The 72,089-nt window shown below is 39.8% G+C and overlaps 3 protein-coding genes across 3 annotated transcripts in view; 2 read left to right on the top strand and 1 right to left on the bottom strand.

Annotated features, from left to right (window-relative positions):
- Positions 1–14,498: 14,498 nt before the first annotated feature.
- Positions 14,499–42,461, top strand: LOC129726041 (uncharacterized). Its single transcript, XM_055682601.1, has 5 exons — positions 14,499–15,046; positions 37,436–38,061; positions 40,288–40,963; positions 41,026–41,653; positions 41,724–42,461. The coding sequence occupies exons 3-5, from the start codon at positions 40,791–40,793 to the stop codon at positions 41,895–41,897; spliced, it is 975 nt and encodes a 324-aa protein (XP_055538576.1). The 5' UTR covers positions 14,499–15,046; positions 37,436–38,061; positions 40,288–40,790; the 3' UTR covers positions 41,898–42,461.
- Positions 42,462–60,157: 17,696 nt separating this feature from the next.
- On the bottom strand, positions 60,158–61,242 carry LOC129726043 (protein transport protein Sec61 subunit beta). The gene is made up of 3 exons (XM_055682604.1): positions 61,035–61,242; positions 60,761–60,969; positions 60,158–60,671 (listed from the first exon to the last, which is right to left on the bottom strand). The coding sequence occupies exons 1-3, from the start codon at positions 61,035–61,037 to the stop codon at positions 60,584–60,586; spliced, it is 300 nt and encodes a 99-aa protein (XP_055538579.1). The 5' UTR covers positions 61,038–61,242; the 3' UTR covers positions 60,158–60,583.
- Positions 61,243–68,591: 7,349 nt separating this feature from the next.
- The window catches only part of LOC129726040 (uncharacterized), a 15,337-nt gene continuing 11,839 nt past the window's right edge, over positions 68,592–72,089 (top strand). The window contains exons 1-3 of the mRNA XM_055682600.1: positions 68,592–68,730; positions 68,790–68,889; positions 68,946–68,970. Of these exons, the coding sequence (XP_055538575.1) occupies positions 68,707–68,730; positions 68,790–68,889; positions 68,946–68,970 (149 nt within the window). The 5' untranslated portion in view covers positions 68,592–68,706. The remainder of the gene's footprint in view (positions 68,731–68,789; positions 68,890–68,945; positions 68,971–72,089) is intronic.

The raw sequence follows: 72,089 nt of genomic DNA, 5'->3' as shown, positions 1-72,089 counted from the left end.
AACGACTTAAACGAGTTTATAAATATGGGAAGCAATTTGGGGGCCATTCACATTCTACGTGAACAGTTTATCTTGGCGAATATCCAAGATTCATACAAAATTTTTAGAATATATATGAATGATTATCCACTGCGAGGGAAGGTGGTCTAAAATCATCAAAAACTAGTCCATGTGGAATATGACTTATGCAATTGTTCAAATTTGCATGTTATTTTACGTCTTGGGTTTTTGTTGAGAAGAAATATGTAAAACGCTGTGGAGATTATTGGGACTCACCATTGCCTTCGAGGAAAAACTTGCAAAAATAACAATGAAATGCATTGTTATAATATTTGTTCATCTTAAGAACTAATTGGGGAACAAAATAAAGAAACTTTACGTACTGCATCTTGTTGTTTTGAATATGCTTGAACCGATTGTTTGTATGCAACAAAAATCGCCGAAAATACGCTTTATTTTCAATTAATATTTTAGCATGAAAAACTTTCTTCAAATAGCAGGAAATGCATGAATAGTAGCAATGCAGACATATATCCACACAATCAGTGAAGATTACGACAAATCCCAAACACTACGAGGGTTTTTATCACATTTTCAAAAAAGAGGTACAGTGATCAAAGTCACCCCGGTGATCAAAGTCACCCCAGTTTACGGTACAGAAGGTTTGTGTAGAACATGGGACAACTATGCTTGGATCGGCAGTATACCACTCGGTTAAAGTTAATGCGTCATCTGTAAAAACATATCCTTATCCCTTTCCGACCGAACCCACACAATTGTGTAGGTAAAAAATGACTGATAAACAAAACCTAAATCGAAGCAAGTCTTATATAAAAACACTTGCTTGCTCCTTTTGACGTTGACTAACGTCTATATCGAAGTTAGGCCCCTGAATTTGAAAATCTAGTAATTCAACCAGGGAAAACCAGGGAAAAGTGGTCAGGTTTTGAGCGCTTATTTTGCAGTCATCTATAATCAGGTTTTCGAGGTTTTGGCATCAATCGATCAGAAATTCTTTTACGGTTAAATTTATGTAACAAAAACAAACTATTTTTTGAGATACACTATTGAAAAATTGGTAATCAATATCGATTGTCTAAATCATACCGCGCAGCCAATCACTACCTCTCTTCCCAAGCACAGTCGACACTAACGGGTACAATCGATCTGACTTTGTTGTTATTGTTGTTGTCACTTTCTGTTTCCGATGTTTATGCTGCTGCTAGCGGAAAAAAACCTTGCAAATATGCATCTTTTTGTTGGTGTTAATTTTACGACAGCGGCCGGCGCCCCATCATTTTGATTCCAAAACTGCACCAGTGACATGCGGACGCTAGGTGATAGCAGCTGAAAGGAGGAAAGACAAAAGAGTACCGGTCATCTCGTGCCGGTTTCACCCGTAATGCTGGTGGCTTTTAGTAGTAAATGGCTACTGCAAAACACCTAAATGGCTGGAATTCTGGACGGATTAACCAGAAAACAACAATATAATCGGCAGCTGGCACCTTTTGGTGCCTCGAAATTTTGGTACAGAAGCGGCTAATTGAATTTTCTGTTTTACCAAATGCTGCTGCTAGCGGAAAAAAACTTGCAAAAATGCATGTTTGTGTTGGTGTAAATTTTACGACAGCGGCCGGCGCAGCTTTCAAGAAACATTTGTCTCTACCATTTCATCATCTATGTAGCCCCTCCTTCTTTCTAATTATCTGACGAAGCCTTGGTATAAAACGTATCGTTCGAACATTTCACCCCATCAGTTTCATTACTAAACCGTACCGGCTACATACGGACGCTATCTTGAAAGAATTCTGGACGGACTAACCAAAAACAAGGATATATTCGGCAACTGGCCCCTTTTGGTGCCTCGAAATTGTGTAATAGAAGCGGCTAATTGAATTTTCTGTTTTACAAAATGCTGCTGCTGGCGGATAAAACCTTGCAAATATGCATCTTTTTGTTGGTGTTAATTTTACCACAGCGGCCGGCGCCCCATCATTTTGATTCCAAAACCGCACCAGTGACATGTGGACGCTAGGTGTTAGCAGCTGAAAGGAGGAAATACAAGAGAGTACCGGTCACCTCGTGCCGGTTTCACCCGTTATGCTGGTGGCTGTTAGTAATAAATGGCACTGCAAAATACTAAAATGGCTGGAATTCTAGACGGACTACCAGTAAACGAGAATAATCGGCAACTGGTACCTTTTGGTGCCTCGGAATTTTGTTACAGAAGTGGCTAATTGAATTTTCTGTTTTACCAAATGCTGCTGCTAGCGGAAAAACCTTGCAAAAATGCATGTTTGTGTTGGTGTTAATATTACGACAGCGGCCGGTGCAGCTTTCAAGAAACATTTGTCTCTACCATTTCATCACCTATGTAGCCCCTCCTTCTTTCTAATTATCTGACGAAGCCTTAGTATAAAACGTATCGTTCGAACATTTCACCCCATCAGTTTCATTACCAGACCGTACCCGGTTACATACGGACGCTAGGTGTTAGCAGCTAAACGGAGGAAAAACAAAATAGTACCGGTCATCTCGTGCCGGTTTCACCCGTTATGCTGGTAGCTGTTAGTAATAAACAGCTACTGCAAAATATTAAAATGGCTGGAATTCTGGACGGACTACCAATAAACGAGAATAATCGGCAACTGGCATCTTTTGGTGCCTCGCAGTTTTATAATAGAAGCGGTTAGTTGAATTTTCTGTTTTACAAAATGCTGCTGCTAGCGGAAAAAACCTTGCAAAAATGCATGTTTGTGTTGATGTTAATTTCACGACAGCGCTAAGTGTTAGCAGCTGAAAGGAGGTGAGACAAAATAGTACCGGTCATCTCGTGCCGGTTTCACCCGTAATGCTGGTGGCTTTTAGTAGTAAATGGCTACTGCAAAACACTTGAATGGCTGGAATTCTGGACGGACTAACCAGAAAACAACAATATAATCGGCAACTGGCACATTTTGGTGCCTCGAAATTTTGTTACAGAAGTTTTGTAAAAGAAGCGTTGCAATTCCCTCTACTATTTGTTTCAATGGAATATAAGAATAAGGTAGTCAACGTCATGCGGTCGTGTCTGTCACCCTCCTACTATTTTTTATTTTTCGTAGCAGCGGCGATGTTGACACTAGCGGTGTGAAGAATAAAACAACGAATAAGACGTTCAAAAAGCGAGAGAGAGGGTTTTGTTTAAGTAACCTTCTACCTACGCAATTATATAGGCCCGGTCGGAAAGGGTTATGTTTGTTGTGGTGATGAACACATAAGATAGTATTTTCATAGGTTAGTTCATCAAATATTTCCGAGCCTTGTGCCATTGAAAATACTTAGTCGACCACGTTGTAGCTTCTATACACACTACAAGTTTAGGCCGCAGACAGACGTCCAAGCTGAGTTCCAAACTTGTGTAAAGATTTTTGTAGTAGCAATTCGTAACCAGATAGCGCTACTACTGGCGTCATCATACACCAGCGAAAAAAAATGTATTGTAGCGATAAGGTCACCAGGCGGCGGTAGTATACAAGTGATTTATAACGCAATTCTCTTTGAAAATTTTCGATAAATTTTGTTCTTGCTTGGACGTCTGTCTGTGCTCAAGCGTTGCGTACGTTGATCGTAGTCTTAATCAGTGGGATCAGTTTTGCGAAAAGCCGTTCTGGTCTTCGATCTTCCATAGCTCTTTCCGATCAATTGCATTATGAGCGGCTTTGCGGCAGATCCTCAAAAAGATCTCGTACTCACGGCACTTTTGAAGGATCTGCCGCAAAGTGAAGATCTGGTCCGTTGTTGACCGGTCTCATACGAGGCAAGCATAATAACTTCGCACGATTCAATATACTAGTGACGACAGATGTTGTAAGATGACTTGAGAAAACACTTTGTAGGTGGCATTTAGGACGATGATCGCACGATAGTTCTAATAGTTCAAATTGTCGCCTTTTTTGTAGATAGGGCATTTATCCGTCCACTCCTCCGGCACCTGTTGGGTTTCCCAAATCGCAACAATCAGCTGATGCAGGCACTCGGCCAACTTATCCGGGCCCATCTTGATAAGCTTCGCTCCGAGTCCATCTTTGCCGGCCGATTTGTTCTTCAGCCGCTTCCTGAATATTCCGTTTCGAGTTATCTTGTTATTCGTTCGTTGCTAGGTTGTTTTTCCTGGTGCAGGTTCGCAAGGCTCGTAACCAACTCCATTATCTATAACGGGAGGACCAACGTGGTTCTGCTGTTTAAAGTCCCCAATTTCACCAGAGTTCAGAGTCCTGGCTGCACTAACAATGCGGTAGACGCTATTTCCTGCTCCTAACATGAAGATCGAATGCTCGAATTAGTTCTCGAAAGGAGCCCCTTTCTCTCATACGACCGGAGGTCCCACCAGCGTTGGTTATCCGATCTTTCATTTTTCCATGCCACTTATACTCCCAGTGAAAAGTGTAACTTCAGAGTATGTTTTTCACCACACGTGCGGCGTCTTGAGGTGCGCCAGCTATGAAAGAGCTTTGTAAAAATATTTTATTGCACGAACAGTACATAATCTCATAAATAATATTTAACCATTCTAGTAGGTACATTCAGGTTACATAAAAGCTGCATTGTATAAGTTTCATGTTCTTCTTCGGTCCGGTCTCGTGAACTGGTAGAGACTTTTATGCGTGTTGATGATGAGGAATGAAAGTTTCGTCAACCTGCACCCGAAGATAAGCTTCGAGCAGATCGATGTGGCTGAAATACTAACAACCAGTTCCATTGGGCTTCCGGACGACGACAATCGGAGCCACCCAGTCCTAAAAATTGAAGCCCTCTTGCAAGCATAGTTGACGTGTCTCTTAAATGTAAGCTTATCGTCTACCATAACCCATAACCCCCAAGAGCTTTAAATATCGCTTTGAGGTGAAGGTGCAGTCGCCGACTCTGACAACCGCCTGTTGCTCTTATTTGCGGTTATACACCCCGTCATGCGGTAATTAGGACGGACTTCTGGCCCTCCGCTGTGTTGCAAACAAGTACCCGGTTTTGGAAGTAATTTTTGAGAATCTTGTACAGCGACACTGGTTCGGATGCTTCTGAGCGCAAACGCTATGGAGTCCCAACTGACGTTTATTTATTTATTTATTTTAGTCAACAGATAATATGTTTACCCCAATGACCTCACTAATAATAACAGCTAAAAATTAACACAAAATGCGCCTAAAACTACGTTTGTTCGCTTCGCGGGATACATTGAAGTTATAAACATGGTAACAGCTATTAAACACTCGAGACATATTACACATTGGTTCATGACGGCCATAATCAGTCCTTGCACGACGGATTCTCAGGAACGAGTGCGATCGGAAGTGGCGGCGGCGTATGTTGATGTTCAAAGAGCTAAGTAGCGAAGAGTAGTCAATATTACCCTGGAGGAGGTCAGCTCTGAAGCACGCTTTAGCCAAGTTGCGTCTATCCTCCAACAGTTCTAACCTAAACAGCAAGCAACGACTTTCATAACAGGGTAAGTGGCGTGGAATTGCCCACCTGAGATGGCGCAAAGCGAAGCGGACGAATCTGCGTTGAACAGCCTCAACGTGGTTCTTCCCATCCTGATTATAGGGTGCCCAAACCACAGATGCATATTCCAATGACGGCCGAACAATTGCACAGTATAATGCTTTCAGGCAGTAGAGGTTTTTGAACTTCTTGGCGAAGCTAAACAGGAATCCTAGCTGCGACGAGGTTTTCGAAACGATGTATGCAACATGATTCTTGAAGTTCAGTTTGGTATCGAGCAGAATTCCCAGGTCTTTCACCGGCGATTCGCGCTTTAACTGTACACCTGTCAAAGCGTAGTTGAAATTGATGTTGGATCTTCTGCGACTAAACGAAATGACCGAGCATTTGGATACGTTCAACGACATAGGTTAAGTTGACACCAGTCAGCGAAGGCTTCCAACTGCTGTTGCAAGAACAAGGCGTCCTTTGGCTGTTTTATCGTGTAATATAGCTTCAAGTCATCGGCGTAGGAGAGTTTAGAGCACTTGAGGGCAAGCAAGCAAATTTTCACTCACTAGCAATATTTCATGCAAATGTGTTCTTTGATTTATCAGCTATCGTTCAATTGTTTCCACTCGCGTACAAGTTTTCCATAGAAACGCTGCTGATTGTTTTTCGCTTCTAAGAGTTCCGAATACCATAGAAGGAGACTGAATGAATCAAACACGGTAGTATTTATTGTATCCAAGTTCACTTGCATTCAACGGTATTGCGAGAATCTTTGAGATATTATCGCCAGTGATACAAAATTATGAATCCAAATGAACGTTAGATTGCGTTTAACTGTTTGCTTACCAGAGCAAATAGGTATCATCAATGCTAACGGAAATGGTAGCATGGTGCATCAGCATGTGATATTTGAAATCACTAAGAATCATAGCGGTATATCACGGTGAAAGCACGACGTGGAGTAACCGAATTACGCCTGCAAGCAACCAACATTTGAAAGAAACGCTGCGATCGCTCGAGTGCAATCGTATACGATTCTTTCGTGAAGCACTCGCTATATGTTGCTCGCTCCCCCTTAAGCAGGCAATACTGAAACAAAATCATCAAAGAAAGCTACCATATATTTCTTTGCTATAAGTTGTCTCTTGCATGCGTGAGAATGTGTAACTTTTAATAGCGATGGTTTGCTGGGATTAAAAGTTTATGAATAGCAAGTTCAGAAATGATACCCGAATGATTGTTATGCGATACGATTTTTTCCATCCTTGCTTGAGGGTGAGGATGACATCGTTAATGTACAGCAAGAACAGAAATGATCCAAGATGACTTTCCTGAGGAACACCGGACCAAACGGGAAAAGGTGAGGAAATGTGGTCACCGATTTTGACGGACATATTTCTTCCGGTTAGATACGATTCGAGCCATACAAGCAAATTATCATTCATGCCTACTTTGTCAAATTTAGCTATGGCAATCTGGTGATTCATTTTATCAAACGCCGAAGATAATTCGGTGTAGATAGCATCGACTTGCTAGCCATTTTCTAATTGACAAATTACAAACGATGTGAAGCAGGTTAAATTAGTCGTTGTGGAACGTTTAGACATAAAACCGTGCTGATCCGGTGATATATACTGTACATATCTATGAGTCGGCATGCGCACCACTGTCAACTCAAACAGCTTAGAATTAGCGCTCAACGGGGCTCATCCGCGATAATCCGAGACGATTCGCTTACAGCCTTTTTTGAAGACCGGGAACACATACGAGTTTTTCCAGCAAGCGGCAGCCACGTCTTGCGGATCTGGAAGCTCATTGGTAAAAACGCTGCTGAATTGAGATCGGAAGAGGTTGGCAATATCCACAGTTGATTCAGCTTCCAGCAAACCACTAGTCAACGTAGAGGGTAATCCGGTTTCCTTCCTTCGGCTGTTGACGTACCGCCAGAAACTTTCGGGGTTATTCTTGAGGTTAATTTGCAGATGGTTCTGATAAACGTTGTACAGACGATCATTTAGTTGCTTATATTCAGCGTTTGCTAACATATAGTTGGCCTGGTAGAGTCCGTACGATACTTGCTGTGTCTTCGGAGGGCTGCGCGTTAAATTTTTTTAGGTATTTGAGATCGGCGTTCGTCCAACAGGTTTAGCTGCTTCACGCTTGATTTTCACGGGAACAAATTGGTCGATAGCATATAGAAGGATAGCGGAGACGGTTGACGCAGCAACGTTAACATCGTAACTTCGAAGAACATCATCCCACTCGACACGCAGAAGGAAGTCATTCAAGCCATCAAAATCAGCCCTGTTGAAATCGTAGAAGACGCTATCGGCAGTATCGCGGAAACGATGTTGTGGGTTCACTGTCAAATCTACCAGTAGAGGAGGATGGTATCTGATCATTTTAACCAGCGGTGATGGAGCTTGTGAAACCGTGCAGACCTCACAGAGCTCGTCGTTAACGAAGCACAGATCGAGTATGCGAGAGCGCTCGTTTTCAACTCCGCCCATCTGTTTCAGACCAGCGGTAACCTACGTGTCGTCGGGCCAATCGAAGAGCGAGAGGTAATCGGGAAAAATAAACCGTTGGAATTGCTTTGCCAAGAACTCCCGCTCAAGTTTAAAACACCAAACACAACAATGTTATCTCTGGGTCCCATTTGCGATACAACCCAATAAACAGAGTTAAGATGGTTTTAAATCAAAGCGTCGTCGGATACACGATCAGGAGGCATGAAGACTACACATACGTAGAACATTGCATCAGCAGTAGCAATCGCAACCCATTCTTGTTCAACTAACGCGCCTTCGGGAGGGCTTACCAAACGCGATTTGTAGCTCGAGCGAATAGCGAGTAAAACGCCACCTCTAGAGCTTTTGTTGCTGTTCATGCACGATCGGTTCTGGCGATAAACGGAGTACGAGTCGTTGAATAGTTGGTTCGATATCGTGTTAGCGGTGAGCCACGTTTCCATCAAAGCGTAGACGTCGAAGCAACCGTCGCTGAATGCCAGTTGGTACTCCGATAGAGAACTGTTGATCCCACCGACGTTCTGGTAGTACATCAGGATTGTACACGATGTTGTGGCGGCTTTGCTCATGGGATGTTTAGTGCCAGGAGGTGAAGAGCCATCAGGACATGGAGAGTTGTTATCGATAAGATACTTACCATGATAGGCCGTCTGGAAGATCCCATCTTTAGCACTAGACTCAGGGCCGGGACGACTTGAATAGCAGGAACGAGATAACACCGATTGATTGATAACAGCAGGCAGCACGACTGAGCTAGGCAGATAACGATCATCCATAGGGCTTTGTTGTATGCGTCCCGGGTTGAATGGTCGTCTTGAAGGGCGGTTCGAAATAGAAAATGTTGGTATGCCATAACTGGTAGCGTCAATAAGCGGACTAACTCTGGAAACGAAAGGGCCATAAAGGAAGAGAAAGTTCAACATAATGAAAATACATGCCTGAAAAAGCAGGTTGGAGGACCTCGGCTACAGAATCGACAACAGGACCGCGACGGCTATGATGATCGCTGGCTGCATATAGCCGGACTGTTCCGATCTGAGCAGAGGTCTCCACAGTGCTTTTCAGTGTGCGTCGACGTTATTGGACGCATTCTTCACGTTAAGCGTGACGATTGCGCAATAGCCTATGCTCCTTCTCTTGCGCTGGAGTGCCACCTCCGCCGTCTTGGTGACGGAGAGGATAGCATGTAGCGTGGACCTGCCCTTCCGGAAACCGGACTGGTTACTTGCCAGACCGTTTACACCCTCTGTGTACTCCACCAGTCTGTTGAGGATAATCCTCTCAAGCATTTTGCCCGCAGTGTCCAGCGGGCAGATAGGCATGTATGCCGATGGGTTCTTTGGCGGTTTCCCAGCTTTCGGCAGCAATACCAAACTCTGCCGCTTCCATCTTTCCGGGAAGAGACAGTCCTCCAGACACCTCTGCATGACTGCCAAAAACAGCCCGAAAGACGTTTTTATCGCCAGCCTGATGGCCAGGCTAGAGATTACATTCGGTCCCGGTGCCTTGCTCACCTGTAGGGAGTTTGCGATTACGATGAGTTCCTCATTTGTAACCAGAGGCGACGCGTGACCAAGTGGGCTAGCTGTTCAATCAACATTTGCAACACTAAAACAACAGTATCGTGATAACAGTTTCGAAAATTTCTATCTCTCTACATTTATCTTTATGGCAAAGAAATTCTACGGTCTATTATGACCGCGAGTTTTCCGATAGTTTTCTCGTATAATAATGATATCTGCATCATTTCATAGAGGAAATCTTCATCCACATTTATCACATCATGATTCTCAATGATCGGTTTTAGTCGTATATAACTCTGGATCCGTCGAAGAACTAGAAAAGTTCGCTCGACGGATGGCGTTGTGATATGCAATGTCAGTATCATTCAGGTTTTTTCCAACGATAATTCGCATGATGATTTTCGCATGAGTAAAAAACCTATCTTTGTTCAATGCTAAAGCGTTTCTTTTGACGATGTTGAAATTTTAAACTAAAAAGAAAGCAGCGCGTAAGAAGACAAACGTTCAAGTTTTCGAATGAACAAAATGGGTGTAGAGGTTTGAATGAAACTATACGTCGACGGAAGAATTCCACCACATTGACAGAAATAATGAATGAATTTGCTCGTTTTTCATTTGCACTACGAAAGCTCTGAATATGGATCTGCGAACTCTCGCGGCCACGTGGTCTCTCTCAAATTTTAATGACGTCGAGAGAAGAAACAGAAAGACATAACGAAACAGATTACCAGACACTAAAGAGAGGTGGTGTGTAATGAATGTTTTCTCTCGCTGACATCGGTTTTGTTCAGCAGAAAGCTTGAACCAAAAATGTCATTTTTACGCGAGGCGTCGCATTAGTAGTGGTGAGCATAAATGACTGCGTCTACCCTGCCGCACTTGAAGGTGCAGAGAAGTGTTGAACGACGGTTAGTTCAGGTGAAAGGTCTGAACAAACGGTAGTCATTATTGCGTGTGGGTTGCGTTGCGTGTGAGTTGTATGGCGTAGTCTGAAACGTAGCCCATCAGGTTACATTCTTCGCGGTGCATACATTTCCACTATGTAGAAAATAAAATAAGGATGTTCGGGATAACATTGAAATTACAAATAAATTACTCCGATGATTTTTCATCCACTCTACAAATGTGAAAAAATCACTTTTTTCTGAGATTGTCTACCTGTCCTATGAACAGGTTGAACAGGTGGACGAGACGCCTCTGTTTGTAACCCTAACCTCTCTCTCGATCTCGACACGGCTGTCGTCGCTCACGGATTGGATATTCGGCAGGTTGGCCGATCATCCCTGGTCTGTGCCTAAGATACTGGAATGTCGGACGTGAAACTCGGCTGCCGAAGGCCAAAGACTAGGCTCGTGGCGTGAAAAGAGTGATACGCTCCAAGGAAGGCGCCAACGCGCCTTCGGCCTGGCCATTACGAACGTATAGGCGTTACCCCACGGGTTTGTATTAGCACTCGCGCATAGCCTATCGAAGCAGGCTTTCTTGCTTGCCTTAATCGCACTCTTTGGCGCCGATATTGCAAAACCAAATGTTGCGCACGCTGCATCCTCCGTCTTGCGCGGAAGCACGCACTGCGAAGGTCCGCTATCGCAACAGTCCACCGGTGGCTTCCCTAGGCATGATGGCTTCGCACGCTTCTAGGCATCTAGGCATGATGGCTTCGCACGCTTATGAGAGTATGGCAACTAGTTGGTCAGCAGTCGGGCGGAGTTAACTGCCTCCATCACATTCTCTTCTCATTGCCTCTTCGAATACCTTGGCATCGAAATCGGCATGTCTTCCAGCCCAGCCGGTGTGAGTCACTTACCGCCTCGCGTTGTTTTCTACACTAACAAACACTAGCAAACCTACTGGTGATCGCTATTGGTGTAGCCATCGTCTACCCTCCAGTTCGCGATCAGTTCTGGGCTGGAGAACGTCACATCGATGATCGACTTCGCACCATTTCTGCTAGATATATATTTGGTCCCAATTTTAGCCAGATCTAAGTTGAGCTTTGCTAAAGCCACCAACAGGATCTGACCCCTCTGGTTCGTAGAGCGACTTCCCCAATCAACAGCCCAAGCGTTCAAGTCACCCGTCACCACCAACGGCGTTAGGCCTATTAGCTTCATGGATAACTGGTCGACCATCTGGGTGAACCTTTCGGTAGACCAACGTGGCGAAGCATAGCTACTCCGAACACTCCGTTCACCGCGTACCCTTCTTTTTAGGTTGAAACAACCTCCTGAACCGGAAACCTGCTCGTCGTTCATACGGCCGCCATTAAGAATTCGAAGCTGCGATAGAGCTACTGTGCCGCTTTCAAAATTGGAGTCGGCATTAAAGCAAACCCAACAGTAGCTTGTTTTTTTTTGTAGCTGACTACTTGTAAGTACTGAGTAGAACCATTGTTACAGACTTTCGACATTTCGGCAAAGGTTGATTTCAGATAAGAATTATGTCAATCTGAACAATCTGAAGCTATAAGCAATTCAGATAAATCTTCACGACTGTAAAACGTTCTACAAGCAATAACAATGTTGCCGAGAAGTGAGTTTTTGAATTCAACACTCATGGTTTGGTGAAAATAAATTCAACATTCATGCATAGTATTTTCAAAATTATGTATCTCTAAATTCTAAAAGTCAGGACAAATATATTAATGTACAATGATTACCTGAAGCATGAGAACTTTTGAGGAAAAACAAAATACTACAAGGTATACAGCCCTAGGGGTTGTATGAAATGGTGACGTAGGACTAAATATATAATATATGCTAAACTAAATATTATTATATGCTGCGCTAAACTGTTCATAGGTAACACTACCGTTTATTTTTGATAGTCGTTATTTTAAAACTAACGATGCATGAATACATGAAAATTTTACACTAGTAGTAGTTGCGAAAATTCTCATAACTTTTATTTTCAAGCATCTATAGTTCTGAAAAGAACCGATTCCATAATATTCAGTTAGAAATTCGTGCTACAGAACGCTGATAATCGCACCATGAATATTTTGTTGGCCGCGCATAAAATTTGCTCTCCCCTGTGCCCTCCAGTAGCTGTGCTAGCAAAATATCCTGCATCGAACGATGGTAAGTGTTGCTGCCGTATGCAAAATAAAGGTGTAACATAGTTCCGCAGTGCCTGGAAATTGACTCGTATGCAGCTCTCGTTTCTCAATGTCGCGTACCTTTAACAGCTGCACTGCTCTCGCCTTTGTGTAACAAACTAAACTGAAGCTGAATTTTCTACACGCAGTCTTTTGTATCGAGTTCAGCGTAGATTTCAACCATTAAGGCGTGGCCACGTAGCTTATAGAAAGAAAGAGAAACAAACCAACACATCTTCAATACTACTGAGTGATTTTCATAAGCATCAAAAGAAAGTTTTTGCTTTCCCGATGCGAAAATCACTCTGGTTCTTAGATTAACTAATTTTCGTTGCTGATATTTGACTGATAACGGTGTTCGAGTGAACACAAACAAACAATTAAACCGGAAAATCACTCAATTTAGCAGTGAAAATTCTTGAAATGAGGGTTATATCTTGTGACAAACTATTCATAGGTAACACTACCGTTTATCTTTGGTGCGTCCTGGTCGTTATTGTAAAAATGATTATTTAGAAATAGATGAACATTTCACACTAGTAGTAGTTGTGAAAATTCTCATAACTCTTATCTTCATCATCTAATAGTTCTGAAAAGAACCGATTTCATAATCTTCAGCTCGAAATGTAGCTACAGAATGCTGATGATCACACCACCACCGGTAGCATCGATTATTCAGTTGGCCGCGTATAAAATTTGCTCTCCGCTGTGCCCTCCAGCAACTGTGCCAGCAAAATATCCTGCAGCGTACGATGGTTATTGTTGCTGCCGTATGCAAAATAAAGGTAACATGCTCCGCGGTGCCTGGAAGTTGACTCGTATGCAGCTCTCGTTTCTCAATGTCGCAAAGCTTAACAGCTGCACCGCACTCGCTATTGTGGAACAAACTAAACTGAAGCTGAATTTTCCACACGCAGTCTTTTGTATCGAGTTCAGCGTAGATTTTTACCATTAAGGCGTGGCCACGCAGCTTAGACAAAGACAAACAAACCAAAACACTTTGTTGAGTCAAAATATGTAGGCAGTGGAATTTGTTTCGTCCATGTTATTGTTATCTGTGCTTGGGAAGCAAGCCAAGAACAAGGGAAATGTATGGGAAAGCTTGACCTTGGAACTTTTCACCTTTTTCCACCATTAAGCAGTAAAGCAACAATGTTGAACATAATATCAAAAAATTGTTACACATTTTATCTATCCACCGACATATAAATGACTAAGATGCATTAAGTCGTTCGCTTGCTATAACCGTTTGAAATCTGACGCAACATTTGCCAGTTTCATTTTCATTTTCACAAAGTGTAATCTAGTATAGAAAACAAAGACGTAGTCCTACGTCAAAAGTTCGGTTTGGTGGAAAATCTTTATTCCCATTGGGTAAAAAACAAACAAGAACAAATGAGTTTCGTTTCGTGAGCGTAATTGAATTACCGATGTCAAGGTTACCGAGGTAACCGACCAAAATCAAGGAATTATGACACGTTGTGGTGAAATTATGCCAACAGCATAACCTTACCGAAAACTATCGTGTAATCTGCACTAAAAGTAGTTTCGATTTACCTTACAGATTTATGTGACTTACTTACTTACTTATGCTACACATATTTGCCTTCTATGTTTTGCTCAAAAAGGAAATTAATCTTTGAACATTTTTTATTATTTTTCAAACTTCATATTCTCTCCAATGGATTGATCATCATTCCCGGAGGAGAAAGGTAAAATGTGAATCATCATGAATACCAAGTGACGGAATGCGTATAGCGCATGCTTGATGTTTCGATTATCAAACTTTTCCAACAAAAAAACCATGCCGTTCATCGGAGTTTTCTTCTTTTCCCAAGGAAAGCGCTCCCCTATAAGAGGCACCACGGCAGAGAGAAAAACGATCAGTCCGACGAAACGAGGACGGCCGTCGATAGAGGAAAATTCAGTTTTTTTCCAGACAGCAACGCCATTAAGGCGTCTTGCTTGAAACCGTAGTGCACATTTTGAAATATTATTTTCCTGCATATCTATTTTCCTGTTTGTGTTAATGATTTCTACCATCAGTGATTTTCTGAACAAAAATCCCGTCATAGTGAAGAACGTTAACCGCCAACGGACCGAAACTATAGGAATCAGTTTTGTTCTGAAAATAGCAGCGTGGCACAGGGTTTACGTGGCCATTATCGATCGGTTAGATGACGAGGCAGAAGAAAATTGTGATGTTTTGAGCAGTGGGTAGACTCCCTATATTACTAAGGAAATGGTGCTGTTGAAATTCAAGAAGAAAATGATGACTATTTTGGTTTATTTCAATTGTGAGTTAATATATTTTACGAAGAATATCAATAAACATTAAAGTGACAAGTGCGTTTCCCTACTGCGAGGATACCCCAGATTGCAGTTGCCGTGAAAAACTGTACTCTTTCTTCGTTGACCAAAAAGTGAGTATGGGAGAAAATGTCCACGGAAGAGAATGCGAAAAACTGCAGTATGATGCTGTGCTTCAGTGAAAATGGAACATATTACTGTCATAATGCAGTATGTGACAAGTTGCAAGCATGATTCATCGTTGGCCAATATCCGCGAAATTCCATTACGGTAAAAGTTGCTGCCAAGAGTAAAAATATTCTGCGGGCTCTAATCCAACACTGCAAGCTATCCCTATTTTGTCTCCAAACGTGTCTTCGAACGTTTCTCCAATGACAAAGCGCCCATTTTGAGTGAACGCCACATGTAATGACAGTCTACATTTTTGAGCCAACATGGCAGAATGAACCTGAATAAACCTCGAAGCACGTTCCTGTTATAGGGTGTTTGAAATCGAAGGAATTACTTTGTCGTATTTGTGGATACAATAATGGACGTCAGACTCCTATTTTGCTAAATATAAAACAAATAAGGGGGTTAACATACTTTAACTTTCAACCAAAATATTGCAGTTGTATTAAACGATATTGGATCATCAACCAGTCATTCATTCGATATCACACCTTTGTTCTCGAGCACCATGGTTCTTGGAAATATGTGACTCTTAAGATTTCAATAAAAATGTGTAGTAGTCCAGTAAAAGTTTGGTTGATTGAAATTCCTATCTAAAATTTTCCAAAACTAGCATCAATGTAAACAGTACAAGCCTTCTCAACACTGTTGAGTTAGAGAAAAAAAAATGTATCTTTCATTCACTCCATGTTCTAATTCAATATCAAAATTAATAAATATTAAATTGCACTGTTTATGTTCGATTGGGACGAGTTTTGACCGTTCGACAGGAAGTTATTAGAGGCGGTCGTCCAAACTTAGACTATTAATTTGAGGTATTTGCTATAGACTAGATGTAAGTCATCATTGCAACAGAAATTTAATTATAATATTGTTAGATATTCGACAAATTTGAACAGATGTAGCAAATATCTGACATTAAGTTATCAACACTTCTATAACAGCTGAAATGTCGCGAAAGATTTGCAATGTATTAGATATTAATAAAAAATTATCATGTTTATACTCATTGTTGTCAAATTTATCGCCAGTGTGATGATTACATGACGAATAACACAGTGCAACAAAAATTGACTTTTTTCAGCCTTGGTTTCTATATATAATTTTTTTGTGTATTTTGATGCAAAACCAAATATCCCCGAGTTTGGACATATTTCAACTTAAGGGGCAACAACAGGCTAGGATCATGTGAGTCCAAATTGTTATTGTATCTTTGAGTGTCGCTTACACTCTTGATATTACATTAAACAGATTTCAAATAAGTTAATTTAACGTCGAGATAAACCTAATTAAGTATTGTAGGGGAATTGGGGCAAAATCGACATGTTGCTGACATTTTACGTAGATCAGACACCTACCAATCGATTCCTGATACTTTTTTACCCAATATAAGACATAATTTGACCACCACTTTTTGATATTAGAGCATTACCATTGATGCTCATACATACTCGATATTATTTCGCTTTGTGAAATATACTAAAACCATGCCAAAACCGGTTACGTAGAATCACCGTTTTGAGCTCAGTTTTTGTCCGATTAAGGATCGGTTTTTTTTTTTCAAAAGATGGGTAAAGAGATGCTAACATGTGGACAAACTCATGGAGTTTTGATATTTGGTCTTAAAACAAAATGGCGTCTAAAAACATCGAAAATTTCCGATTTCTAAAAAATTCAAAATGGCGCCATTATTGCCCCTTAAGTTGAAATATGTTCAAACTCGGGGAAATTTGTTTTCGCATCAAACTTCATCAAAAAATCATACATAGAAGCCAAGACAAAAAAATGTTGCACTGTGTAATTAGAGCGTGTATTTTCTAATATGTCGTTCACATCACTTTCAGACTATTCCAATGTTTTGAAGTAGAATACTTCTCTCAGGAAGTTAGGCTACATAGGGATGTGAAATGAAAATCTAAAACTGAAAAAAGTGAGAAATATGTCCAATTTCCAATGCTAATAAATCGGTTAGTTTAGGATGGATTTCCTTCGTTTTTGCAGCAATCGATTAGAAAATCTTCTAAGATTCCTACCAGATGCATGAAACTGCAATTTTATTATTCGAACTATTGTACTATTGAAAATCCTTAAGCCTTGTCAAAACACAAAATTGGACCTCTGATTGGTCGTTATACGATTGCTTCCCCAAGCACGGTCGGCAGAGTTATGGACCTAGTAAATTGGGAATGCATCATTTGGCCTATATAGAACTTCATCAGATAATGAACAGACATTTCATCGGATATTTAATTGAACAACAGAAATTTGAAGAACAAAAATGAATATTTGAAGAGTTAATATTTTCTCGTTTTGCGCTATAATTAATAGCGCCGTCATTCGCGTTCTGCATAACCGTAGCCTTTGTTCCGTTCCCGTTTAATGATGTCGTATTAAATGTGCATATCACAATTCGGCAGCACTTCAACTTCTCATTTGCACAAAATTTAAAAATATTCAATGAACTTCATTCAAAATATCAAACAAAAAGAAATTACAATACTGCCAAAGAACGGTTAACGTTTATTTACTAGAAAAAATCACAAGAAGGTTGTATGCAAAGCCACGACCACAAGGTTGAAGTAGAATACTTTTACAAGAAAGATAACCTGGCTGCTTGCGTGTCAGTCATTTTTTCTAGTAAATAAACGTTGAACGTCTAGTAAATAAACGTTGAAATGAGAAGTTGAAGTGCTGCCGAATTGTAATATGCACATTTAATACGACATCATTAAACGGGAACGGAACAAAGACTACGGTTATGCAGAACGCGAATTTCGGCGCGATGCGATTCGCCTTACCGTGGTGAAATGTACAGCTCTTTTTAAGGCGAAGTAAAGCTATACATTTCAACAGATTTCGTCTTGCCGAATCGCATCGTGTCGTTATTTGCGTTCTGCATGACCGTAGCCAAACACTAAGTGACGCAAACACGTAATAATAGTCAGAGTATGCATGTAGATGAAGATAATTAACTTTGGATTATAGCGCAAAACGAGAAAATATTAACTCTTCAAACAATCATTTGTGTTCTTCAAATTTCAGTATGTTTGTTTATTATCCGATGAAGCTCTTATACAGGCCAAATGATGCATTCCCAATTTACTAGGTCCATAACTCTGCCGACCGTGCTTGGGAAAGCGCGGTATAACGACCAATCAGAGGTCGAATTTTGTGTTTTGACAAGGCTTAAGAGTTTTCAATAGTACAATAGTTCGAATGATAAAATGCAATTTCATGCATCTGGTAGGAATCTTAGAAGATTTTCTAATCGATTGCTGCAAAAACGAAGGAAATCCATCGAATACTAACCGATTTATTAGCATTGGAAATTGGACATATTTCTCACTTTTTTCAGTTTTAGATTTTCATTTTACATCCCTATGTAGCCGAACTTCCTGAGAGAAGTATTCTAATTCAAAATTAAATCTTCATTAATTCATTTGTTGTCCTTATAAGGACAATTGTTCAATTTATCATTGATAGTGAGGACTAAGGCGCACGGTCAACACAATGAGAAAGGTGTTTTCACATTGATAACTAGACACGGCTTTACTGGAGGAAGTGTTGGCAAATGCATCTACCGCTAATACCACCGCTATCATACGAAAGCGCGTCGTTTCATGTGGGGAATATCAACAACGAAAAATGACGCGCGTCTAAGCATAACCCGAACTGTTTCGCCGTGCTGCTCCCATTTACCTTTACATCGGCCTCAGGGAAGTACCGGGTGCATCTGCATCTACCGCTGAGGCTGTCACTATACTGCTATTGGGACCAAAAGCTATTAATTCTTCAAATAAGTGTGTTATTTGTTCTCAAAAGAACAATTGTTCAATTCAAAATCGCATTTACGCAATCGCATCTCTGTAATATTACCGACAATAATATTCTTCTGAACAAACTGATACAACTTTCCCATTAGGCCTCTGCCATAATAGACGCGAAAAGCGACGCGAACCGATTCGCTCAGCTGTAGGTTAAGGTACAGCCATCAGTAGAGCTGTACATTAACCTACGGCCGAGCGAATCGGTTCGCGCCGCTTTTCGCGTCTACTATGGCAGAGGCCTTAGAGAAAGTTGCTGGCTGATGTATTCACTTCATGCAAGCCTGCTGCTGATGCTTCCCGCTACCACACTGAAACAGCATTTTAGTGAAGGGAGTGTCGTTGCATCAGCTGACCCTGCTACTATCGATGCTGATATACCCGCTGCAACAGCTACGCTATGCATAGCCATGCCACAGTTGTGGCCGCTATACGCTGGCCCAACTGCTGAGCAACTGCAGCGCTATCCGTAGCCATGCCACAGTTGTGGCCGCCATTGGTATCCGCTGTACCTGCATCTGCCGGCCCTGCTGCTATCGATGGTGAGATCCGCTGAAACTGCTACGCTTATTCGCAGCCATGCCACAGTTGTGGCCGCTATCCGCTATCAATGGTACCCACTGCTCGCTCCCGCTGCTGCTAAGGGAGGACTGCTGTCGTCGCTGTTCAGAACTACTATGAGCGGCTTCGACTAAAACAGGCTCTTATATAAGGATGAAAATAGGAATGAATTATTTTACGTACGTGGTGGAATGATATAACTTGAAAAATATGTGTGACTTCATTCTGGTTCAGAGCGATCATTTGATAAGCTCCACCTCTTTTTTCAGTTTCTAAAGTTTTTCCTCAGTTTCGTAGCACGGATGCACAAAAATGATTTCTTGTGAACATTCTGTCGAGCCGGACCGATAGCACTCTCATTGAAGCAACAAAATAACATGATTTGTGTCGTGTTGTGCAGCTTCGTTGAAGAAAATGTTCCCGTCCCCATGTCGCATGTAAGCAGATTATTGCGTTCAGTAGACAGTAGATAGTGTATCCAGCGAATAAACACCGATGGTGCTTTCACACACGCAACGGTTTTAACCCGTATCTTATTGCGGTATGTAACATCAAGCGATTTCGTTTGCTCGCTGTTGCGTGTTGCATCATGTTGCAACTTGGCAGCTGGGAGACGACGAAATTCTGTTTATGCTGATTGATTGAAACGACTTCATATTAGCTCTGCATAGTCGAACTAACTGCTTTTGTGAATGCGTACTAACAGGGCAGTTTATTATTCAATGTCGGTTATGCTGATCGCAGCCTTTGCGCTGCCCCTACAGTGAGGGGTTTACTAAATAAAGTGGAAATTAGACAACTACAACAGAATTTGATTGCATCCCGCACAGAATGTCTGCTTGTGTTGATGCCAGAAAATTATTAACCTTCAATTATTTTTTTATTTGCCTTGAAAAAAGCATGTTGCGGTTCAAAATCGGTTGCTAATTACAACCTTTGAGCTGCCCTAACATTGGGGGAACTAAGATACACGGACAACATGCACTGTGGAAGCTATTTCACATTCAGTAAATTAGACGGGTGCGACAAATTTAAATTGTTAGGATGCAACACAGAATGCTTGCTTGCGTTGACAAAAATTATTAACTTTCAATGACTTGTTTATTTGCCTTCAAAAAGGCATTTTGATTTCCAAAATTGGATTTCCTGATGGTAATCTTCATGCTGCCCCAACACTAAAGTTTTTCCTCAGTTTCGTAGCACGGATGCACAAAAATGATTTCTTGTCGAACAGGACCGATAGCACTCTCATTGAAGCAACAAAATAACAAGTTTTGTGTCGTGTTGCGCAGCTTCGTTGAAGAAAATGTTCCCGTCCCCGTGTCGCATGTAAGCAGATTATTGCGTTCAGTAGACAGTAGATAGTGTATCCAGCGAATAAACACCGATGGTGCTCTCACACACGCAACGGTTTTAACCCGTATTTTATTGCGGTTTGTAACATCAAGCGATTTCGTTTGCTCGCTGTTGCGTGTTGCATCATGTGACAACTTGGCACCTGGGAGACGACGAAATTCTGTTTACGCTGATTGATTGAAACGACTTCATATTAGCTCTGCATAGTCGAACTAACTGCTTTTGTGAATGCGTTCTAACAGGGCAGTTTATTATTATACTGTTTTTATACTGTTATATGTTGTTTATACTGTTATTATACTGTTCAAAATCGGTTGCTAATTACAATCTTTGAGCTGCCCTAACATTGGGGGAATTAAGATACACGGAAAACATGCACTGTGGAAGCTATTTCACATTCAGTAAACTAGACGGGTGCGACAAATTTAAATTGCTAGGATGCAACACAGAATACTTGCTTGCGTTGACAAAAATTATTAACTTTCAATGACTAGTTTATTTGCCTTCAAAAAGGCATTTTGATTTCCAAAATTGGATTTCCTGATGGCAATTTTCATGCTGCCCCAACACGGAGGGAATAACGGCTGTCTGGCGACACACGCTGAGAAAAACCGCGCTGCTCCTAAGACGTGGTGACCAACCACAGGGCAAGTGCTGCTGCTAAGGAAGGACGACTGCTGTTGTCGCTGTCTGGAACTATTATGAGCGGCTCCGGCTGAAACAGGCTCTTATATAGGCCAAATAGCATGTTTTCAATTGCAAGGTATATGATCCTGTCGACCGTGCTTGGGAAGCAATCAGAGGTCGAATTTTTCGTTTTGACAAGGCTTGACTATTTTCAATAGTACAATAGTGTGAATAATAAAATTACAATTATCTTATTTTGGGAAGAATCTTAGAAGATTTTCCAATCTATTGCTGCAAGAACGAAGGAAATCCATCGAATACTAACCGATTTATTAGCATTTGAAATTGGACATATTTTTCACTTTTTTCGGTTTTAGATTTTCATTTTACATCCCTATGTAGCCGAACTTCGTGAGAGAAGTATTCTACTTCAAAAATGATTGACACGGAAGCAGCCGAGTTATCTTTCTTATAAAAGTATTCTACTTCAACCTTGCGGTCGAAGCGGGGGCCTAGTGTGGTTGGTAACGTCTCCGCCAACCACGCTCGACGCCTGGGTTCGAATCCCACCGTCGACATAGGTGTCGATGGTTGTGAGGTGGCGTGATCCACTCACAACCAACCCAACTGGTCTAGATTCAATCCTAACCGACACCGGCAGATTTTCTGAGGCGAAAAATCTCTGGGATCACGCCTTCCATCGCATGAGGAAGTAAAGCCGTTGGCGCCGGTCCGTTAATAAACGGGTCGTGAGTTAGGGTCCTGGGTGTGGAGTCGCCTCCCTGGGCGTCGGTGACCCCACAACAGTGGCGGAACTAGACCGACGGAAAATAAGCGAGAGTAAAAAAAAAAAAAAACCTTGCGGTCGTGGCTTTGCATACAACCTTCCTGTGATTTTTTTGATAATCGTGTAAAAAACATTTCGTATCAGTAGGACTGTAGGAGGCAGCTTGATTTTGATAATGTTTAAATGCTTTCTCGTTGCCGTCGCTAGGGAAAAAAAAACTGGCTCCGATTCGGACACGCAAACGAACAGTGTTTATATGACGACAGAGCAGCAGCTATTGTCGTTCACAATGAACGGAAAATTTTACTAATCATTTATTTGTTTAGTGATAAAGCCGCTTGGAACTGGGATGCTAAAATCAATTCAACTACAAGCTTGATGGTGAACCTGTCACCTGGTGGAAGAGCGTTATATATTTGCTATACAATCAAGTTTGTGCTCAGTTATCAGTGTATTCCGGTGTTATTGTACCTCACTTACGACAACAGATACCTTTTTATTAAAATAACACCATAAATGATTATTTTTCGCCGCCTGATCGTAGATTGTACACATAATAACCCAGCTATTTAAAATTGAATGAGATAACTTCTCAATTACAGAGAAAAAAACGTTCGAGCGTTCGAAGTTTATTTGCTTGGTTTGATCCCGGATATTCCTGGGGAATAACGTTATCAAACAAAAAGAAAATGTACCCTCAAGCAAGGGGAGATATTTTTCAGACAATTTTAAAAATGATGCTAGATTATGCAGGTATATTACTTACGTGAAAAGTACAACAAGTGAACTTTTTCAGAATTCTTAACTTGGAAGGATTCATTAAATTCATTGTTATTGAAGTTGTTGAACAAAATTACTAAATATGATTTCGGATGAAAACCCCGCAAATGTTTAGTCGTGCCCGACAAATTAGAGGGATTCCAATTCCAGGAATACAAATCCGTTTTAAAAAAGACTGTTTTAAAATAGTTTTTTTAATTGTTTTTGTATAAGGTACAAAAATAGAAAAAAACAGCTGTTGAAAATATGCTAATAAAAACAGTACCATCATATCCAATTAATCTAACTATAACATCATCTGAGCCGGTTGGTTTACCTATATTGTTATGAGTATCAAAATTAGAATCACGGTTGCTACCTGACTTGGATCTTGGGAAGAAGCTTGTGAATGATGAGGGCGTCTCACATGAGCCAATTTGCACCGATATGGTGATGCGTGCGATATGTGATATTCTCGTATTGCTCCAACTTCACTGCCTGACAATAAAATCTAGTGTATACGTCATATTTTTTCGGTTGTGAATTTAGACCGTAGGTTTGGAAGGTAGCCAACGCAATTCGCGCTTTACCTATCAATCTTTGCTTTGCTTTGGAATAACTCCAGCAGGACGGAAATCTGAACCTTCTTTTGTATGACTCAACCCTTTTATTATTCATTTCTAAGAATGCTGTTATGGTAATATTAGAGTTGAAATGACATAACTTGAGAACTGAGTAACTGAAATCTCAGTTCTCAAGTTATGTCAACTTTCTGACTCAATGCTGTCCGTGATATAGTATATCATGTGAATTTCTCTCTTCAATGGGCGGTTTATTCAAATTCAAATTATTCAAAGATTGATTGCGCTAAAATTGGATTTTTTGTATGAGTATAAATAATGACTATTATTTTTGAAAAATTGAAAATTGCAAGAACTTTCACAAAGTGCTTGAGCGGAAATAAAAATTGTTATAGTTGAAATTATTCCAATTACTAACATCCGAGGATAAACCTAGAGAATAGACCTCATTAGAAGGTATGGACACCCCAATAAGTGAAAAATGGGTATTCTGGGTTCTGAATTTCGATTTTACTGCGCAAACATTTTTTTCTGACACATCTCACTGAAAATATATTTTAGTTTATTCCACGAAAACGTGTGCATTATATACAAAACCTTTTGTTGTTTTAAAAAAAAATTAAATAAGCGATCTCCACTGTCAACGATTACCCGCCATGGTGCCCTGACGTCAGGAAAAGTTCTTGTTGGTCTTTCTGTCTGAATATCGTTAACTGGGCTGTGTCGCCAAGCTTCTGGGACGCCTCTTTTGCATTGTTCTTATAGATTCCAGTTGAGTACTTCTCTGCATATCTTGTTCGTTCTTCTTCTCAAGGTGTGAGCGATCCTCTTTCTTCTACGTTCACGGATTTCCAGTGATCTGGTTTAAGCGCTAAATATTTCGTAGACCTGCGAAGGCCTTCCTGGTCTTATTGGCCCGTCTTGCTTTATCAGTTTTGGTATCCCCATCCGACGTTGTGTGGCTACCAAGATTTTGGAAGGTTTCTACTCGCTCGACTCGTTGACCTGCTACTGTGAAGCTAATGGGGTTGTTAGTGTTCACTACACTACCATTGACTTCGCATTCGCAACTTTCACTTTTAGACTTGCTACTGCGTTGGTTAGACCGAGGTCAATTAGCTGCTTCATAGTTAAAGGATTCCACGGTAATCCTCGGATTGGTCTGTTGAGAGTGACATACAATTCGTCTTCTCATCCTGTGTTAAAACCGTTTTTTGGTTTCAATATCTTTTCTAGTTTCGCACCTGCTCCGTATAGATAAAATTTGTTGTCAGACATTTTGGCCGATAGCGGAAAAAGTTTCCTTTTCACTCCAAAAATAAGCGATAAAATTTGAAGTTGATCCGAGTTCATTTAATGGACCCACAAAACGCTTATATTTAAAAAGAATAGATTCTCATAGGAACTGTTGTTGTTTATCTCTTTTTTTAAGTTTTTGGCCTTAGTTTTTTAAAATAGTTGTATATTTTGCGTCGAAATACTCTTCAATTATAAAATCATATCATTTGGGACATTCACATATTACGTAACGCTAAATTATAGCAATTTTGAACACCTCCCACCCCTGAATAACGCAATTTTCCATGGGGTCCTTGCGCAATGGAACTCTTCGTTGAATATCCCCTTCTTCTTAGTACGTTACGTAATAAATAAACGACCTCTCATATTCGTTAGAGGTTTTGAAACTGTCATTCAGTGATTATATCCTTAATCGTACTTCATTGCAGCAACTGCGTGAAGTGATTGGTGAAGCAAAATTATTAAAATTACATATTAAGAACTTTTTGTATGGATTTAATGTTATTTTTAGCATTAGGTACTATTATTATTATTTTCTATGAAACAGTTCAGCACTAGTGACCTGAATGCACTAAGACGGTGAATTTTATCAAATACGGTTGGTAGATCTCCTGTTGATCGAATAGCAATTCTCATGAAATGAGAATGTTTCGATGAAAGTGCAAAGTTCTTGGGCGCGCTGATAATTGATTCAAGCTACGGCAAAAATATCACCCAAGAAGTTCATAATACGCTATTGGATTGAAATATTTCGGAAAATTTTCTAAAACCAACCAATATTACTTGTCCTCTTCATTTCTATGAACTTTTATGCAAAATATATGTCATGGCAAAAGCTTCGGACCTTAAACACTTTTCTTTAACCGTTTTTCAAGAACATCAAACGAAATCAACTCATTTACAGCCAATCAACTCACTCACAGCTTCAATGATCCAAAAGTTCTGATCATTGACCATAAATTGCATTCAAGACATGTCCCTGTTGGTAGTCAAACTTCACATTCAGGTGTTTTTCGGATGTACGAGTGCTGTCTAATGTTTTAATCAAGTTATGAATTCTCTACGTGATTCTTTTGCTTATGCCGAAATTTAAAGTCGTCTCAGACACTGTAGCTGGAAAAATGAAGAATCGCTTGTGGTATTTGAGCCCAGAATAAGTTGGATTGGCCTGATATCCCGTTTGAAATTAAACAAAAAATGATCAGGTGATTAAAAGCGAATGGTCCTTCAGGTGAAACGGTATTGAAACCACAAACAGCCAATTTCGAATCACCACTTCGAATTTTTAGAAGCACATGACTCGAAAATAGATAATGTATTCCCTGTGAAAACGCTATTTTATGTTTGCTTCACCGCAGCAAACATGAAATAACGTTTTCACAGATGACGCATTAACTGTTACCGAGCCTTGGGCCTTTGAAAATTCAAAATGGTGGCTGGAAGTCGGCCATTTTTGGTTTCAATACCTAATGTTAAATTTATGAAAAACTCAAACCGTGTTTCAACACATTATTAAGACGAAATTAAATTTATATTGCATGTTGTTGATTTATACCGAAAAAAAAACACACCTTATTCAAATTATGAACTTTTTAACAAACACCAAAAGTCATAGTTTTTTTTAACTTAAATTAGGGTGATAATATTACTGTTTTATGAAAATACATGTGTATTTGAATAAGTTTATCGAGAGATATATGTTGAAAATAGTAGGTGGGTGGTATTCAAGACACGACCGCATGACGTTGACTACCGTATTCTTATATTCCATTAAAACAAATAGTAGAGGGATTTGCAACGCTACTTTTACAAAACTTCGGACACCAAAAGGTGCCAGTTGCCGATTATTCTTGTTTACTGATAAGTCCGTCGAGAATTCCAGCCATTTTAGTATTTTGCAGTAGCCATGTACTACTAACAGCTACCAGCGGGAGAAACCGGCACGAGATGACCGGTACTATTTTGTCTTTTCTTCTTTCAGCTGCTAACACCTAGCGTCCGTATGTAATCGGTACGGTTTAGTAATGAAACTGATAGGGGTGAAATGTTCGAACGGTACCATTTATACCAAGGCTTCGTCAGTTAGTTAGAAAGAAGGAGGAGCTAAGTAGATGATGAAATTGCAAGGAAAAATTTTTTCTTGAAAGCTGCGCCGGCCGCTGTCGTAATATTAACACCAACAAAAACATGCGTATTTGCAAGTTTTTTTCCGCTAGCAGCAGCATTTTTTAAAACAGATAATTCAATTAGCCGCTGCTATTACAAAACTTTGAGGCACCAAAAGGTACCAGTTGCCGATTATTCTCGTTTACTGGTTAGTCCGTTCAGAACTCCAGACATTTTAGTATTTTGCAGCAGCCATGTACAGTTGAATCTCTCTATTACGGCAATTCATATAGCGACAAATCTTTCTGTAGCGCCATTCTCAATGGTCCCTTCTGCTTCATATTAATAAAATTGATTCGTTTTATTGCGACATTTCTCTATAACGACGGTCCCTTGCGATGTCGCTATAAAGCGATTCGACTGTACTACTAACAGCCACCAGCATTACGGGTGAAACTGGCACGAGATGACCGGTACTAATTTGTCTTTCCTCATTTCGTCCGTATGTAACCGGAACGGTTTAGTCATGAAACTGATGGGGTGAAATGTTCGAACGGTACATTTATACCAAGGCTTCGTCAGTTTGTTAGAAAGAAGGAGTGGCTAAGTAGATAATGAAATGACAAGGAACGTAAATAAGCATCGGAAACAGAAAGTGACAACAACAATAACAACAAAGTCAGATCGATTGTATCCGTTAGTGTCGACTGTGCTTGGGAAGAGAGGTAGTGATTGGCTGCGCGCTATGATTTAGACCAGGGCTGTCCAACGTACGGCCCGCGGGCCACATCCGGCCCTCTGCTTCATTTCTCGCGGCCCGCGTTTAGTTTTGAATTACATTTTACATTTGGCCCACATGTTGTTGTATGCAAATTGGAATTTGTTGAGATACGGAACATCTTTGCATAATTTAAACTTATTTTAACTTATTACCGAGTAATGACATCCTGTTTCTTTCTTTTAATCAAACTCTCAATCCGTATCGACATTTCAAAAATGAAGAACACCTTTAAAAGAATGAAGGCAGTTAAAAAATGGTTGTCGTTCATCCTAATCAGATGAGAATTTAGAATCATGTTTGCGGATTTCGGTATCAGATTTTGATATCAATATGGCACGTGTTCTGGAGAGAAAGCCAATAGTTTCAAGTTTCTCATCAATTCTCCAAGCCCATGTGATTTTAAAGTCTTACAAATCAAATTTCAAAAACTCATTGTTTGTTTTCCATATATGTTATGACTGTGGCTTGAAAAATTACTTATATTATGGTTAGCTTCAACTGGTATCTAAAACGGACTGCTTCCTTTATATCAAAATCAAAGTTAACCAGCATGATTTTTTACAAGTTTTCAAAGTTTTGGCCCGACAACTGTTGTGTATTATGAAATTTGGCCCGCGTGTCATGAAGGCTGGACAGGTCTGATTTAGACAATCGATATTAATTACCAATTTTTCAATAGTGTATCTCAAACAAAATTAAAAATTAAACCGTAAAAGAATTTCTGATAGATTGATGCCAAAACCTTTAAAACCTGATTATAAATGACTGAAAAATAAGCGCTCCAAACCTGACCACTTTTCCCTGGTTTTCCCTGGTTGAATTACTAGATTTTCAAATTTAGGTGCTTAACTTCGATATAGACGTTAGTCAACGTCAAAAGGAAAAACTCCATACAATTTTCATGTAAATCGATTTCTCAAATATAAGGGCTTTGTGAATCCATTAAATAAACTCCGATGAACTTCAAATTTTCGTGGCTTATTGTAGAGGTCAAAAGGAAACTTTTTCAGCCCGGCGCTCATTAAGATCGATAGTTTCAAAAACGGCCTTATAAAATATGGCCACTCTACTACATACACTACATGTAAAGCTAAGTTCCTGTTTATCCTCTACATTTTCTAACACTTCTGGAGTTCCACAAGGCAGTGATATGGGGCCGCTTCTTTTTTGCTTTATTTCAACGACGTAGCATTGCTATCAGGAGCTTATACCCAGAAGCTGGTTTATGTCGATGACTTAAATTGTATTGGCTGTGTGGTCCGTTGATTGTTTTACAGACGTAGAAGTCCAAAAATAATGTTCAAAAATCAATGTTCGGTACATTTTTTCAAGCATTTTTCACAAGTTATGGCAGTGTACGGCTGAGAAAGCCTTCCTGCGTCAATAAACAAAGCGGAATACAATTTCAAACGGCATTTGCTTGTTTTTGGAGATCTGCTTCACATCCCAAAAGCACGTGGTTTTGCCTTTTTCTCGTTACTAATACACACATAATGTCTTCTTCTTCCTCATCTATATATACCTCATTGCATGATGACAGCCTCAAATAGGCTTTTCCCCATCCATTAATTTCATAGAGATTTATAAGGTCAGATGGAAATAAATTAATAAATGAAAAAATAAGTGACACTCACTACTGAATGCAATCGAACGGTTATATCGTCATTACCTGTATGCGGAATTCGGTGTTCGACATGCTGTGGAAATTGTAACGAAATGCATATAATGTTTTTACCTACCTTGTCTTGATCAAAAGATAAAGTTTGCATCAAACTTATGGTATAATAACTAACATATTTTTGCTTTGGTAAACTAGTGAACAGTTGAATTGTAAAACATCGATTTCGGTATAGTTTTGCAGCCTTCAACCAATCACAAGCTGTGTCATGTTAAAGTAAATATAATTTAAAATTAAGTAGAAATGAAGTAAAGTATCACAATCATTCAGCGACGGTAAATTTACTGCTCTCTCAAGGTTCAATTGCTTAAATCGCAGTGAGAAATAGCTCAACTAATTTTAATTTTTTAGGTTTTGTACTTTTTTAGTTTTTTTTTTACTTTTTCAATTGTACGTAAACTTGAATCTCCTCCTTCGTAAGCGTTCGTAAGAAATTTGGATACCCCCCCCCCTCCCTCTGAACCCTTACGTAATTCGTGGATGACCCATTACGATGTGGATTTCTCGATGGTTAAGGCCAAAACACAATGGATACGTTTGCGTTGCGTTGACGTTAATTTGACAGAAAATGTATGGGGTTACTGTCGAATTGCCGCAAACGCATCCGCAACGTATCGATTGTTTTGGACCTTTAGGCCGCGTCGTACACTGTTGTAGCGGTGCTAGGTTATCGTTTTCAAATGACACCCAATATCTTGATCGACAGCTAGAATATTATAAAGTAGGCAATGTATGAAAGTTTTTCGAGAAAGCAAAAAATGAACAACGACTCACCAATCAGCCAACTCAGCCAATCACAAGTTTACTTCCTTTCCGTAGCGGTGACGAGCAGGTAGAGCGTTGCGTCGTGTACTTTTGACTAGTTAGACCATCACATACATCACATCATCACATACTGTAGTGGTAACAGATGTTATGATATTATATTTAAAGTTGTTTTTATCTTGTTGAAGTATTATTCACAGTATTATCGAGTTACGAGGAACATTACTATTGCGTATCTGTAGCGGAATCTGATTACAGTTTAAAATTGATAAACCATTCTTTTAGTTTCGTTACGTGGCGTGATGAATTTCTGTTCCTAATGAAGTGCTGTGAATTTTCTAAAACGGATTCAGCATTTTTAGCAGAACGTACTGAACATTTCAATTGAACTCTAACCGTGATGGCCCTGAATAAGATGGTCAAGTCGGTTTTCCTGGCAAATCACGACGTGGCTGATGGACAACGAGACCTGTCTCACTATAGATGGCAACGACTGGCAGGGCACTTCGTATTTTACCTTCCGCACGAAAGAAGTGAGCACCGAGGTGAAGTTTATTTCACACACCAGGTTCTCGAAGAAGATGCTGCTGTGGCTGACAACCAGCGAGCAAGGGATGTCAAAGTTGCTCTTCTTTAGCTCCGGACTGGCCGTTAATGGGGAAATTTATAGTACGAAGTACCTGCTAGCATGCTTGTCATTTCTCCTCAGAAAACCTCTAGAGTGCTGGAGAACCAGAGATGCCAGAACTATTTTGTGAAAATCCGTAGATTCCCATATATTTGTAAATCCGTAGAAGTGAACAAATCCGTAGATCTACGGATAAACCCGTAGATCTGGCAAGCCTAAGGAGAACATCTTGCACTGCGGAAACAACTGCCGTCACGCTAAAGAGCAAATCAACGCTCATGCTAGAAGAGAGCGACAAACGATTTTCATCTGTTGAGCTACCTGAACGCACTGCGGTGAAATCTGAAATATCTCTCTTGCGAGACAATGAATTATGGTGTACTTCTCACACGTGTGGACATCACGCACAATAATTACACTGCAGAGCTATCTGCGGTGCGTTTCGCAGTTGGTTTCTTGAGCATGGCAGAAGAGGAAAAGAGATTGGGAGAAAAAAATAGAGTGCGTTGCTCCCACCGCTCGTGCCGATCGAATTTACTCTGAGAGAATTTGTTTTCGCAGTGTAGCTACACGAGGACTACATTTTTGCCCGGTAGATTTTTTTTTCACCTTCCGGACTACTCGCCAGTGGACACTGTTGTGTAATTCTGCGTTTTCTCTGTAGAGTGATTCACCCCTCTTGTTTCTATCAGATGTAGGGTGAGCTGGAAGTGTATTTGCCTCTGTGTAAGCTGGTTGCTACACTTTGGAGTGAACAAAAAAGCAGTGTGGTGAAAGCATTTGCTACACGCAGCACATACTGGAAGGGAAGTGCGCGGTGAGTTTTTTCTCCTCTCCTTTCACATACTGAGGAGAATGACAAAGATGCCTGCTAGAAGTTGCGTCGTTCATCAAGAAACATCAAAAGGCCGGAGTCAGCATGTTATCTAATTCTTTCATCGCTTTATTTATCAATTCCTTCTCAGTTTTCGCGACAAAATTGTTGGAGTAGACCTTACGCGGTGTTTTGGCCGGATCTGGCGTCGGCCTACTACTCGAAGCGGTCGTTGGAGGAGATGGAGCGGCTGAATATCGATGTGGTATCCAAGTTGGGAACCTGCCCAACGTCCCCAAGTTGCGTCCCATCGAGGATTTCTGGCCAAGCCTGAAGAGTAAGATCTACTCCAACAATTTTGTTGCGAAAACTGAGGAGAAATTGATAAATAAAGCTATGAAAGAATTAGAAAACATGCCTACACGCATGTTTTCGTCCACCATGGCGAATGTGTTATTGCATTCTAATATGTCCCGGTGACTTGCCGGAAGGCCGCACGCAAGGACGTCAAATTTTTTTGCGAGGAAGCTAACATGATTACTTTTCATGGAAAATTTATTAAACTCAATTATCTGCCTTAGTTATTTTTCAATCACCATCCGAAAAAAGTCCATTTTTTAACGCATACGTTACATTCAGTTATCCTATCGCATTAATGCATCTAGGTTTAATCACGTACGACATACGTACTGACAATTCTATAACTAAGAGTTTGATGAATAACACAGTGCAACAATTCTCTTGCCTTGGCTTCTATGTATGATTTTTTGATGAAGTTTGATGCGAAAATAAATTTTCCGGAGTTTGAACATATTTCAACTTAAGGGGCAACAATGGCACCATTTTGAATTTTTGAGAAACTGGAAATTTTTTTCGACGTCATTTTGTTTTAAGACCAAATATAAAAATTCTAAGAGTTTGTCCACATATTAGCATCATTTTACCCTATCTTTTGAAAAAAAAAACAGATCTTAAATCGGACAAAAACTGAGCTCAAAACGGTGATTCTACGAAACCGGTTTTGGCATAGTTTTAGTGTATTTCACAAAGCAAAATAATATCAATTATTTCTGAACATTAATGGTAATTCGCTAATATCTTGAAGTGGTAGTCAAATAATATCTTATCTTGAGTAAAAAAGTCTCAGAAATTGAAAGGTATCTCTGTGTTACGCCGATAGCGGGAGTTATGGTGAACTTGCGTATGACGAAGGCATCGTATTACCTGTTTTAATAAATGGGAGAAAGAGGAATATTGTAAAATTCTGTAAACATTTAACTCAAACAATATTACCAAATCGTAGTCAGGCACTCTGACAACAAAGTTGAAGGCTGTTTTCACACTGAAAATCTGACAGCCAGCAGAAGTTTTGATTGTTAAAATCCAAAATGCCGAACAGCCGTAAAGAGAGTTGTTTATTTACCTACGGCAAGCTTCTCGCCCCATCGCTCGCGTTCGCGTTCACCATGGCAGAGGCCTAACTGTCTTTGTAAACGCGTTCTAACAGGGCACTTTGTTATTCAAAGTCGGTTATGCTTATCACAGCCTTTGCGCTGCCCCTACAGTGGGGGGTTAACTCAATAAAGTAAAAATTAGACAACTACAACAGAATTTGATTGCATCCCGCACAGAATGTCTGCTTGTGTTGATGCCCGAAAATTATTAACCTTCAATTACTTGTTTGTTTGCCTTGAAAAAGGCATTTTGCGGTTCAAAATCGGTTGCTGATCGCAACCTTTGAGCTGCCCTAACAGTGCGGGAATTAAGATACACGCACAACATGCACTGTGGAAGCTATTTCACATTCAGTAAATTAGACGGGTGCGACAGATTTAAATTGCTAGGATCCAACACAGAATGCTTGCTTGCGTTGTCAAAAATTATTAACTTTCAATGACTTGTTTATCTGCCTTGAAAAAGGATTTTTGATTTTCAAAATTGGATTTCCTGATCCCAATCTTCATGCTGCCCCAACACGGGGGGAATAATGGCAGTCTGGCGACACACGCTGAGAAGAACCGCGCTGCTCCTGAGACGTGGTGACCAACCACAGGGCTAGTGCTGCTGCTAAGGAAGGACGACTGCTGTTGTCGCTGTCCAAAACTGTTATGGGCGGCTTCGGCTGAAACAAGCTCTTATATAGGCCAAATAGCATGTTTTCAATTGCAAGGTATATGATTCTGTCGACCGTGCTTGGGAAGCAATCATATAACTACCAATCAGAGGTCGAATTTTTCGTTTTGACAAGGCTTGACTATTTTCAATAGCACAATAGTGTGAATAATACAATTACAATTCTCTTCTTTTGGGAAGAATCTTAGAAGATTTACTAATCTATTGCTGCAAGAACGAAGGAAATCCATCGAATACTAACCGATTTATTAGCATTTGAAATTGGACAGATTTTTCACTTTTTTCGGTTTTAGATTTTCATTTCACATCCCTATGTAGCCGAACTTCCTGAGAGAAGTATTCTACTTCAAAAGTCAATTTTTGTTGCACTGTGTAATCTACACAGATCCACGTCCAATTTGCGGTCGTGTCCAGGATACAACCCTTTTTTCGTTTTATTCCCGGAAATCCGATTTTTTGGCAATTATGTTTCGCAACTGAGGAATTCAATGAATATTTAAACAGCATTTCGGGTGTTTTTGGCAATATGTATCCACAGGACTACAAAAACCATTCAAAAATTTGTTTAGAAAAGCGTACAGAAGCTTATATTCCAGCAGTTATGCAATGCCTGTTCAACATTCACTAGAACTTTAGAAGCATATTCACTTTGAACACAGGACACGTCATAGTGCAGATTAGCTCATATGCATTCATCGATGAAAGGAACTCAACAAAAAGGGATGCTTTAAAAAGGATGGTGTTGCATTCTAATATAAATTAAAAATTTACCCGCAGTATTTCCACAAGTAAAAAACTGATAACGCTAACAAAAGATAATCTTATTTTGGTGTTAAATTGATACATGAATTATAAATCATTTGAAATGCAAATTTTTGTTCAAAAACTAATAATGAGTGATCATTACGGTGTTACCACATCGATACATAACTAATACCATTTATTTTTTTTGGAAAACGAAGAGGGCAACGTCACTAGAAACGAGGAGTCAAATTGACGCAAACTATTTTTCTAGGGTTAAAACCTCTCCGCCGTTTCTAAGCAACTGTGTGTCGGATAATTTCTCCAAATTTACCTGAACAACCATTTAACAGAAGCTTTTTATTTTCTATTTCGGTAGTTGTTCAACTGTAGCCTAACTGAAGTGATTGAGTAAATGTTTGAGCAACACAAATTGTTTCTAGGGTATAGTATCTTGATGAACGACTTTCAAAATAGTTACATTCACATGCCAGATCATAATCTTTGTATTTTTTCCGATGAAAATCTACATCTCCGTTTTCCCAAGTATTTTCCCTTCATTTACCACGTAAAACTGTGGTCCTAGTGAAGGGTTATTGATTGATTTTGTGTTAAAAGTATTTTTTAAATTTTTCTGTCAATTTCCGAATTGCTGGATCAGGTCTCAAAAAAGATTCTCAAAGAAGTTCTGCTTCCCAAACTTGCGGACCGACGCTTACCAGTCCTCGTGTAGTACTCCATTTGTGCACAATGTTCATTTTCGGTCTTCTGATGAAAATGCTCGCGTTTAAAATATGAACGATAAAAAATCATGATGTACAGAAAGTGGTTGCGGGTTGAATGACATGTTTAGTGATATTGTCAAAAATATCTTGAAAAATTTACAGTAGCCATTTTATCTGGATCACTTATCGTTGGTAGTGGGAAGGAGTAACGTTAGGACAAGGGTATAAGATTTTCTGCTTAATTGTTTGTTGTTTGATTTGAATCATGAAAAGATGTCTTGTCAAAAACATTCAAAACCACAAAGTCTTTTCGAGCTAGACGATAAAACTACACTGAAATATTTTTGCTTCCATTTGGATTTCTCTTGACGAAGAATTACCAGTTTGAACATTTTCAATTGAGAGAATGTTATTTATTCTTTGGTCCATGTTGTATGCAAGTAATTTTCTCATATTTAATTGGTACCTAACAAGTAAAGGTAAATGAGCTAATTATTATACAGATAGACTTCGATATAAGGTATATTTCAACTTTAAAGTAGAGCGTTGTATCGAGTTATCTCGAATTTCGTGTTTTAAATGCTACTAAAATATTCACCAAAAATAACATAGGGTATCGAACGTCTTCGGCAGGTTTTTGCATAAGACCGTTGTCATCTCATAACTCAAAATGATATCTGCGGTGGATTTGTGGCTTCTGTGAATCATCTCGATTGTTTTGAGCTGTTTTCCGGAAAAAACTGGTTAAAATATGTGTTTCATGTTTATGGAATCTACCCCTCCCCACGCATGCAAAGAGTAGGGAAGGATTTCATCATCATAGAAACATTTCTCGTATCCAAAAACCCCCATATGCTAAATTTGGCTCTATTTGCTCGATAAGTTCTCGGGTTATGCAGAAGTTTGTGTTTCTCGTGTATAAGAGCCTGCACTTCCAATGAAGGGAGGAGTGTCGAACTACCATAGAAATATTCCTTGCTCCCAAAATCATCCACAGGACAAATTTGGTTCAGTTTGCTTGTATGGGAGCCCTCACTTCACGAAAGTGGAGAGGTCTCAAACTATCATAATCTCTTTTCCAGGCTCCAAAAACACCTATATATAAATTTCCCATGTCTGAGGATCAGACAGACAGGACTCCATTTTTCTAGTTTAGAATTACAGATATATTATAATATTTTATCAGTTAGATTCCAGTATTAAAAAAACAATATTAAGTTACTAACATTTTACTGTCGGAACTTTATTGGGCACTTTGCAGCCAAACATTTAATTTACAGAACAATTGCGGGGTTAGCGCTGCGATCCTATTGCTGCTAACAGTCTGTCCCGAGCCGGGATTCAAACATAAACGACCACTGGCTTGTTAGACCAGGATACCTCGAGATCAGTTGTAAGGCCTAAGTTCGAAAATTTAATTGGACTAAAAAACTTCTATTGTTTGTCGTATTTCTCTAATTGATCGCCTCCTACGAATTCTGAAATTTTCGTTAGCGTCATTACAACTAGCTACTGTTAAACACAAAACTCGGTTGGGATTGTTCCCCGTCTTTCTAATGGAGGTCAAACGAAAGAGAGATAGTATACGAACAGAGTCTATTCGCATTTCAACTGCGCAAATTGCAAAATTATTCCGTTAAAAATTGTATACAAAACAAACTATACAAATATACGGTAACACTCATGTGGAAACGTTCCAATTTGCCTGTTCTCTGTATTGCCCGTCAGCTGACAAATGCATAATAATAACATCGGCAAACCTGTTTACACTGCACTTTAATCGTCTGGGCAGACAATGAATTCCACACCCTTTTCTTGCTGGGTGGCGGTGGGGAATGTGACTTTTGAAACTAATCTAGCATAGTTCCTGGAAGTACGCTGTTTCTCTGTCCCAGCGAAAGGTGATCTTGGTTGGAAATGATGATTGACTCATCTGCTATCACAATGTGGCTGTAACTTCTTACAATTGCTGCTGTTGTCCATACCATAGGGGAATAGGTATTCATTTGTTAGTGGTTTAGCCCAGGTAATGGAAATTATAAATAAGATATAGAAACCGAGCTACATACTGCAGTTAGCGCTTTGTTGATATTTTCCGCTAAGTTATACGTGTATAGTTTTGTTTACATTTCACACTAACATGCTGTCGTTTTTTTTTACCTGTAGGTGAAGATACAACAGTGCGCGTGATCAAGCCACTGCAAGAGCGTGGCAAAGGAGCACAGTCTAATCATCTGATCACGACCGTAGGCTTACCGCAGCATCCTGTTCAGCGCTAGTAGCAGTAGTAGTGGTGGTGATCGGCAAGAGTGTCGAGTGCAGATTTGCTTCCACCAGCACTCGGACATTGGCTAGCTGGTGGAAGCGCTGAGGTGTGAGGTGCTGAAGTGTGAGAAGCGAGACGTGTGTAAACGTTTTATTGTTCAACAAAGCCGAGCTCTATATAAGTTGTAGAGGCTTCGAGTGTAGCCCCAAGTTGGACAGAGCAGTCGCGCTCGAGCGATTGGAGTGATCGAATCGTGGTTTTTGGTGTGAATTCCCAGGCTAGCAGGACTAGAAGAAAAGTTAGCTTGTTTTTTGAGCCTACACACGTTGAAATCAGTTGTGTAGATGGACTATAAACAGTTTTCGAACAGTGCTAATCAAATTTAATTAGTTTTCGATTTTTTTTCGCATTGGTTCAACAATCAAGTTTAAGTGAATCATTATTGGGACGATCGAACGGAATATAACTCTGCAGAAAAAGGAGCACAACCAAGTTTTTTCTCATTGGGGCTTAGGCCATTGTATGGGTAAGTTCATTATTATAATAAAAATTGTAAAGGCAGCCATAGCAGAGCAATGCTACTTTCATTTCCGAGAAATCGTTTGCTACCTGTTGCATTTGTATGAGCATTCTTCTGCCTCATAAGTGGGTTGCGATGCGATAAGAGCGTCACATGACTGTAGAGCCAATTTGCATCAATTTGCTGATGCGTGCGATATGCGATATTCTCGTATTTCCCCAACTTTCAGCTCGACAACAAAAGGTTGCGTGCGCCATATTTTTTTTTGTTATAACATGACCGTATGTTTGGAAGTCAGTTTGCTTTTCAATCGTTGAGAAAAGAGTTACTGGAAATGCTATTGTCATTAGATACAATGCAAACAATATGGAATTTGATTTGAAGGATGCTCCTCTGTTGGAAGGTCTTGAATTCAAACAAATTTTTAAAGCAAACATTTTTTCTTCAGCAATAATTTGAACCTCTGTTGGGTAAATTTTCAGGTCCGTGTGCGTCATGATTTGTTTTGGAAAACTGAAGCTTCCTCTGTATGACTCAATCTCTTTATCATCAGCACGATTCCCTGAATTCCATTTTTTCCAATAAGTGCTCTTATGCTAACTTACGAGTAATGAAATAAGCCGAAATTTTTATTGACTCAGAACTGTCTGTGATTAAGTAAACTAAAGAATATAAATATTTTTTTTTGAATTTCTGATTCCAAAGTTACTAAAATTAATCATGTAATACTCACATGTAGACATTCATGCGATACTACATCTTTCGCTGATTTTTTGGTTAGTTATGTCCAATCACGTGGTCCATCTTATTAGTTGATCGCCAAATTTGCGCTCGTGGCCATCACCCTAATAAATCTCCTACAGAGGAGAATGTCAATTTGCAAGGTTTTCTTGACGACTGTACAATCGTCATCACTCAGGAAACGCGGAAAACATCCACAATTTAGGGGAATGCTTGCTGAGTTGTGTTTTGGTACACGCTCTTGCTGGCCTCATTTCAGTTATTTTCGTCATTGCGCGTGGCGCCTAGATCGATTAGCGTTAGCTTCTCTCCAACTCTCTTTTTCGTTCTTGAAGCACACGAAAGAGTTCAAGGTATCTCGAATATCAGACAGCTGAAATCGAAAGGCCTGTTTATTTTTGCCTAGCAACCCAAACAAAAATCATAGGTACGTAATAATCACCCACCAATCAAACTTGTTCATCAGAGGGGCAGATAAGATAGCTGTCGTGCACGGATGTTTGTACCCCAGTTAGCTGTTTTGTTCATAGTATTTTTCTATAGGTATGCAGCTTTTCAGCTGCCACGTTGAAGCTAATTTTCCTGCGCAATTTTCTTTGTCCCACGGCTAGATCACGTTCAGTGGCGTGATGTACAACGAAACAATCTACGGTATACTTATCCTCATAATTGTAAAGTAAAAGATTTTTTTTTATCAAGGTAATTAAAATTCTCGGGCCATTGCCCGCTTGTTGACAGTAGAAAGTAGGTAAACAGCTTCTATTTTTTGGCATTTTCGGTTATTGTGGTTTCTAGCAGAATGAAAAAATATGCATTTTATAGCAAAGATTTTCAACAAGAGTAAATCAATTTAAATTATCACAATCATAAATCTCACCAAGTGACAAGTGATTATGATGACGTCCACATTTATGTACACAATGGGCTGAATAGGAAAATGGCTGCTCAGAGCTAGATTTAGAAACGAGCAGCTTGTTATGAAATTCTATGCTTTGCTGCTGGCTTATCGCCTTGAACGGCTGCTTTGTGTTTGTCTATGTATTTGGATGTTGTGTATGAAGTTTATACAGCATTGTGAGCAGCAAACGAAAGTCATGTCCCCCTCACTTCCCCTTGAGCACAGATTTCTACTAGCTATGCATTCCAGTCACGAATGATTTGTCATAACCAGATAACACACGCACAGCCGTTTTTGTGCCGTTTCTGCAACTGCTGAATAGTATCCAATACATCCAAAGTAAAAAAACAGATGTTTTAGCTTAGCTTTGACGTAAAATACTACGAAACTTGCTGATGATTCATTCATTCAAGTAAACTGTACGTATCTGTGGTTCACTAATCTCGCACCAGGTTCGCTCTCTCGCTCTTCTCCCGAATCTCTCTTCCAACCGTTTGAATGAAATTTACTTGCTCTGCTGTCGTTGCGGTCGTTAATGAAGCATACTCGAATTCGTGCTGAACTAATTCCAATTTCCTAATTTTCGTCTACAGAGCGTGAAAAATCAACAACAATAAAAGGGGACGAACCGGGCCTGACTGGTAAAGTACAGGGCCGGAGCGATCTTTACGGAGCAAGCGCTATTTCTTTTACTAGCGTCGAACGTCAGGATGGCGCCTATGTACCAACCGTTGGCCGCTGGGGCAACGAATGGCCAAGTTGACTCGCCGTTGTGCGCAGTGAACTACCCCTGGTCCAGCCACTGGGCCACGGCTTCGGCCAATCCACCAGACGATTGACCGAACCGGAAAGTCACAAACACAATGTGACGGATACGAAACTGGGCGCTGTCGTTGGTGGCGGTGCTGGCCTCGGATGGATCCTCGACGAGGACAGCTACAATCTGGCCAAGTTTGATCAAACCAATGGAGCGTGGCCGATTGATTCGCCGTTACCGCTACCAAAGTGGTCGACCAAACCGGCCGAACCGTACATTGTCGACAAGGTGTGGCAGTATGAAGATTTGATAGGTCTGATTGAAACGAAACTACAGCGGATGTTGGAGGAAACTCATTACAATACAGCGAACAACTTTGTGGATTTTCACAAGGCATACCGCGGCACTCACAGTGCCAGCCAGGATCTTAGAACACATTTCCAAAACTATACGATACCGATCAACCGTCGGCATCACATGTGCGTCAGCTTAGGAATGGAAATTGTGTCGAGGTAAATTGCATTAATTAAAACTCTTTTTTCTTAAGCTTATTAAACCTGTTCACCACCCACAGATTAGCCGAACATCATCCAGCGATTGCCAAACACTGTTATCTGGTCTCGTGCGAGGAAGCAGTAGAGGAGTCCGAATCCTATATCGCTCACTGCGAGGAGAAAAATATCGAGTACGCCGGACCAAGTTTGGAAAAGGAGCACGCCCTGGTGGCCATGCGAATCGTGGTCGGAGGGCGTGAAGGTGTGCTAATTCTCGATCCTGGCTATCATGTGGCACGCGCTGTAACCGTAATGAAAGATCAATGTTATCCGCATACCGGCTGGTTTACGCAATCAGATGAAGCACAGAGCAAACGGGAGTACTGCTACGTATTCAGCGATCACTGCACCAACTACATCACCTGGACGGAACGCATGACACGCGCCGGAAAACAGCAATACGAGATGTCAGTAATTTACATGGAACGACCCTACCGAACCGCTATCGATGTGACAGTCCGCCGGAACCTGGTCTACAACTTCCGCTCACTGCTGTCCCGCGATGCTAAAGGGCGGGTCTGTGCCGGAGTATATTTCCCAGTCGTTCCAAATCCAGGTGATGCGCAGTTTACACTGTTCTACGATAGTGTCAACGACACACAAGTGAAGCAAAAATTCAAGTTCTGCTTGTTTAAAGATCCCAATAAGGTAAGCGATTGATTGTACCATTGCCAACTACTCAGTTTGTGCTTACATTTGTTATTTTTATTTTACACAGATCCCTGAGAACATAAAGGCTCATCTGGAAAATCTAGCACCCCAACTGCGTATGGAGCTGTTCGAGCTGACTGCACTAATGATCGATTTGGCGAACGCCGTGCAGGACGTGGACTTTGTGAAGCAAGTGCTCGAGATTAACAACAGTATCAATGAAATGTCAGCCGATAATTAAAAACGCTAAATCTATTTGCTTCATCGCTTCATACCACCAAAAGTAAAATTGGTGCAGCACTGGCAATCATACGCAAACTAGTGTTTACCATCCATTTACGTTCACCTCATCGCGTAGAAGCGATTGGTTATCCAATCATTTTTCACAACAAAAAAAACGTATCTAATCGTATCATATAAATGAAAATTACTACAATTTATTGATATACCTATAAAAAAAAAACACTAGACACCGCAGAACCGTTTAACTACTAGATTTTTCCACAACAGAACTTGACTTTAATGAAACTTGACATAGCGATAGCCGCAAATTATTTTCTCGGGACAAATGGGCGCATAGCTGTAGAATCACAGTTCACTTGTAGACGGTGTGTAGAGGCCGCTGAAAAAACGTGCAGTCACGAGTGGGGCCCGTGTGGTTTCTTCTTTCTTAAATATCGACATACATTACATACCGTTATAATACGCTAAGTTAAACTTTTTCGTGGGTTGGATCAGTAGAGGGCAAATCATGTAATCTGTATACTTTTCACATAAACGTATCTATTTGGAACTGCTTAACCAATTATCTGTGTATTTTTTTTTTCCTAGCGTCATTGAGAAATATCCATGTAGTAACTGTGATGGGCAATTTTCATCTCAATTTTTGCGGTTTGTTTATTGTGTGTTCAGGAGCCGAGTTTAGAGCTGATGTTTTCGTACGAATGCAATACGGTCGATATGGTTATTCAAATTTTAGCCAGTTCGTCTTCCAGCTGGTCTTGAGGTACGATGCTGGTCTAACAAGCAAGTCAATGTATATCCGAGATTTGGCTCGGTACTCGGGAGAGACTGTTGGCGATAGCAGGATCGCAGCGATATGCTCGCAATTGTCATGTGAATTAACAGTTGGTCCCGAAGTCCGTATTGCACACGAAGAGCATGTCGATATATGACACGATGAATTTTTGTTTGTTGTCCGTAGTTCGCACGTACAGCCACGAATCGGTGGTCGATTGGATGAAACACATTGTCATCAATCATCTGATCTGATTCCAAATCCGTCCGAACAGCTTTAATTCGTACAGGTTGTTCTTTAGATGGTGACATTTCTCCGGATGCTCTATTCTCGTACCCTCTTGGTTGACGCATGTCCTGTACTGATGCACCCGTATTCAAACCAACGTGTTTGAATGAAAGTTGACGAGTGTAGCGATGTGTGAAAGTGACTTGTTTTGCCAAGAGGCAAACACCTGGTCGTAGACGGTTCCAAGCTTCTGACTGAAACCTTTTGCGACCAGCGTCGTTTTATATCGATTCAGCTACTACGATCATGTTTCCCATCTCGAGAAATCTTTGTGACATCACCCGTTTGTTTGATCGTTTCGATCTCCGCGTGGGTGTTTCCTCCCGATAGTCATCCCAGGAAATGAAATTTTGATTTTCGCTTTCTTTTCCACTCTCATGTGGAACTTCGGAATGAGCTGCTGTCTTTGACGGTAACAGTAACTCACTGATTGCATAGGCGCTAACGGTTGTAGACCGACGGATCGATCTGACCACCATCTTGTTAGTGACCGAACTGTAGACTTCGTGGTTGCAGAAACATCCAACAAACGTCATTTTCTTCGACTTGAATGTAAATTTCCTGGTTTTTGCTACGCTTCTCCCTTGGTACATGGACAAATGCTCTGCATCTAAACACCTTCATATGCCAAACGTTCGGTTTGCATCCCCACCAAAGCTTGTATAGTGTGATTTCCACAGCACGTGAATACCGCCACGTGGTTTTGTATACACGGCCGTTCAGTTGTTTCAGCCCAGAATTTTGTATACATTCCGGTATCCATCTCCATTTTGTTGCGTGTAGAGAGGCTTTTACAGCTGTGCCACACAATCTACTTCCGTTCTGTTGCCTTTTGTGTTGTTCCTTAGGTTGCGCTACAGTTTGGCTCGCTTATTTCGTCTAGCCATTTCTCTCGGATTAAAGGGAGCTATGGTCAAAAATTGGTCAAACAAAAATGCGTGTAAATAGGTCGCTTTTTCAATAAAAAACCAAATCGTGTTTTTTGCCAAATTTCGTTCGTACAAAATAAAGGAAAAATATTGACCCAAGCTTCCTTTTCAGCGAACGCGAATTGTCGGGCCATTTTCTTGACCCTTCTTTCAAATTTTATACAGCCTTCTTGGTCACTTTGACAACTGTCATTCGTGTCTGCTTGAGGTTTCGCTTGACGATAGTCCAGTATTTTTCTATACGGTGGAGCTCTGGTATGCTGAAAGGGTTCATGTTCTGACGTTGTTCGCAGCATACCATTCCATGGTCTTTTTTCTGTAAAAGCAAGAAGCCAAATTCGGCCAAACAGAACGGAACAATTGTGTTGCTTGCTGAAAGGTAAGACACTTTTGTTCATGCCCTCCTGCACATGAATTTTCTGTTTGATGAACACTTCGCGATAAAAATGTTGCTCTTCAAACCACAGGAACAGATTTATTTATTTATTTATTTTATTTCAAATTTCATCTGACATCGTGGGCTTAATTTATTATTATTATTATTATTATTATTTATTTAAGACGCTTTACCACTGACATGGCATTCGCGTCTATCAGTTAAAGAAATACATAGTTATATTTGGTTGTACAATTCAGTTTCTTTTGAAAAATTGATTACTCTGGTCTCTTTCTCTTCGTTATTAGAGAAGATCTTTTCGATATTATCGCCTACGTTAAGGTGCTTTTTCCGACAATCAGCGTATTTGTTACATTATCTAAAATATGTGTAACGGTGAGAAGTACACCGCAAGTATTGCACGTTGGAGGTAAAATGTGATCTATTATATAGGAATGTGTGAGACGGGTGTGGCCAATGCGGAGCCTAGTTAAGACTCGTTGATCAGATGCATTCTTCCTATCTATGAGCAATTCTCGCTGAAACTAGGCCACTAGGTGCACAAGGTCTTTCAAATTTTATATAAATGCACATAGTTATTAGAAATAGAGAGAAATGATAATGCCATTTTTGTTTGATCGAATTTGTTGACCCCTTGTTCACCAAGGGGCGAAACAGTTTTCAGAAAAGTTGAAATTTTAGCAATTCTTGATGTATTTTTTGAGCTATTTCTCTAAAATTCGTTATGTAAAGTACTACAAGTAGCACTTTTCTGTAAAGAGGAATGATAGGGCTTTCATTTGAAGCGATCAGAATTCAGGCCGCCATCTTGGGTTATATCAGAAAAATGCAATTTTGACCGTGTTCGCAACTACCGATTTTCGATCTGAGACCAGCATTGGAAAGCTGAGAAAAAATGCTATAAGATGCAAGAAAAAAATTTGGTGAGCATCAGTGTTAACCCATCAATTGAAGCTATTTTCCAAGCTGAGTTTCAAAACGTTCATCGTACATCGCGCGATCAACGTAGTAACCTGTCTACTGAGAACAAGTTATGTCCATATATGTCCATATATCATAATCGATTGATGCTAAAACTAGTACGCCACTACTGTTTTTTAAGTTTAATGAGAATAATGAGTACAACACTAGCATGTGTGATACTAACAAAGCGATAGGTTTTTTATTACTGAGCAGTTCCACAAAAAATGTCCCAGTTTTAATATTTCTTTTTAATTGTCATTTTTAATTCGGCTGAAACTTTGCATTGACGTTTCAATAGGCAAAAAATGTCATTTTATGCTATTGGTTTAATTTTTTGGAGCACGACTCATTTTTGAGAAGCTACTAAAAATGCTATTTTGGCAAGGTATTTATTATTACAAATATTTTTAGGGCCATAACGGTTTGTTTGATCGGTATGACGTCTTCGATAAAGTTGTAGATAATACTTTTGTCTTTCCGAAAAAATATACACTCTATAACTTTTTTTTGGTTGCATTGTTTCAGTAATTTTTTGTTTTTTTTTATGAAAAAACTAGATTTAAAAATAATGAGCTTTTTAGATAGATATTGGCTCTATTATCGTCAGATTTTACCTATGATCGCCCGGGGGGTAAATGATGTTCTAGAGCGATAAATTTTTGCATGATGGTTTTTCATAATGCAGATTATCTGCAAAAGATTAGTTAGTAGTTAGTAGTAGATCTATGTCTTCATTGGCCCCCCGGGCGATAATAGCTAAAACCTGACGATAAATTTACATTTTTCTCTTACCTTTTTTCAATAAAAAAATCCGTTTTAAGTGTATATTTATTCGGAGAGACAAAAATATTAACTACAACTTTATAGAAGACGTCATACCGATCAAACAAACCGTTATGGCCCTGAAAAAAATTGTAATCATCAATACCTTCCCAAAATAGCATTTTTCGATAGCTTCTCAAAAATGAGTCGTGTTGCAAAATATTAAACCATTAGCACAGAATGGCATCTTTTGCCTATAGAAACGTCTATGCAGAGTTTCAGCCAAATTAAAAATGACAATTTAAATAAAATATTAAAACTGGGACATTTTTTGTGGAACTTCTCAGTATTAAAAAATCTATCGCTTTGTTAGTATCTCACATGCTAGTGTTGTACTCATTATTCTCACTAAACTGAAAAAACAGTGGTGGCGTACTAGTTATAGCATCAATCGATTATGATATATGGACATATATGGACATAACTTGGTCTCAGAAGACAGGTTACTACGTTGATCGTGCGATGTACGATGAATATTTTGAAACTCAGCTTAGAAAATAGCTTCAATTGATGGGTTAACACTGATGCTCACCAAATTTTTTTCTTGCATCTTATACAGGGGTAGTAGCGAACTTGGAGCAAAATAATAGTGACTTTAGTGACTTTTTTCATTAAAATAGTGACCAAATAGAGACTAAACAGTGACCAAAAATATACAAAAGAGGGTTTTGAAATTTATTTTTGAACCATAAATGAATTAAATTTTATCTGAAATTTATGTCTTTAGAACATATGATGTGCAATGATTTGTTCTCATGGAAAATAACTAAAATCTGTATCATAATTTCACATTGAAATGGTTGTAATGACACCTTGTTCAATACGAATACAAGTTTTCGAGTTATAAGTGTTAATGAAAGTACGTGAACGAATGTATGCACTCTCGAATACGCATTGGTGTGTTGGTGGTCTATCAGTTGTATTTAGTTCTTGATGTGCGATGTAACAAATCCGGAAAGTCGTAGTAAAACGATTTTTGGTCAGTGACTGCCCTTGCACAATATTCAAACATCTCAAATCATGTGAAGCTAGGCGAGATTTCGTTTATTAAACCATCGAAAAATACAAGGAAACATTTTCTTTGGGGGATCGTTGAAAATTCTGTCGGCCACGATCTGCAAGGATGCCGCAAGTCGTAAAATTGTGACTGTTATGAAGAAGCGCGTCCGGCGAAATGATAACGTTCAGTTTGTAATTCCCACCCATCTGAGTATAACTATTGAATCGGTCCACAATATTTTGGCCGATTCTTTTAGAAAAAGAGGCTCGATAGAGAGAAAATGATACTTTCACAACTCGCTGTTCGCGAGTTCATTGTTTCTGATGAGAAACTATTTGGCCTGGAGTGTGACTGGTTACACAAAACAATCGAATGTGGGCAGCAGCAAGAGACAACATTTCAGAGTCCTAAAGGAGTGTTCCTCGATTGCAGAGTACAGCTTTAGTGATGGTCTCGAGAGCAATTTGCAAGCGAGTAAACTTCCTCTGATTTTCATTTACAAAGACGCCGAATTTAATGCTGTTTATTATAAAACGGTAGTTTTGGAAAAACGTTACCCCGTGTCTTCGAAAACACTTCAGAGCTAATTACTGTATGTTCTAACGGGTGTTAAATAAAAAACGAGAATTTTTTCAATCACATATAAAAAAAAAAATTTTTTTTAATCGATTTCAGTATTTTTTATTAATAACATAATGTATTTTCTTCAAAAAAATATCAGTGAATGTTTGAGTAAGGGCCGTGGTGTGCTGTTCGACGCAACTTTGTTGCGATGCTCTCACAAGAACGTTGTACGGCACTTACGTCCATTTTCCGGATACAATTCCGGATTCTTGTAGTCAGTTGCTTCGTATCCTTGGCCCTCCAATTGTTTTTATATACTAGGGCACTGAGTGAGCCAAAGAAATCCTCTATTGGGCGGCACTGGGGCAAGTTTGTTGGGTTACGATCTTTCGGCACGAACGGTATCTTTTTCTCCTCAAGATACGCCAGCGTCTTCTTGGCGTAATGGGAAGACGCCTTGTCTGGCCAGAAGACGTACTTCCCATCCGCGTGATGCTCGTTCAGGAACGGCAGCAGGATTTTATCGAGGCACTCTTCTTGATAGATTTGTTGGTTGATTGCCAGACCGCTCGGCTTAAACCAAGGCTTTGAAATGCCCAGGTCGGAAATGGCGATGTACAACATAACCTTTTTTTCAAACTTGTGCTTGAACTTGTATTTCACTTCAGGCGGTGTGGATGACTTGTCGCTGGAGTAGTAATTATCATTTCCTGGAATATGCGTTTTGGACAGCGGAAAATAGCTTTTGTCGTCCAGAACGAAAGACGTCCCGCGGTATTTTTTGGTCATCCACCGACACTGTGTTTTAACCGTCTCAATCTGCTCCTCCGTGTACTCCGGCGACCTCGTCTTCTTCCTGCAGTCGATTCCTTCCATCTTGAGGGGCCGATGGATCAATACGTGGGAGCAGCCATATTTCCGACCGGCGTCACGCAGGCTGGTTGCGTCCTTGTTGTCAAACAGCTTCTTTAACGATGTCTTCCTCTGCTTCGTCACTATCGTCACCGGACGACCACTTCCGACCTTCCGCTCTACGTTCAGGGAACCCAGGATACGATATACCGTACTGACAGGTACATTTTCTTCCTTAAAATGTGTCACCGTGAACTTTTTTCCTTGCTGGAAATGCGTTTCGTAGAACCGTACAATGCGTTCGCGGAGCACGGGCTGTTTCGACGCAATCTTAGCTTTGACTAAATTCAAACTAGCAAAACCAAACACGCCTACTGTTTCTAGGGAGCCCAAAGAGCAATTTTCTTGGAGAAAGGAAATTTTACGCTCTGTATTTGAGTTACTGAAAGGTATTGAAAAAATTCTCATTTGTTATTTAACACCCGTTAGCAAGACGGTGCATCAGCGCATACTGCGAACTTGACTCAAGGTTGGTATAGAGACAATTCGAGGGACTTTTTGAATAGAAATAAATTGCCGGTAAGTTCACCGATTTTTTTTCCTGCGTCACATTTTTTCCGTTGAATATTTTTCAGTTTATTGTTTTCGGATAAAAAAGTGTTACAAAAAACCAACGGCATTGGTTGATTGTCTAGTTGGTGGAGTTGATTTTCACCAAAAGCCAGTGGCGTAGCTACGTTATGGTGGGCCTGGTGCGGTAACAAAAACGTGGGCCCCCAATGAAAATGACTGGGCAGTTTTTACTTCCATAAAAGGAATAAAGACAAACAAAATACTTAGATTTTTCTACTTATTTATTCCGTTGTCCGCAAAATCAATAATTAGGCATTTAGATACTCATTTTCCGAGCCGTTTGGTTGGCAAAATGAGAAATTACAGATCCAAAATTAATGGAATCAGTGATTTCACGTTCGATTGATAAATTGGCAAGGTTTGTCAATCTCAAGTTACTCATCGTTGACCTGAAATAGTTCTTGTTCAATTTTAACTTAAAGAAACTTGATCAACTTTAACTTAGAGCCAACTGTTTTCAGGTGCATATAGTCTCGCGTGAACGCAGATTATTTCCCTCGCTCTGCTTCATGTTTTCAAGTTAGCCACACAGCAACACAGATAGACAGCGTTTTCCAGACTTGGTAAAAGCACCGCTCCGAGCCGCTCGGTGACATCGCCAAAATATAGACACCAAGCACCACGAGCGTATTATCGTCTTATCTGATATTCGTAGCAAGCACCAGCTCGGCGCAAGAGCTAAAAACGCTACGAATGCAGTCCGAGAATCTTGTGTTCGTCACCTGGAGGCACGTTGAGCGTTTTTTTTTCTTTTCGTTTTGTTTTGATCCGTGAAGAGATATTTGCTGTGTGATGCTTTTCATAATTTGTTGCGCACCAAGCTGAAGACCAAAGCACCTAGCCGAGTGCGTGTGGGTTATAAAGCTAGAGCTACAATCAAGCTCTGCTTGAGATGCTGTGCGTACTTTAACAAGTTTGATTAGGAATTTTGTAATATTTTTATATATTTTTTAAATATAAACTCGTTTTTTGAATAAAGATTGATGATTATGCTTCCTGAAACGACGGAAAGTATCAAAATAGTGTCTTGATTATATCCAACTGTATTTTCTGGCTGAAGGCTCAAACATATAAAGCAATTTAAACCTCATATTACAGGGAATATTTACCGAGACACATGCTTTCTTTAAACGAAACAAACGAACTCAAGTAATTGCAACTGTTGCAAAAGTTGTAAAAAATTTTCACTGTTCAATGTTCTTTTGAAACTTTTAAACAGAGCATTATTTTACTGCTTCATTACATTAAATTTCATTTCATTGAACTCATGAGTCATGAGTCATGACATTTAATTTCAAAAACAGCACAAATGTATAGTCACTCACTCACCCGCATGCGTCGTCAGCGTTCACCCTCTGCACTAGCTGTAACGTGTAGTATACATAGCAAAGATAAGCAGAGTATAAGGAGACGGAGATGCCATGAAGCAAAAAAATCAAGCAAAATGATTCGGGGCTGCACCGTGCGCTCTAGGTAACTTTAGAAAAACACCAACGAAGAGATATCCGCTCTGTGGTGGTTTTCTTCATTCCTCGTGTGTCGAATCATCGACCGTAGCACCCAGCTCAAGTGCGTGATAGCTAGCAAGCAAGAGCTCAAGTTTTGTTCCGCCTCTAGTGCGGTGCGTGCTTTACCAAGTCTGGTTTTCAGCATTGCAAACAATTGCTCCTTCGTTGCGTGTTTCCACGTTGCATCGAATGTTTTTTGTGATCGCAAAACATTCAACTTCGGCATCAGTCGAATCACGAATCATGGTAAAAATGAACATCGGTATCACGTATACTTTGTCCGTGTGGATCACGAGAGCAGAGTGGCGAGCACAGCTACATGAGGTAAGTTCAGATGGGCATGTTGACTGGTTCGGTGTTCGCAAGATTTTGGGGCCTGGTGCGGACCGCACCAACCGCATCCCCCTAGCTACGCTACTGCCAAAAGCCTCCAACATTCCATATCTAACTATAAGGAAACAGCCGATGCTAGGCAAATGAAGGTCGGTGCATGGAGATCGAGCTACAAAGTGGTACCTTTGGACACTTGTGAAGCAAACATCTGAACCTGACGCAGGAACTTCTGAAGCCCTTTTCAAAAGATCTTGAAGTCGCCTCAAGGAGAAGATGCCGCAACAGGAACCAAGGATACTGAGTGTACAACAGGTTTTTTCTACAACTACCTATACCCAGGCTGAGTGATGCTCGACAGACGGATATGATCGATTAGGGTCGCACAAAAAGGGATGAATGAAAAGGACCTGGATCGCTTTAGAACTGGTGAGAGCGTTCTTTTTTTTTTAGTTTAATTTTTCACTATAATTATGTTCAATATGAATGCATTGCGGACGCTGGATTCCTGGAGATCTGTATCGCGCTGTATTGCGTAGTTTGTAGAATTTATTAATACCGACACTCAGAAAGCTAAATGACAAATTAAAAATTTTTCCCTAGACTTCCGAGTTCCGCAAATCAAGCTAAGTCGACCATGATTATCAGTTTAGTCTACGGCTTTGCTTGTACATATTGCATGCAACGGATTCAGATTCATAATACAGTTCGAGATTGTACATCCGCGCGCGTTACTAAAACAAATTTTCGTTCACATAGTATACAACGGCAAATCCTTAAATTATCTTACCTAATCTTACTAAAACAAACATCGGTTTCGATCGCGCAACATGCTTCCTAATATTCAAATTTTTATTTCAGTTAATATAGTGAGCAGAGCTGAGCCCTTTCCTTTTAATATAATTCCTATCCTGTGATACTCGTAGGGATGCAGTGGTACCCGCGGTCTCTAAACAAAACGAGTATTATCATCCTTTTCCTTCCCTAAAAGTACCGCCTTTTGGTCGGGGCCGGCGTTGTTATTGGTCAGTGGTAAAAGTATGAGCTAGTAGAATTGCACAATGAGAATGTGGTGCTGGTCCCAAGCACCATTCATCTGGTTTATTTTGCGATTTTGTTGGTTCGACCTATCACTTCTTTGTGCAACTTCATTGGCTTAGATCCATCACGGAGGAGTTACTACGAAATGTGCGGTCGTTCAAACTCCAGCTCAAGGCTGAAGGGTATACATGGGTATAATAATGCAAGCATATAATTCACTCTCAACAGTGATACTAACAATAGTGTGGGATACAGCAGTCACTCGGGCGATATCACAACAGATCAGATTTCTGGTAGCAGTGACTGGTCTATAAATGGAGTACATATCGTAAAACTGATATTGTTACTTGGGCTAACTTGGTCCTAAAATTCTCTGTATCATGTTCGAGCATAGTGAAGCTGTAAAAGCTCAAGTTCTAAACCGCAGAATAATTTTAGCATTTGAACCAATATTAACCTTTAGTAGAAATACAGGGAATTATTTTTGTCTTCCAACAACTAGAATATGATAGAAGAAAGTAGTACGAGGCTCTCCGAATGACTAAATTCAATTCCCAGAGAACAACTCTGAATCGAAGAAGTTCATTGAGAAAAATGAGAACAAAGGAAAAAGTTCTCACCTTAGGACTCCGGCATAATACATAACCTGGATCGATTGGGGTCAATTCAGGGGAAAACACCCAGGTATCTTCAGGATTGGTGTTTGGCCGATAATAACTACACGATGGACCCAGGTTCAACATTCGGTATACTACCGGTTGCTCTCCAGAATGAAAATAAAAACACACTCTTAGTATATATTGCTCTCAAATATATTTTCTAATTCATATTCCTTTCAGAGAGAGAGTAATGGCGCTATAACAATAAGAAAAAATGCTAGGACTAGACTGCCTGTGATCGCATAATTGTAACGTTCGACATTTAATGGATTTTGCGCTTTTTGTTTGGAAATGCCTAAAATAGTATGTACTTTTTACATCTGAAAAAATATGCTTATGTTTGTTTGAAAAAAGTTGTAAAAAATACCAAGTTGTTTTGTCACAAAGCGTAAATAACCGCATAGTTGTCACACTACTTAGCCTTTTCAACTTTTTTGTCATAATAGCTTCCATCCAAATCCACATCTGCATCCTTTGGAACTCGGAAGTTATTCTGGTCCGGTAACCAACCACCAGTGATCCGTTTCTGATGTTCAGCTTATGCTTGTTGAATACAAGAAAAACTTCATTTCCACTGTGATATATTCCAAAAGTAGCTTGAAAGTAACGGCATAAAAGTATCATTGCAAAAATTTCAACCAATTTGACTTCAAAAGTAGTGTTTAATGTTTACATAGTGTAAAGTAGCGCTTTCTTCGTGATACTAAGTTTAGTTGAACTGTCTATTCGCAAAAATATATTGGGAACAATGCGTTTAAGGTCGAAATATAAAACTGTCATTTGCTCGAACAACCAACTTTGCAAATGTTACAATTATGTGGTTATGGGCAGTAGAGTTAGTACTCAAGCTCCAACCGAAACAGTTGAAGCGAGTAAAGGCGCTATATCCTTGTTTTCTAAACCCGGACATAAGGAGGAAATGCCTATGTTCCATCCCAGGAGATTAGTCAACAAAGGAGTGGACTTTCTTAGCTTTGTCACTCCCAACGAATTAGGTATATCACTTCTTACATACGGATCGGTTGGTACGGATTGTCCCCGATCTTAGATTATATTGTATTATATTGCGCTACACAGTAGGCCTGGCCGTTGACAAGAAAAATGTATGGAAACCTTTTTTTTAAATGGTGGATATCATTTTCCAGGATCCTTTCAAGTACTTGCTGTGTTAGTGTAGACTAGACTAGACTAGAAATAAATTGCCGGTAAGTTCACCTGATCTCAACTCAATAAACTTTTTTTACAAAATCTTCAACTTGTAAAACGGTTAAAGCGGTTATCCAGAGAATCTGGGAATCCGTGCCGCCTGTGACAGCTTTGAAAAGCGTTTGAAGTTGGTTAAGCTAACTAAGGGAGGGGTTTTTCAAAATATATTAAAAATAGCATTGTTCGTTCCGAAAATCTGCAAAAACAATGCTAAGCCTGTTTGTCCCATCAATGATTTTCCACGCATATTTAACCCACTTGACATTTTCTAATCAAATTCGTCCCACTAAACACTCGTTTGTTTGATCTGGAGCATGGGACAAATATGCGTAGAACGGGTTATCATTATGGAATTTCGAAATGGTATCTGGTAAACACCGGTAGGGTAGGTTCGGATGATTGAAAGCAAAATCCTACGAATTGAGACCTCAACTACGACTATGCACAATATAAGCTCGAAATTTTTGAATCCACTTCAACCAGGAGGAACAGTTGATTTGAGACAAGCAAATCAAACTACAAACGTAATTTCACGCAAAAAAATGGTTTAAGACGCGAGTAGCTTGTAGAATATACCTTTACATTCCTTTGCAGCTCTTAGACAATTCGTTCGTAGCTATTCTGCACTGTTCACTTCGATGAGAAATTTGAAAACATTGCCTGGTATGAAACTTCTATGATGGAAAAGTTAACAAAAATGCCTTACAAACCGAACTGTCCAAATATTCTTTAAATTAGAAGCAAGCTTTCTAAAGTATGTTGCAATACAACAATAGTTAATTTATACATTTAAAGCTAAAAAAGTGACTTTAGTGACCATTTTGTCGTAAAATAGTGACTTTAGTGACTTTTTAGCGTAAATAGTGACTTTTTTGTGACTAGGCTCAAAATAGTGACAAAGTCACTAAAAAGTGACTCGCTACTAGCCCTGCTTATAGCATTTTTTCTCAGCTTTCCAATGCTGGTCTCAGATCGAAAATCGGTAGCTGCGAACATGGTCAAAATAGCATTTTTCTGATATAATCCAAGATGGTGGCCAAATTCAAGATGGCGGCCTGAATTCTGATCGCTTCAAATGAAAGCCCTATCATTCCTGTTTACAGAAAAGTGCTACTTGTAGTACTTAACATAACGAATTTTAGAGATATAGCTCGAAAAATACATCAAGAATTGCTAAAATTTCAACTTTTCTGAAAACTGTTTCGCCCCTTGGTGACCAAGGGGTCAACAAATTCGATCAAACAAAAATGGCATTAACATTTTTTCTCTATTTCTAATAACTGTGTGCATTTATATCAAATTTGAAAGACCTTGTGCACCTAGTGGCCTAGTTTCAGCGAGAATTGCTCCTATATATTTAACGACGCTTCCTTTGATTCGTTTTAAGTGGTGTTGTGTCTGCTGCTAGGTTTTTTCCCAGGTGTTCCAGATTTTTTCTTTAACAAATCTCACAGTGTCTTGGGCAGGGATTGCCATAGCTACAGGTGGTTCTTTTCGTCCCAAATTTGCCAGTTTGTTCGGATCCAACAAATTGTGAAATCATGCTTCTTGTAAGCTGTTTCCACCTTTTGAATCCAAGGGTGATTCGAATACCCTCCGTTGATGGCGTCGATGCAACTAGCAGAGTCAGTGAGTATTAAAGTTGGGCGGTGAGTATTGAATGCTGCACGCTCCGGGTAAGGGGTAACCGTTTTTCACCGTCTCTGACACCACTCCGGCACCAGTTGTATAACCGGCTTTAGAACCGTCAGTAAAAATTTGTTCGTGTGATGGATAATGGGTTGCAATGAACTCTTGAAATTTTGGTATCACAATGCAGCTAGCTGTACCTGCTCTGATTGAATGTTTCAGGGTGTTATCGATTCGTGGTTCTTTGCTATACCATTTCCGGTCGCTTCAGCGTTCGTTACTGCTTGTGGAAGGTAATGTATATTCGGTAGTGCTTCTAAATAATTCGGCTGATCGTTCAACGATGGGGAGATTTTCTGCATTTTTCATTTTTACGAGTAGTTGAGCTACTAGTTTGGAAAGTCGTTGTATCTCTAACATACGAAAAGGCAAGCAACCAGCTTCGGCTATTACCGATGTAACCGGACTGGTCCTAAATGCTCCGGAGGAACGACGAATCATTTCATTATATGTTGTTCCCAATGTTTTGTTCATTTTTTTGAGATTCATACTTGTAATTCCGATACCGAAAAGTAATTGAGATGTGATAAGAGATGAACCCACTTTTAGGAGAGTGAAGCGTGCGCTTCGCTTTAATTTGGCACCAAGAACCCTAAGGATATTCAGGCGAATTATGCAACTTCGTTTGATATATGCAAAATGTTGCAAAAAATTTAGTTTCGAATCGAATATTACTCCTAAAGTTTTCGTTTTCCGAGTACATGGGATTGGCACTCGGTTAATTTTAATTGCTTTTTTCGATGTTTAATGTTGCATATGTGGATAATTTTCGATTTAGCTGGCGCAATTGTAAAACCCACGTTGTTAGTCCATTCGATAACTTTGTTAACTGCGTTTCTCAACATTTGTCGAACTTTTACAATGTTAATACGTCATCTGCGTAAAGTAATATATGAATTTCACGTGGTATTATATTAAAAATAGGCTGCATTGCTACGAGGAAGAGCGTAACCGACAGTATGGATCCTTGAGGTGCACCGTTTTCGGCTATCCGCGAACTTGATAAAGTTCCGTTTGCCGTTACGCGAAACGTTCTTCCGCTTAAGAAACTTGATATAATATTCAACATTCTACCAGTAATTTTCCCTTTTTCTTAAATTTTGTACGATTCCCGGTCTAAAGGTTGTGTCGTATGCTTTACTTATATCCAAGGAAACCATTTCTATGTATTGATCGTTCTGGGCTTGGATCAGTGATTCCAGCTGGGCAAGATGAGTATCAACTCCCTTTCCGACTCGAAAAGCGTGTTGTCGGTGGTCTAATTTGCCGTTGTCCTCAAGCTCAGTTATTAGTCGGCGATTAATTATTCTCTCGAATAGTTTGCCAAGACAGCTCAGCAGTGTAATTGGACGATACGCGTCTGGTTGACTGCGATCACCTTCTGGTTTAGGAATGGTGATTATTACTTCTTCTTTCCATTGTACAGGGAAGTTTCCACTTGCCCAAATTTTGTTGAACATTTCCAACATTGCTATTTTACTTATCATTGGTAGTCGTTGTAATAAAAGGAAGCTGATGTTGTCATTTCCAGTTGATGAGCTAGCTTTCTTGGAAAGCGCCCACATTAGTTCTTCTATAGTTAAGTCGGTGTTGAATTGTTTAAACAGGTTCGGTCTTTCATTTTTAGCGGTTATTTTGTTGGGATGTTTTTTGATAAACTTTCCATTGTAGTTTGTGTTTGACGATTTACGCTCATATTCATCAGTCAGCGCTTCGAAAACTTCTATGCCATTATTGGTCATTACGGTCGGAAGATTGAGTGATTTTGTTGTAATTTCTTTTGCCGCGTAAGCGATTCAGCTTATTCCATGTTTCACTGGACGTATTAGTGGGGTTGATACTTAGCACAAATTCTTTCCAACTTTTCAATTTTGCTTCTTGTACGGCTTTTCGACTAGCAGAGCGAGCTTCATGGAACAGCTTCAGTGCTTCTAATTTTTCCGGGGTACCATCGGTTGCTCGACGAAGAGCGCGCAACGCTTCTTGTCGGGTTTTGACTGCTTGCTCCACATTTTGGTTCCACCATACGACGGTCTTGCATCCTGGTTTGCCTGTCGTTCTGGGAATACTCTTTTCAGCAGCTGTAATTAATCGGTTCGTGAATTCATCGACTGACAAGCACTCTCCAGGTCGGATACTCTTGCTTGTAATTTCTTCGATTTCAGCCCAGTTTGCTCGTTCGTATATCCATGTCTGCCGACGCCTAGGTTCGTTCGCATCTGTTTCTGTGTCGATAATAATGGGGAAATGGTCACTGTCTGCACAGTCCGGTATAACCTTCCAGAAAAACTTATCTGCTATTGAAGCAGAGCATATGGAGACGTCAAGCGCTTGTGTGTACCCTGAGACGGGATCTAGTCGCGTATGTGATCGATTCAGATCAGATTCCATCAGATTAGTCAAGTTGAAGCTGGCCTCTTTATCAGTGGGTGGCAGATATACAGAGACTACTGTTATTTTAAGCGGAGCATAGATTTGAACTGCAACTGCTTGTATGCTAGTTTGAATTTCGATTCTTTCGAATGGAGTGCCGTATTAAACTGCTATTCCAACTCCTTGTCTGCCATTTGTGGAGCGTGGACCTAACAAGAGTGTATATCCGTTTCCGAGGAATCTAGATGAAATTGTATGCTGGGTTGCGTTGGTTTCTTGTAGACAGATCACCAATGGATTATGTTTGCAGATTAGTAACTGAAGTTCCTCTCGGTGAGTTCGAAGCTCGTTTACGTTCCATTGTATGGCGAATGTTGTCGAAGTCTTGGGTGCTGTTTCATCAGGTTCGGAAGCAATCGAAGCTGAAGAAGCGGGATGAGTAACTACAGAGGCATTTGTGTTGGAAACGAGACACGGTCTTGTTGGAGCAGCGTAGGAGTTTTCTGTTCCGAGAGATATCGACTTCCGAGCCTTGAAGGAGGTTTCAGTTTTTCTTCTTTGTTTCTCGCTGCTACCATTGCAGATTTTAGGTGTGAATTTAGATGTAGAAGGACGAGAAAGACAATCCAGGAATGTCTTGCAGACGGTTGTTGACGACATTTCGATATCTCTCGATGCACGACAATGTTACATAATGCTGTCAAAAATAAATATTGAATCGGTAGTATGTTCCATGTTAATACTATTTTTACTTGCCTTAGAGTGGGGCAAGCTCCCCGCCCCAGCAGTCGTCGAAGGAACTTCAGTAAATACTGGATCATCTTCGATCGGGGCTAGTGCGAGGAAATGCCTTGATGTATCGGTTCTTTTGACGTTGTTGGTTTCGTGTTGTTCTGCTTTTCTAATCGTACGTGTAATATATTTAGTTTTTTCTAGGTTGACTTTTGTAATTTGTCTGTTGTCTCGGATGGTTTGTTTGTTTCTTAGGATATTGTTCTGGGGATCGACTTTGTTCCTTTTCAAGTAGGCCTGGAATAATTATGGATGTTTCTACATATTCCGGGTCAAATGCGTGTTTTTTTTATGCTGAATCTAGGCTTCTAACAAATCGATCGAAAGAGTCCATCTCGTTTTCCCTAATCTCGTCTACATCATTATTAATATGTGTAACTGACGTAGATGGGCTAATTGTGCATTCATAAGTATTGGCAATTTTCAATGGTGGGCTGCGACTTCTGTTTGTTGAAGGGGATCTATTTGTTTGTATGTCTTCACCGGTTTTTTTTATTCTGGTTCGATTTTCTTTTGCATTATCTGCACATTGCTGGCTATCTTTTTTCCGTTTCTTCTTTGTTGTTTTTGGTACGTTTTCCTTTCCGTTTGTGGGGTTTGAATGTTGTTTCCGAATTTCATCTTGATACTCAAGAATGTTAAGTTTTAGTTTTTCAATTTCTGCGTCCTTGTCTTTGTTCATTTTGATAAGCTGTTCTATTTGTGCGTCTTTTTTTGCATGGCTTGTTCCAGTGCCGTCAATCTCGCCTGATCTACAAGTCGTGGTTAAGCCAATCAATTTTCTGGCTTCGGGAAATGAAAGGTTCTGGTCTACTTTAACATGGATGATTTCCATTTCGCGTTGGTATACTGGGCAAATTCGGCTGCTTGGTCTGTGAGTGCCCTTGTAGTTGAGGCAATGTGCCTGTTCATTGCAGTGTTCACCATGTTCTGGTTCTGAGCAGTTGAAGCACATTTTGGAATTTGAACAACGTACTTTCGCATGCCCGTATTGAAAACAAGCATAGCAAATCATGGGATTGGGGTAATACTTTCTGGTTTTCAGTAGTGTAAAGCCTGTTTTCACGCATTCTGATGATGTACCAAATGTACCAGGTGTTGCACTAAATACTATTTTAAGTTGAAGTACTTGAGAAAAACGGTTCCCATCGATCTAAAGTAGTTCCAATTTCTTTTTGCCTGAATGATTGGTATTTGATCCTTTTGCAGAAAGCGAATAGATCTCATTCTAAATACAATCGCATATACATATTGGGAATGAGATGAGTTGATTGTAGAAGTTTCTGTAATACGGTCCATTGATAGCATATTTTCACCGATACTACCTGCACCATTATATTTCCCGCCATTACTGCAAAACCCTGGAATTACACCTGTTCAAGTTTAGTAAACAACTATGTCTAGATTTCTTTCAGGAAAAAAATAACTTTCACGTAATTATAACTCTCACTTACAGATAGGGATATATTTCTCGAATGGGTTGAATTACTTGCATTCTTAGACTGTATAAGAGACAAGCGAGTGATAAATTAATATGGGTATTCATGTCGAGCTCGTAAACAAATACCCAGCCGTAAAAATACTCACCTCCATTGACGAGTTATGGAAGATGCACAGTTTACGGCTGGGTATTCGTATACGAGCTCGATGTGAAGACCCCTAATAGCTTTGAAATGAGTTTCAATAGAATATACCATGTTTTCTCCAATAAGCACAACGCTAGTAAACCGTATAGATTTTAAATTAACACTCTCGGTTCTTGCCCATAATCGACGTAACAGTGTTTGCCAAGAGTTTTCACGTATGAATGCATGTCTGAGCTTACAAAATAGAACGCTTAAATAAATCTAAGAATGTCGACTCTTAAGAGCGTGTATATTTGCCCCAAATGTGCAGCATAAATACGGATGCAATGAATAGTAGAGACATCACTAGTACTGGAACTGGACCACTGAATAGGAAAAAACAACAACAATGAGTTCCGCTGTCGGAGACAGTTTGGGAGCAAACTAGGTACAATGAGAAAAGAAGTACACTTACACTTTGATTCCGGGCGAGTCATCGGTGTAGAAGCGCCACATTCCACCAGAACCGGTACCGGTAGTACGATTCCGAGCTGCGGTCGTCGTGGTGGTGGTCTTTCTCTGTTTCAGATTGCTGGAACCACCAGCACTCGCTCGCGGTGCCGATGACGGCTTCGTGGGAGAGCGGCTTCCGCTTCCGACAGAGGTTGAACTGGCTGGAGCAGGCTAAAAGTGTTTCAATGAAAGAGTGCTCAATTTTCAGGAAGCAAATTTTAGCAAAAGTTGCTTACCATTGTTCTTGTGGCTTGTCTGCTGGAAAACTATGAAATGCAGTCTTGGAACACCTGATTAGCAACACTTTACGAACTAATCGTGGTTGGAAAGTCCGACGAGTAGCTCCGGTAATCACGAAATGCAAACCACCAACGTCTTCGCTGGCTGAACCACTTTCTGCTTTTGCTTTCTTAATCCACGTATCGACGAAACCACTACACGTCGCAAGCAAACGTCAGTAAATGAACCACGTTTATCGTGCCGTCTGTCATCGATTGGATGTTCATCGTCAAACGTCACGCTTGTTTCGAGTGCTCTCCAGCAGACTGCGTAAGGTGGAATGTGATGTTAGGAGTGCGTTTAGAAACAACGCAAAAAGTTATTGGGAAGGAAAATAGTTAAATATATTCTCTAAAATTAGTAATATTGAAACTGTTCTGTATTTTCATGCATTACGCCATTTGCGTTATATTCGATAATTACTTGGTTAAAAATTATTGTTATATAGGTAGTCGATTCAACACGATTTTACGAGTAACTTTGTGTTGGTGAGGTTTGCTGACTCTATTGAAAGTCTATTTGCTGGTGAGTCTAGCGACGCAAAAAGGCAAAAAATCCAATCCGAAAATTCACAAAACCAAAAAAAAAAAAAATCAAAACCGATTCCTCAGCTCAAAACAGAAAAGAAATCTATGATGAAATTGTTTGAATACCTTTCTTTAGACCATAAAAGACTAGAAAAGAGAGAAAAATCACGGAGAAACGATTCATTGAGGCCGAAAAGGAATAAAGCTTGAAATATAATTGTTTGAGCCCAGAAATCCGTTTATTAACGTCGGAGAGGGACCAAATTAGTTCAAACAATTCAAAAGAGGGCTCGAAGGTCACGAAAATCGATAGTCGAGCTAAATTTTCCTGTTAGTGAATCAGCGTCACGGTGCCCATCACCGGAAAAGATGGAGCAAGCTCAGATTACCAGGTCTGAAAATTGAAATGTTGCAATATTTCAATAACCGAAAAGGTAGATATTATTCCAGTCAGATATCAAGGGAAACCGCAAAAAATGTATGCACGAACACGATGGAGTTATTCGTATTGCAGCAATGGACAGTGACACCACTTAGTTACTTAATCGTTTTGAGAAAGATGGAAGGAGCTTCTCTTACCGACTCCAAAGTAGCGTCATTGCAAGCTCTTTTCTTCTGGCTGTCTGTATCTTATGTCGTTCTCGTTTTTGCGGTGTAGCTACCCCGCGGACTACACTTTGTCCTATCACTGTTTTTTTTTTACATTTTCCGGACTATCCCGGACTACCCTTTTTGTCCCGGACAGTCCGCGCAAGAAACAGAGTGCAGTTTTGAAGACACCAACACATTCACACGTATGTGTCAAAATTTAAAAAAAATGTGTCAAAATCGGTTTGCTTTGCTTATCGTTCTTTGCGTGTCAAACATCAGGTTGAATTTCATTTTGTTATTTTGTCATTTTTCAGTAAATTGGCAAATTTTTCGTACAGTAGCACAAACGCGATAGAAGACAATGGCGATAATGACCAAAACAAAAGTGACAGCTACCTCTGGTATTACGCACATCATTGCCACTGCTCGGAAAGTGTTTTTTTTTCAGCAGCAAAGCGTAGTCCGGGACGAGATAGTCCTGCCGTAAAAACGAATTCGACATTACATTCTGCGTACGTAAAACGTAGTCCTATGTCAAAAGCAACGCATTTTTCCTGTGCAATTGCCAATTATTTGTTAGATTTGTGCGGCTTATGACAAGATGATGACAGATTTAGATTGCGTTTCACGAGATCAAGTTATTTATTATTCATGATTATGTGAATTAGCCGAAACAAATTCACTACAGTGGCATGCGTTCGTTTGGACGAACCATGTTTTTCATAGGTTTTTCTTTCAGAACTAATTGCATTTTCAATGTCATCACTTATTTTTATTTGTTATCATAACCTGAAACAAACCACATCATTTCTTCAAAAAACATGCACTTGATAAAATAAAAAATGCGAAAAATTAAAAATAAGCTGATGCATTCGTCCTGAACAAGATACCTAACTTCCATGTTTTTCATACATTTTGAACACGACCGATTTCCGACGGTTAGTGCTGCCATCTGATGGCTTAAATTCTCATAAAATTGTCACTATGAGCAAAACCGATTTATCGTGCATAGTCCGTCATCGATCGTTGAGCTGTTCAAGATTGTATATGAAAAAGGTGTAGCAGTTTGGTCAGCTCGACGCTTAAGATAAAATGCAGATTAATGATATTGTCATTTTTTGCGCTTATTTATTTATTTATTTATTTATTTCGTCAATCATAGTAGACTACATCTTAAAAACTATTGCTAACATCACAAATATAGTTATGTAATTCTAGTGTTCAATATTTTTCTAAGAGCATTTCGTGACATCGTTAAATCAATAACTTCACAATATTTATTGTAAAGACTCATCATACTATTAACTGGCCCGGCCATGGCATATTCTGTTCTATAAGAATTTAATACGAAAATTTTTCGCGTTCTTAATGAGCGTGTAGGAGCATAAAAGTTGAGTTTTCCAAGCAAATTTTCCGAACTTATGCGTTGTGAAACTAAATCGTTGACAAGAGTTACCGAAGCAATTTCTCTTCTTTTTTCAAGCGTTTCTATATTAATAAGCATGCAACGCGATTCATAACAAGGGAGAGGAAATGAATTCCAACCTAGTTTTCTTAGTGCATATAACAAAAACTGTTTTTGTACGGATTCGATTCTATTGGAATGGACGTCTTGATAAGGCGACCAAACAACACTACAGTATTCTAAAATAGATCTAACATATGTAACAAAGAGAGTTTTTATAGTGTACGGGTCTACGAAATGATAACTGAACCTTTTTATAAAACTTAGCATACTGTTGGCTCTATTGATGATCGTATTGTAGTGATCAATGAATGTTAACTTAGAATCCATAATTACTCCTAAATCTCTAATTTGATAACACCTTTCTACAACTTGATGTGCAAGAGTGCAACTGGCATGTTCAGGATTTCTTTTTCTTGTGTAGGATATAATAATACATTTTTTTACGTTGAGATCAAGAAGACTTTTTTTACACCAAATGTAGAAAATGTCAACCTCTTGTTGGAATTGTTGGATGTCTGATTTGTGTTTTATTTCCATGTACAGTTTCATGTCATCGGCATATATCAATACTTTGAGACGATTCAACACAAGGGTAACGTCATTAACAAATAAAATGAAGAGCAAAGGGCCTAAATGGGAGCCTTGTGGAACTCCAGATGTCACTTTTACTGGTACAGAAAGGTGTCCCTTAAACCTAACCGTTTGTGTCCTGTTCGTCAAATAAGATTCAATCCATTTAAGTAGGCCTGACTCAAATCCCAGTTTTTTTAATTTGAACATAAGCATGGAAATATCTACTCTGTCAAAAGCTTTACTAAAATCCGTGTATAGAGTTTCCACGAAGTTGCCTCTGTCCATAGACGCAAGAGAGAAATCAACAAATTCAAGTAAGTTGGTAGCCGTAGACCTCCCTTTGTAAAAACCATGTTGGTTACACGTTATGCGATTCTTTACCTGATTAAATATTTTTTGGTTTACGATAGCTTCAAAAAGTTTAGGAATACATGATATTATTGCAATGCCACGATAATTTTTGATGTCAGATCTCTTACCTGACTTGAAAATCGGTATAAGAAAAGATTTTTTCCAGACTGATGGAAACTGTCCGGACGTAAGGGATAAGTTGAAAAGCCAAAACAAGGGTTTTACGAAGGCAGGAGCAAGATTTTTCATGAGTGAGGGTGGAATTCCATCTGGACCTGGTCCTTTTGAAGCGTCCAGTTCTTTTAGTGTTGCGAGGATTTCTTGAACAGTTATTTGCTTAATAGATACGTTATTTATTTGTTCATGCAAGTGCGAGAAATACTCAAAGTCCCTGACTTCGTCGCTATTTTTATAAACGGTTTGAAAAAAACTCGCAAACTTGTTGCAGATTTGCTTTGAGTCAGTACTGGCAAAGTCTTCATATTGCATGCGAGATGGGAAGTTATTAGACTTCATTTTATAGTTTGCAAATTTAAAAAACTGTTTTGGGTCTGATTTAATGTTATTTTCCACCCTTGTGTTGTAGTTCTCATACGCAATAGATATTTTAGTATTCAGTTCATCACAAACGTTCAAATATTTGTCCAAATTTCTTTGGTCTTTAAGTTTTTTGTGAGTTTTATGAGCTTTTTGTTTCCTATTCTTTAAATTTTTGATTTCTCTGGTGAACCAAATGGGATCTTTTGAGCTAACCGTTTTCTTTTTTGATTTTGGTACAGTTGAGTCTAGAACACTATACAGTGATGATAAAAAATTATCAACCGCTTTGTTCATATCTATTTCATTTTTTAGAAGTGATTGCCAGTCGATGTCAGTTAATTTACGATTGATTAGTTCAAAGTTTGCTTTAGTGAAGTCATATTTATATTCAGGCTCATGATCAGAGGGTCGTGATCTCTCGGTATCAATCATTAGCGAGTACTCAATTGCAGTATGAAATTTTTCATTTTTCCATAGGGGATATTCTGCTTTGTCAACACTAAAATCTTCCGTGCAATTGGTGAATAAAAAGTCTAAAAAACAGTTTTGCTCATTCCGGATTGAGTTTACCTGATTTAATCCAAGTTGACTAAAACCGTCAAAAATAAATTGCAGAGTTTCGTTTTCTCCTACTACAGGAAGTAAAAGCGATTCATTATCATCGTTTACAATAAAATCAGCATCATTTTGATTGAAATCTCCATATATATGAATTTTTGAGTTAGTGTGGGACTCATCATTCACTAATTCTACCGTCCTTAAAAATTTTTCATATGATTGCTTTTTGGCAAAGTGGGGTGGAAAGTAAACAGATACGAAAATATGGATTTCACCCTTCAACAGAACTTTAACCCAGACATCTTCAAATTCGGCATGTTTCTGGGTTATGATTTGCTCAGAATCATGCTGAACCCCAACAGCCACAAGCACTCCTCCACCTGATTTCTTATCAGATAGTGATAAATCACGATCGCTCCTGAACATATTAAAGGAACTGTTGAAAACTTCTTCACTTTTAATATCTTCGTTCCAGTTCGTTTCCGTTGCTAAGATGATTGAGTATGAACATCCACTTATTCTGTTATTAATGTGATTAATTTTGAGTGCACTGCTCATCCTGTTGAAATTCTGAGCATAAATCAAAACTTCATTGACTACTGGCGTTGTTTTTTCTTTCTCTGAGCGTCACTGATTTTGAGAACACGAATGCTTACAATAACATCCATCACACGGGAAACTTGCTGATCTGAAATTATTGTTATTGTTATAGTTGTGGCTGCCAGCCAAATGGTAAGGACACGATACAGCTGAAGAGGTCGCGGGAGTCGTTAAGTTGAGCGGGCTCGTTGAAACGGTAGGCATGAAAGATGATTGTGACTCATTATTCGCTGGGTACGGATTAAGTATTTCGCCTCGTTGAAAAGAGATATGCTGGAGATTAGGTGGGGGTCGAGAAAATTTATCCTTCGCTGCAGCAAGAAGCACACGGTCTGGTGGTAGTTGGTTGTAGTAGCTGTTGTTAAGATTCCTGTTAAGATTGAGGTAACGATTCGGGATTTGATTGTTGTTATTATTGATGCTGTTATTGTTGTTGTTGGAGTTGTTAATGTTGCGGTTGTTGTAGATGTTATTATTGCGATTGAAGTTATTATTGTTGCGGTTCTGGTGGTTGTTGTTGCTGCGGTTGTTGTAGATGTTATTGTTGTGATTGTAGTTGTTATTGTTGCGGTTCTGGTGGTTGTTATTGCTGCGGTGGTTGTAGATGTTATTGTTGCGATTGTAATTGTCATTGTTGTTCAGGTGGTTGTTATTGTTGCGGTTGTTGTAATTGTTACCATTGCGGTTGTTGTTGTTAGTATTGTTGTTGTAAGCCTGTTGTCGTCGATTCCTCCTTCTTCTGGCTGCATCTGCATTCTTCAACTGTACCAAACGACGCTTAATGCTATTGCCATATTTTTTGCACTTCAAAGTACGACAAGAAAAGTGTGAAATTGACTGTCAGAGTGGAGGTTTATATTGAGGAGTCATATTTATTTTCAGGTCCCATTCTACCAAAACTTAAAGTTTGATATGTCGCAAGCCAGGTTTCAGAACCATTGTGCATATAGTCTGGTTCACCGGGGCACCCGATTTTTGCTTTATTAATTTCGGCAAAAGTGAAAAACTTGGCTGTAGAGCGTGCTCATAGCGGTTATCAGAAAATTTCTGATGGTACGCTCAATTTTAAATGATGCGCCGACAATTCTTGATTCTTCCGGAAAGCTTCATGTTTGAGAACTAAGCACTCGTACACATTATCATCATTTTTCGTATGGCAGCACAGTACAGTCGTCCATATGGATACAGAAAAAATTGTTTCACCTTTCAGCAGTCATGTCTTGGCCTTGTCGTCAGTTGATTTTGACGTTAAGTATACATCATATTAACAGTGTATAAATTAGTTCGACTTTTGCTCACGCGCAGCGACAATCATGTCCGATGAATTCTGCAAGAGTCAGGTATCTTGTTCTAGTCATCTTTGTTTAGACGCACCTCAAGTCAACGTTGTAGAAGCTCAAATTTTCTGAGTCAATCAGTTGGCTAACACTTTGTAGCTCCTCCCTTATTTATATTAATTTCAAATACTCTTCTAGACATTGAATTGACAAGGTTATGGAGAGTATTAACAGAGATTTGTTGCCAGCATGAACGCATGAACTGATTGACTCAGAAAATCTGAGCTTTTACTGCGTTGATTTGAGGAGCGTCTAACCATTCGGTGTCAGCTTTTTTTTTTAATTTTTCGCATTTTTTATTCTTTCAAGTGCACTCTTTTGAAGAATTCATCAAGTGCATTTTTTTTGGAGAAAAAAATATATTGTTTGTTGGTGGCCGACTGTCCAGGGACTTTTCTCTTTGATATCAGCTCCTTCCTATGATATTCATGGATGATGTAGAGAATTTTTCAGTCTCGATTACGGGCTTTGCTTACTTTACTTACTTTTTTGGCTAACGGACCGTTTACCGGTCTAGGGCCGAACGAATTAGAGATGTCCAGCTTCTTCTGTCTTGGGCAGCCGTTCTCCAGTCTCCCCGTACACCAGCAGATCGTGCATCTTCTTCCACCGCGCACATCCACCGCGTGCGAGGCCTACCACGGAGTCGACGGCCTCTTCCTGGTTCGGGCTTTGTACGGGCTTTGCTATGCGTACAAATATTGCTGATGTGCCAGCTAAACACAGTGAAAGATTGGGTTCAAGTTGTACGATACTGTACATTTAAATCCTTGCTTTACATACAACATAACGGATCAGGATGGCATTCAAAAACATGGTCTACCTCACATCATATAGAAGCTGGTCGTTCGACACTAGTAATCATCAACACGGAGGCATTTTTAATCGTCATTCAATGTTTAGCAATCGAAATTTCTGTGAATTTTATTATTAAATACACAAAACAACAAGGTCTCGTTATCAGCAATATAACAAGTTCTACTGGGTCAACTGCTCGAATTATCTCCAGCGCAACGCGAAGTCGCATCAGTTTTCATTTGTTTCTTGGTGCGAGAGGATTAAAATTCGGAAATCTGGGTCCATCATGGGACTTACGAAATATTTAATTGTAAGTAAATATCGAACTTAAAGGGATTTTGATATAATTTTCAAACCGAATATTTTCAGATTGGCTGCGTGATGCTAACCGTATTGTGTAGCGCTGATATGAATATCAATATTAAGCAACCAAATGCGGACATGTATCATCAACAGAGCACCCGAACCGGTACTTCGGCGAAGCTCGCTAAATTGGGATTCATTTCAACTCTTTTTTGCTCGTAGGTCAGTTCGAATATGGTTATCATGTTGTAGCCGTTGCGAACCGATCATGCTTAAGCGAGTAGTTTAAGCGCCACTCCTTACGGAGACTACCGCCAAGATAAATGTTGCCCGGATGAGACTGCTTTTCTATGCAAGTCCAAGTTGAATCCCTTCGGAGAAAGAATTCAGATCGGTTCAGCTCGCTAGCTAGTTTCCGCCAAAACCGGTGCACAACTCGGAAAGAAACTTAACGAACCCAAAGCTCACCGTACATAATTCTCGATATAGAAATCACTTAAGCTTTTATCATCACGGGAAACTTACAAAACCCGCCACCAGACAGCGCCAACTCGAGAGGAACCGAACATATGCATGCCTGAGACTTTCGCATGCTGCGAACTAAACGGAGCGAACGAACTAAGGTGACTAGGGAAACATTTCATTATCTAAAAGTCCTGCATTACTCGAAAAGCGGGTTTATTCGCGACGTAACATAATTGGGTTAATTTTCGATTCAGCTTATTTTATATGTACATGGGTTTTACTTCTATCTTTCTACTCTGTTTCGGGTGCGAATTCTCCTCCAAGCTTATCTCTTTTTCTCTCGTACTCTCACGGTGCGTGCGGGCATAACGACTCTACTTAATCATTCATAAACTATTCCCGAGAGCCAAGGATAGATCGACTTGGTCTCCCAGAAGCGATCGCAATTTACGTTACGGCGCGTCCGTAACTTCAGTTACATGTGACGAATCGTGTCACTTGAGCTCAAATTTTTCTATTAATTTTTCTTCGGCCCGACTAAAGCGGGGACTTCAAAATGGCCGACTCGCGGCTTCACATACGCCGCATGGCGTCTTCTTTCGGTGGTACTTTGTAAGATAAGTGGAACGGACTCACCGAATCTCTCTCTGGGGATCAGTTGTTGCTGCTGCTGGTGGAATCTGGCTGTAGTTCTATCGATGCATGTGGTTCTGGTTTCTCTCTCTCGCCGCCTGTGGCGGCTGGCGGGGATTTCTAATTATCCGCCGATGACAAATGGGATGCGGCATTTGCCGCCAACGTAACTGCAGGTGCCGGCCGGAATGGGTTGATCCGGGCCAACAGAAGTGTTTTCTGGACGAGTCCGGCGAATCTGTCGATGTTGACTCAACGTGGTAGCGGGCAACGGGTGGCGCGCAAGCGGTGCGGCAAGCGTATGGAAAACGTGCTCTCTCGTGGAATCTCCGATTCCTAGGATAGAAATTGCCTGATGGCATACACAAAAAGGGGTCGTTAGCCTCTCGCACGGGTCGTTAGCCTCTGCGCACATGGTTACCTTCTTTTTTTCTATCCTGCACACGAATCGGGTTAACACTTGAACTATTTCGCACGTTCTATTCTACCTCCTGAGAAATACAAAAACTTTAGCTCATGAACTACTTCCCTAGCACTCTCTGCTTTTACCTTGAAGCAGTGACCTAACGCGAAACTATTCACTTCCACTATGTTTGGCGGTTTGGAACGAAGTGATCGTACAGTTTTAGCCCTCAGATAAACTAGGAGACCTGACTACTTGCAGGAAGTACGTCAGTACATAATCGAAAATCCTTCGGGATCACTCGGAATTCGCTAAATAATTCTTTCGGTTCGTTTTGACCTACGCACGTAGTTTTGCCTTCTCTTTCCTTCAACTTTCCTAGAAAGGTTCGTTTTGAACCTGCATGTGAAGTAATCTCACTCGGGTTTCCTTATATAATTCATTTCGGCTATCTAAGGGATCGACGCATGGACGTGCGACGCGTGGCCTACATTTTGGCGATCTTACCTTAGACCCAACCCAACTGAGCACTAATCAAGGTGAATATTTACAGGACTTAAGTGTTATATTCTAAATTTTATAGTAAGAATATTTTATCGCTTCCAACTCAACCGTACTGCATTATGCTGTGACCGGCAACGGTTACATCACTCCATGCTTAAATTACGAAAATTTAGTTGAAACAATTCAACTAAATTTTCGTAAGGGGAAAACTTACGAAAATCTCAAACGCGAAAACTAACAACTAACTTTATCTATAAAGCATCAAAATTTAGCATAGCAATTCGAAAGTTATCAACCATTCGGAGTCATATGTGTTCATCATCAACCCGAAGGCTGACTCTTCCTCTATTTCCAAATCATGATCTATCACAGATCATGTTCGTACTGACCTTCAACGTTATGTAACTCGGGTCTTCAACGAATGTCGAACACTCTCTCTATGCTTATTTAGTACTTTATGGACTTTCTAGATATCCTGAGCGATGTGTTTTTGAAACGATTTTCGCTTCTGCTTCTGTATTCGCAAGCAATGCACAAACTTTCCCTTACGCGAAATAGATTTCAGAACTAGTAACTCCTCTCCTACCCTTGTAGTATTGCTGAGGACAATACCGAAAATTGCATAATATTCTTTAATTCAGGTTCATTCAGCTCTGCCCTATCTCAATCATGGTGTTGAGTACCTCGTACCGAACTGAAGAACCGCAACAACAAAAAAAAAATTCATTATAAACCTTAACTCCAGGCTCATTCAAAAAGAAACACCTCAATCATTACGTTGAGAACCTCGTTTCAACATGAATTTACCGCAAACTGTTTCCAAAGTTCCGGCTCCCCCGAAATTATACTTCAGGCACTAACAGACCTCTCTTCCGAAACGTACATGACTAAACCCATTTTATGTTTTGATCTCTGCATCATAAATAATGATCAAAAGAAATCTCATAAAATCTCCACAACCCTGAAATATTTCGCACCTTCTACCCGAAAGTTTATGTGCAGCCCTTGCAAACGCAGACGCAGAAACGTCAACCAAACGGAACTACAAAACAAAGTGCAATCAATCGGGAAAAAAAACTCACAACGTGTCCGTACTGTTTTACCCTCTCGCGATCATTATTTACAAATATGATAAATTTTAAACTTGAATTACGACGTACAATGATAATGGAGCTGCAACTATTACGGGGGGAGTATTTTATAAAAAATTCTCCCTAAAAAAAAACTGAGTGCTTTGTGATTTTACTTTCAGGAGCTGCGTCGTGGGATTCATAACCAACGAAGCGAATCTCCCGAGCGAACCCCCACTATCTTCAATGAATGGATACTGATAATTACAAAACTAGCCTAATGGAAATCTC

This window comes from Wyeomyia smithii, chromosome 2 (assembly GCF_029784165.1).
Source record: "Wyeomyia smithii strain HCP4-BCI-WySm-NY-G18 chromosome 2, ASM2978416v1, whole genome shotgun sequence".
In the NCBI taxonomy this organism is placed as follows: domain Eukaryota; kingdom Metazoa; phylum Arthropoda; class Insecta; order Diptera; family Culicidae; genus Wyeomyia; species Wyeomyia smithii.
Note: the sequence above shows the minus strand (reverse complement) of the source record. Positions and strands in the feature narration are given on the sequence as shown.

Bases quoted from the DNA above. Each gene is read 5' to 3' on its own strand.
- LOC129726041 (XM_055682601.1), top strand. From the start codon at position 40,791: ATGTTGGAGGAAACTCATTACAATACAGCGAACAACTTTGTGGATTTT. The intron at 40,964-41,025 runs GTAAATTGCATT...CACCACCCACAG, and splicing joins GGAATGGAAATTGTGTCGAG to ATTAGCCGAACATCATCCAG. The intron at 41,654-41,723 runs GTAAGCGATTGA...TATTTTACACAG, and splicing joins TGTTTAAAGATCCCAATAAG to ATCCCTGAGAACATAAAGGC.
- LOC129726043 (XM_055682604.1), bottom strand. The intron at 60,672-60,760 runs GTAAGTGTACTT...TTTCCTATTCAG, and splicing joins GACTCGCCCGGAATCAAAGT to TGGTCCAGTTCCAGTACTAG.